Source organism: Canis lupus, chromosome 8 (genome assembly GCF_048164855.1).
Source record: "Canis lupus baileyi chromosome 8, mCanLup2.hap1, whole genome shotgun sequence".
Taxonomy (NCBI): Eukaryota; Metazoa; Chordata; class Mammalia; order Carnivora; family Canidae; genus Canis; species Canis lupus.
In genome coordinates, this window is record NC_132845.1 from 34,270,235 (window position 1) to 34,331,182 (window position 60,948).

Here is a 60,948-nt window from a genome sequence, read left to right on the forward strand (position 1 = left end):
GGGCCACCCTGGGATTAGACTTTTCATGTCTATACATAAACTTTTATGTATTAATTGAATTGTATGCTGAAATACTTCTGTCTTTATTTACAAACAAAATAAAGAGAAAATACATAAACTCACAGATTAGAACATTTCTCCAAATCTAGGAGTATGGAAAGCACATAACAGTTCCATTTAAATGCCACATTGCTATTAATAAATTGAATTCTAAAAAAATAGAGAAAAAAATTGGCAAAATACTTTAAATGAGTTCACTGGATCTGATCCACTGGCAAAAAGTTTCAGATCCACTGAAGCATTTAAAGTACTTCACCAGTATGTAATTATCCTAAGACAATACTTGATCTTTATAATCTGTAGTTATTGAGGGGTCTAGCTTGCCATTTATTTTCCCCCTCAATTGTAGAATAAATGTTCACATAAAAAATTTAATTTCTCATTGTTTTTAATAATAAGGTATGGTAATACACTAATTTCACATGAAGCATTTGTTTTATTTTAACTTCCTTTTATGTGAATTTTAGAAACTGAGTTATAAATTAATTAGAATCCTTCTATTAATAAATCCTACTAAGAAAAAAATGGGAATCCAACTAGAAATTTGGCTTGGTTTTCTCACTCAAACTCATGTTGTATATTCATATTCATTTTAATTTTTAGGAAATTTAACTTAACAACTTAATTCCATCATTAATATTTTATTAAGTGCCGTATCACAAGAATCCTTTCCTTATCCTATCCGAAGGAAATTAATCTAATTCCACAGCAAATTAAATCATGCCATTTAACAAGAGAAAAAGACTATATGGATTATTCCTTTGAATTTCAACACTCTTTACAGTGAGAGCCAGATTTTAACTAAATTTTAATAAACTTGATAAATAAGACATACTTCAAATATTAGAGTAACTTAAAAATACATGATCTATCAAATGGCAGAAATATCTTGCCCTAAAAAACCACTTGAAAAGAGAGCTGGTCCAATCCAGCTACTAGTTGTTGGCTATAATATAAATTGTATAATTTATTTATTTATTTTTACATTTTCAAACTCGTTGATTATCTCACATCTCCATTTATTTATTCATTTGTTTGTTTATTTATTTATGTTAGATTTATTTATTTATTTATTCATGAAAGACACAGAGAGAGACAGAGACATAGGCAGAGGGAGAAGCAGGCTCCTCGCAGGGAGCCCAATGCAGGACTTGACCCCCGGATCACGACTGAGCCAGACAGCCATTCAATCACTGAGCCACCCAGGTGCCCCTCCATTTTTTAAAATTAAACAATTCATAAAATTTAATTGAGATATAATTTACATATAACATTTTATAAATTAAAGGTATACACTTTTTATTTGATACATTTATATATTCCAATATGTTTACCACTGTAGCATTAGTTACCACCTCTATAGCATCATGTAATTATCATTTCTTTTTTTTTTCTCTAGTTTTCTTTTTTTTTTTTAATTTATTTTTTATTGGTGTTCAATTTACTAACATACAGAATAACCCCCAGTGCCCGTCACCCATTCACTCCCACTCCCCGCCCTCCTCCCCTTCTACCACCCCTAGTTCGTTTCCCAGAGTTAGCAGTCTTTACGTTCTGTCTCCCTTTCTGATATTTCCCACACATTTCTTCTCCCTTCTCTTATATTCCCTTTGACTATTATTTATATTCCCCAAATGAATGAGAACATATAATGTTTGTCCTTCTCCGACTGACTTACTTCACTCAGCATAATACCCTCCAGTTCCATCCACGTTGAAGCAAATGGTGGGTATTTGTCATTTCTAATAGCTGAGTAATATTCCATTGTATACATAAACCACATCTTCTTTATCCATTCATCTTTCGTTGGACACCGAGGCTCCTTCCACAGTTTGGCTATCGTGGCCATTGCTGCTATAAACATCGGGGTGCAGGTGTCCCGGCGTTTCATTGCATTTGTATCTTTGGGGTAAATCCCCAACAGTGCAATTGCTGGGTCGTAGGGCAGGTATATTTTTAACTGTTTGAGGAACCTCCACACAGTTTTCCAGAGTGGCTGCACCAGTTCACATTCCCACCAACAGTGTATGAGGGTTCCCTTTTCTCCGCATCCTCTCCAACATTTGTTGTTTCCTGCCTTGTTAATTTTCCCCATTCTCACTGGTGTGAGGTGGTATCTCATTGTGGTTTTGATTTGTATTTCCCTGATGGCAAGTGATGCAGAGCATTTTCTCATGTGCATGTTGGCCATGTCTATGTCTTCCTCTGTGAGATTTCTGTTCATGTCTTTTGCCCATTTCATGATTGGATTGTTTGTTTCTTTGGTGTTGAGTTTAAGAAGTTCTTTATAGATCTTGGAAACTAGCCCTTTATCTGATATGTCATTTGCAAATATCTTCTCCCATTCTGTAGGTTGTCTTTGAGTTTTGTTGACTGTATCCTTTGCTGTGCAAAAGCTTCTTATCTTGATGAAGTCCCAATAGTTCGTTTTTGCTTTTGTTTCTTTTGCCTTCGTGGATGTATCTTGCAAGAAGTTACTATGGCCGAGTTCAAAAAGGGTGTTGCCTGTGTTCTTCTCTAGGATTTTGATGGAATCTTGTCTCACATTTAGATCTTTCATCCATTTTGAGTTTATCTTTGTGTATGGTGAAAGAGAGTGGTCTAGTTTCATTCTTCTGCATGTGGATGTCCAATTTTCCCAGCACCATTTATTGAAGAGACTGTCTTTCTTCCAATGGATAGTCTTTCCTCCTTTATCGAATATTAGTTGCCCATAAAGCTCAGGGTCCATTTCTGGATTCTCTATTCTGTTCCACTGATCTATGTGTCTGTTTTTGTGCCAGTACCACACTGTCTTGATGACCACAGCTTTGTAGTACAACCTGAAATCTGGCATTGTGATGCCCCCAGATATGGTTTTCTTTTTTAAAATTCCCCTGGCTATTCGGGGTCTTTTCTGATTCCACACAAATCTTAAAATAATTTGTTCTAACTCTCTGAAGAAAGTCCATGGTATTTTGATAGGGATTGCATTAAACGTGTAAATTGCCCTGGGTAACATTGACATTTTCACTATATTAATTCTGCCAATCCATGAGCATGGAATATTTTTCCATCTCTTTGTGTCTTCCTCAATTTCTTTCAGAAGTGTTCTATAGTTTTTAGGGTATAGATCCTTTACATCTTTGGTTAGGTTTATTCCTAGGTATCTTATGCTTTTGGGTGCAATTGTAAATGGGATTGACTCCTTAATTTCTCTTTCTTCAGTCTCATTGTTAGTGTATAGAAATGCCACTGACTTCTGGGCATTGATTTTGTATCCTGCCACGCTACCGAATTGCTGTATGAGTTCTAGCAATCTTGGGGTGGAGACTTTTGGGTTTTCTATGTAGAGTATCATGTCATCGGCGAAGAGGGAGAGTTTGACTTCTTTGCCAATTTGAATGCCTTTAATGTCTTTTTGTTGTCTGATTGCTGAGGCTAGGACTTCCAGTACTATGTTGAACAGCAGTGGTGAGAGTGGACATCCCTGTCTTGTTCCTGATCTTAGGGGAAAGGCTCCCAGTGCTTCCCCATTGAGAATGATATTTGCTGTGGGCTTTTCATAGATGGCTTTTAAGATGTCGAGGAATGTTCCCTCTATCCCTACATATCATTTCTTTTTTGTGGTGAATACAAGTAAGATCTAGTCTCTTAGCAACTTTGAAGTTTATAATACAATATTGTTGACTATAATCTCTATGCTGTGCATTAAGTCTTCAGGATAAATTATATAATTTATATTTATATCTCATTAAATCACAATTTTAGAGCCAACACAGTTTTTTAAATGTAGCTATATATACACAATCTTAAATATCTTCGGTCTATTCTCTCTTAAGGTAGATTGAAAAGATAGAGGCAAACTTGCAACAACATGGATGGATCTAGAGGGTATTATGCTAAGTAAAATATCAGACAGAGAAAGACAAATATCATCTGATTTTTCATATGTGGAATCTAAAATACCAATAAATAAGCAAATAAAAAGCAAAAGCAGACCCATAAAAACAGAGAATAAATTGATGGCTGCCAGAGAGGAGATGGTGGGAGGATGGGCACAAATGAGTGAAGGGGAGTAGAAGATACATGGGAATAAAAGATACAGCATAGGGAATATAGTCAATAATATTGTAGTAGCATTGTATGAGGACAGATGGTAGCTACATTTGTGGTAAGCATAATGTGACAGTGTATGTCAACTATACTTCAATAAAAAATAAATTAATTTTTTAAAAATAGAGGCAAATGGGCAGCCCCGGTGGCTCAGCGGTTGAGCATCTGCCTTCGGCTCAGGGCGTGATCCTGAAGACCCGGTATCAAGTCCCGCGTTGGGCTCCCTGCATGAAGCCTGCTTCTCCCTCTGCCTGTGTCTCTGCCTCTCTCTCTGTCTCTCTCTCTCTGTCTCTGTCTCTGTCTCTCTCTCTCTCTGTCGTGAATAAATAAAATCTTTGAAAAAATAAATAAATAAAAAATAAAAATAGAGGCAAACTACAAAACAACCTTCTAAGGGCAAATAAGAATACTATTTATCCTTCATATAAGTTTAAGATTTCAAAGAAGAGGTCTAGTCAGCCTTTCTTTATTCTTAAAGAGTGGAATTTAAAAGCACAGTATAAAAGATATATATATATATATATATATATATATATATATATATATATATACTCATTAGTATAAAAAATTTGAAGCTCTTATTGTAAAACAGATTTAAGAACTAGAGTTATCAAACTCTAGTTTGATAGTTAAGAACAGATTTAAATTTCTCTGATTTACTTTGTTCACATTGGTGATTTTCTTATAATTTTTAGCAATGTTAAGAAGTAAATTTAAAATGTCTATCCACAAATAAGAGTGCCCAAGAAGCAAGCAATAAGCCACCAGCATTCCATTAACAACACCGGTAGGAGAGTGAGGTATTCTGAGCCATGAAATTGTTTAAGACAAAACTATTTTGTTTTGTTTAGTTTAGAGACAGAAAAGGGGTTCAAAAACCACTGTTTCCCTTTTAATTATAATTTTAAATGCATACGTTTTCTTTTAATGCTTTCAAATGGACTTAAAATATGCATACAAAACAATGTTAGGTTTTTAAAATAGAAAACAAAAAATGCTGAAAAATTCCAAAATACTCCAATTTTTCTAACGTAAAAATATATTGTTAATAATATAATTAGGTAATATTAGGTAATATAAAATAAAAATATAAATTAGGTAATATAAATTTAATCTATTTAAATGCAAATTTCTGGTAGGTATTCATTAAATTTTAGAGAAGCTTAAATAGACTTTATGAGTATTAAAGGTTTTAATTCATAAAGAACTTAATAAGCTATAATTCTGGCTTATAAAAAATTAAAATTCAGCATTTAATTCTGATTTGTATGTTTATCTTTTTGGAGGATGGATATAGCATCTTTTCATGCAATCCTCTAGCAAGCTAAGAAAAAAGGCAAGACATTTCTATGCTTATAAATAAATGTACATAAAATGGAAGTTCACGATTTCATTTCTATGCTATTTCCAAGAGTGGTTTTATTGATTCGTAAACCATACAATTTATGCATACTGAAGGAAGCAACTTTAAGAAATTTGGAGTCATGCCTCTGAAAAACCTCATCACTCCACTGCTTTTATAAATTTGATGAAAGACGCTGATCATATTTAGCTGTGGGCCTCCCATTATGCCTAGAAAATGAAAGGGAAGGAAAAAGCCTAATTAATTTGGTATTTACTATTTTTCAAACACTAAGGTAAAATACATGTTAAGAGAGAAAAATATATATAATTACATAAATTCTTTCACAAGCAGTTTCAAAGGAACATCTGTGGTTCATCATAATTATATAATCAGGGAACCTAATGGAACTATTTGATGCTTATGTCTTTTTAATTTTCTTTCCTTGAGGAAGAAATTCTGTCCATTGGTGGTGAAATTTACTTATAATTATTGTGGACATAATTTTTAAAAGTAGCTAGACATATAAAGGTACTTTTATTCAACATCTTATATATTAAGAACAACTCAAATGCTGAAAAAAACTCAAATATGTTTCTCATTCACTATTTCTTTTCTCAGGGAGTGGCTCCACCACTCATGTAGGTGTGGAAACTGGAAAATTGAAAGGCCATCTATAATGTTTCCCTCCGCTTACATATCCAAACCATTACCCATCAGTTTTACTCTCTAAATAGCTCTCAAACCTATGCATTTACCTAGAAGTGCACTGCCATGCCTCCGTTCTCCAATCTACCATTATCTCTTGCTTTGCCTTATTTACCATAATCACCTCTTTCATTTTTTTCTCCATACTTTAACCAAAGAGAACTTTTAATAAAGCAACTCTGATTATGTTACTCTCTTACTTCAGTAATTCCCCCACTATACTTAAATACAGTATGGTCTAGCCTCTGTTTCCTGCTCCCACCTCACTTGTACCACTTTCTTGTTTTCTGCACTCCAGCCATAGTGGCCACTTTTCAGTTAGTTTCTCAAATGTCCCCAAACTTCCTCCCTCTTAAAGCTAGTTGCACATGCTTTTCCCTTTGCCTGGAAGTCACTCCCCAACCTTTGGCTTTTAACCCCATCTCAGCCTTTAGTTCTCAGTCCAAGCAATACTTTCCCAAGATAGTCTTCCAGAACTGCCTCAGCACTCCCGCCCCGTGGTAGTATTTAGAGAACTCCACTTTTCCTTTGCAGCTCTCATCACAGTTTATGTACTTTGTGTCAATATTTAATTAATAACTGTCTACCCTGCTAGACCATCAATTCCATGAGCAATGTGTTTTTGCTTACTCATATTCCACATGCCTGGCATATTGCATAGTACCTGGCAACATTCTCAAATTCTTTAGCTAGCACTTTTCTCCTTAATCATTATTCTATGTTCCCAAAATTGACATAACTAAGTAAAAAGCAGTAAAGAACTGAAAATTTTGTCTGCTGCTATTTGCTTTAATCTAAACATTTCCTCCCTCCATACTTCCCCACCCAAAATAAAATAATTCCTTTGAAATCTAGATTAAATTATTTTGAAATTTTAGAAAATATTTACTCACCATGGAATTTCTTGGAGAATGTTCTATTACTACATTCATATTTTGGCCTTTTATTTTTTAGTAGATGCTAATAACACTGCTATCAATTTCTATAATTTTGTAAAAGAATATGGAACATACTTATTTTTTCTCTAATGTTGAACCTACACCCCCCATTGGTTTATTCCATCTTTCATATTGTGAAAACTATAAACTACAGAAAGAATAATACAATGAACATTTGTATACTCACCACCTAGTTTCAAATTTTGACATTTTGCTGTACTTATTTTTGTCTCTCTCTATGTATATATAAATGTGTGTGAATGTATGCACTCTGAAAGTAGTTACAAACACCATGAAACTTGCAACCCTAAAAACTTCAACATATTCTAAACACAAAGACATTAATCTACATAACCCAAGTCATAATTATGCCTGAGAAAATTTTAAAAATTCTCTATCTCACCAAGTACCTCCTTATTAAAATTTTCCTAATTTTCCCAAAAATGTCACTTAGAGTGGGGTTTGTTTTTTTCCAAACTAAAATCTAAACAAAATTCACTCATTGCATTGGCTATAGTTCTTCACTTTCCTAATCAAGACTAGTACCAGTCATTCCCCCACAACCACCACTTTTTCTATAACAATGGCTTTTGAATAGCCCAGGCCAGTTGTCTTATAGAATATACTATATTCTAGATTTTTCTGATTCATTCTTAATAGCATCATTTAATGTATCCCTTGATCCCCTGTATTTCTTTTAAGTCCAAAAGTATTTCCATATGTGAGTAAAACTTTTTGGGCAAGAGTACTTCATAGTAGATGCTATGCACTTCATATTACATTACATCATGAGGCACATTATGTGAGAGGTTTTTTTATTTTACTGTTGCCAATACTGGTTGCCAAGCTGGTTGACTGGTTACAATGATGACCACCCTTTCTCTCCATTGTAAAGGCATGTTTTCCTCTTTGCAATTAGCAATAACTCTGATAGATGATACTGTGGCATCATGTAAATATACTATTCCCCAAATCCCTTTAACTTAATAACTTCTACATTAGCTGAGGATCCTAGGACTCAGATACTGATTTTGAAACATCACTACCCTAGGCAGTAAAAGGAAATACAGTTGGTTACAGATTTGAGAGCAGGTACAAGTGACCATGGGACATTATTTTTTAAAAAAGAAAAGAAACAGAAGAGCTCAGAAACAAATACGGAGATGTCAAAAGAACAAAAGAGGATTTTCAATTCTAGTTATAACAGAGTAATTTGTCAGACTCACCCTACAAATAAAATTAGCTATTAAAATAAGAATAAAATACATGAAATCATTGTTTGAGAGTAATCAATGGAAACAAGACTAGGATCCCTGAGAGAAGAAAAGTGTAGAGATAAGCACTACATTTCACTTGGTTTTGTTTTATTATTTTTTTTTTTAACTTTAGGCCATTTGACAATTTTCAGCATGAAAGAATCGGGTCCAACCAGAAAATAGGAGTGTTACTGAACTGAAGACAAAAGTTGGAATTCAAGGATGCCAATGTGCCAGATACTTGAGCAAAATCTGAAATAGAGGTAATACTAATGAAATGAGTCCAAAAGACTCTCTGCAGTTTTCCATTGAGGTATTGCCAACTCTAATGCTGCACCAAATGAGATATCACAAAAACCAGCAGAAAAGAGCAGGTGGAAGGCTAAAGATTTAGGGATAGACTTTAGTGGATCATAAAGGTGAAGTTCAGACCCAACAAGATGAGGTGAGACACCTTGGTAACCACTCTAGACTTTCAGATAAAACCCACAAAAGGTTACGTCTAGCAGCGAGGGCCATACTCTACGAGTAAGTACCTTGGGGAATGGCCAGAGCTAAAATAAATCATCCCTAACATATCTAAAACCAACCTTCAATAGATTTAAGTTGGTCTGCCTATACTGTAGCTACCTACAGGAAGAAAGGTTAGCCCTATTTGGAGAAAAATAACATCATCTAGAGTTTACAATTTTTCCCACAAAGTGCTCATTATTCAATCTAAAATAATGAGGCATGATAAAAATAAAATAAAAAACAGGATCAAATAACTGAAAACCTAGAGAGAAAAGCAGACAAAAAACAAGTGTTTGAGAGGGAAAAATCAGAGAGGATGACAAAACATGAGAGACTCCTCTAACTCCGGGAAATGAACAAGGGGTAGTGGAAAGGGAGGTGGGCAAGGGGGTGGGGTGACTGGGTGACAGGCACTGAGGGGAGCACTTGGCAGGATGAGCACTGGGTGTTATACTTTATGTTGGCAAATCGAACTCCAATAAAAAAAATATACATTAAGAAAACGAGTATCAATAACTTAAATTTAAAATAATTGTTATTAATGTGTTTAAGAAATTAAAGACAAAGATGGAGACTTTCACATGACACCTAGAATCTATTTTCTTAAGAATAAAAATGTAGGGACGCCTAGGTGGCTCAGTCAGTTAAGCATCTCCTTCAACTCAGATCATGATCCTAGGGTCCTGATGATCATCAGGCTCTCTGCTCAGTGAGGAGTCTGCTTCTCCCCCTCCCTCTGCCCCATCCCACCGCCTGTGCTCTCTATCTCTCTCTCTCAAATAAATAAATAAAATATTTTTTAAAAGAATAAAATGTAAAGTCAAACAAAAATATACTAAAGTTAAGACATCAATGTATGGGTTCAACAGCAAATTAGACAAAGCAAAACATAAGATTAGTGAGCTCTAGAAGATTGGTGCAGTAAGAAAGAAACGTCCAGATTGAAGTAGGGGGGAGGAGAAAGGAATATAAAATACAGAAAAGAACATAACCAGTAAATAGGACATGAAGAAAAGATCTAACATACATATAATTGGAATGTCAGAAGACAGAGACAATGGGATAGAGCAATCGTTGAAGAAATTTTGGCTAAGAATTTTCCAAAAACTAACAAAAGCCATCAAACTACAGATTTTAAAAACAGGAAGACGAAAAGCAGAAAGCAAACCACATTTTAGGCACATCATATTCAAAGTGCTGAAAACCAAAGACAGAAAGAAAAATCTTAAAAAGCATGGGTATGGGGGGAGACAGTATCTTAAAACAGAAAGAAGGAAAGAAGAAAAGAAATAAGAAAGGAAGAAAAAGAAAGAAAGAAATTGGTAAAAATACTAATTTAAGGTTAGTCTGTAATTAACAAAGGATTCACATTGGAATCTCCAAGGTAACAAAAGGAAAAAGAACATATAACTAACAAGCTAATAGATGAGAAATACTGAAATAATGAATATACCTAATTCAAAAGGAGACCCAAAAAAAGAGAGAGATAAAAGAAAATGAAAAATGGAAGCAATAAGATGTAGCACTTTAATATGTGGTCTCCACTTAAATGCAACTGTAACACTACTTTAAAATATAAATGTACTAAATGTTAATTAAAAGACAAAATAATCACATGAGATTTTTTTAAAGATCTAACTATGTGCTTTTCAGAATGGACACACTATATATAAGGACACATAAAGATTGAAAGTAAAAAGATGCTCTAAAAAATTATACCAAGCAAACATTAACCAAAAGAAAGTTACTGTAACTACATTAATATCAGACAAAGTAGACTTTTTAAAGCAAAAACAAATATTACCAGCAATAAAGAGGACACATTTCATAATAAAAATCAGTACTAAGTTTTAATATACATAATACTATAGCTTCAAATATAGAAAGAAAAATAGACTAAATTAAAAGAGAGTTAAATAAATCCACCATTGTGGTTAGAGATTTAAACACACCTCTGTCAGTAACTAATAGAAAAAAGCAAATTAAAAAAATCAGCAAGGGTATAAAACATTTGATTAACACTTCACTAATTTACTTTATAGAATACATATATAGGACACTAAGTACAACTTCAAAATCCTCTTTCTTTTCAAGTATACAGTGAACATTCACCAAAATTGACCATATCTGGGCCAGTAAGACAGATCTCAATAAATTTCAAAGAATAGAAATCCTATAGAGTACATTCTCTTTTTGCAGTGCAATTAGACTACAAGTTCAATATCAGAAAGATCATTGGAAAAATCCCCAAATGTTTGTAAATTAAGCAATATATTTCTAAATAACCAGTGAGTCAGAAAGAAATCACAATGGAAATTTGGATGATATTTTGAAATGAATGATAATGCAAATATTATCAGTTTATGGAATATAAGTAAAGCAGTACTTAGAGAAATATTCAGAAATTGGAATTGGTGTATCAAAAAAGAAAAAAATTTTAAATCAATTATATTAAACAGGAGTCAGCAAACTTTTGCTGTAATAGGCCAGATAGTAAATATTTTAAGCTTTGTGGACCACATGGTCTCTAGCAACTACTCAAGTCTACCATTGTAGCGTGAAAATAGCTGTAGATAGTACATAAATAAATAGCCTGACTGTGTTCCAATTACATTTTACTTACACACGTGGGTGGTGGGTAAGATTTGGCCTGCGAGGCATAGTTTGGCAACCCCAGATCTAAACTTTGAACCTAAGAAACTAAACAAAAAAAACAAGCAAAAAAAGAGGATAAAAATAACAAAAATAAGAACAGAAAGCAATGAAACAGAACATGAATGTACAATATAGGAAAATCAACAAAACCAAAAGATGAATAAAAACAATAAACCCCAAATAAACTGATTAAGAAAAACAAAAATAACAAATTGCTAATATCAGAAAATAAAAAGGAGACTTCACTGTAAAACCTACAGTCATTATTAAAGGCATATTAAAAGGACACTATTAATAATGTTATGCTATTAGGCTTAAACAATTTAGATGAAATGGATAGATTCTTTAAAAAGCACAATACCTCAAAATTGATGGAATAATAGGAAACCTGAACAATCCATACCTTTTAAAGAACTAGAAACTGTTATTAAAATATAGAACAGGGGAAAAAAAAAAACACCTTCCATCAAAAATATCCAGGCAAAATTGGCTTCACTGGTGAGTTCTCCCGAATATTTAAGGAAAAAAAAATTCTAGCTATACACAAATTCATCCGAAGACTAGAAAAAGAGAGAACATTTTCGAACTATCTTTATGGAGCAAATGTAACATTAATACAAAAACCTGACAGAAACATTACAGGAAGGAACATTACAAGCAACAAAATTCTCATGAATATAATATAAAAAAAATCCTATTCAGAATATTATCAAGCAAATCCAACATTATACAAAATGGTAATGCAACATGACCAAGTGAAACTTATTCCATGATTTCAAAGTTGTTTTGACACTTGAAAATCATTCACTCACAGAAAAAAAAAAAGGAGAAAATAATAGTATTATTTTGAGGCAGAAAAAGCATTTAATAAAATTCAAAACCTATTCATGATTTTTTTAACACTTTGCACAAACTAGGAATAGAGGAGAACTCCCTTAGTCACACAAAGGGTATATTCCAAAAACCTACAACATCATACTCAATGGTAAAATATTGGAACAGTTTTCTTCAGAGTAGGAATGAGATAAAGATGTCCACTCTTACCATTATCATTATAGCATTGTACTGGAGCTCCTAATGAGTGATATGAAGCAAGAAAAGGAGGTAAAAAGTATAAAAGCTGGAAAGGAAGAAACTTTTTTCCTATTCACAGAAGCCATGGCTGTGTACATATCAAATCAAAAGGAAAAATATTGCCTGGGTGGCTCAGTTGGTTGAGCACCCAACTCTTGATTTCAGCTCTGGTCATGAACTCAGGGTCGGGAGATTGAGCCCTGTGTTAGGGTCTGGGCTCAGCACAATTGGTTTGGGATTCTTTCTCTCCCTCTCCTTTTGCCCCTCCCCCATTCATGCTTGCTCTTTCTCTCTAAAATAAATAAATAAAATATTTAAAATGAGCATTAAAAGTGTTCAATATTATTAGTCATTGATAAATATAAAGCCACAGTGAAATTTTATTGTACAATTATCAGAATGTCTAAATTAAAAGATTGACAATAACAAGTGTTAACAAAGATGCAGAGCAACTGGAACTCCTACACATTGTCATTATAGTACAAACTGAAATAAACACTTTGGAAAACCAATTTGGCAGTATCTACTAAAACTGGATGTGCATTTACCCTATAATCCAAAAATTCTTTTCTTGATATAGATATGAGTGAAATAAGAAAGAAATAAGTGCTTGTTTTCCACAGTATTGTGCTGAGCATTTTATAATGCATATAAATGTCAAATCACTATGTTGCACCTGAAACTAATATACTATACTTCAATTTAAAAAATAAATTTTAAAATATTGCAATGGATTAAGTGTAGTATTTGTGTAAAGAAATACTATACACCAAAGAAGATAATTACATGCAATAAACAAAGATGACTTTCCAAAACAGTACATAGTTTTCAAGAATAGCCAAACTAGGGGCACCTGGGTGGCTCAGTTTGTTCAGTGTCTAACTCTCGACTTCAGTTCAAGTCATGAATCTCACATCGTGAGATTGCACTATGCCTCGGGCTCTGCACTGAGTGTTGAGCTTGCTTAAGATTCTCTCTCTCCCTCTCTCTCTGCCCCTCCTCCCTGCTCACATACTCTCTTTAAAGAAAAAATAAATAAAAGAAAGAAAGAAAGAAAGAAAGAAAGAAAGAAAGAAAGAAAGAAAGAAAGAACGGAAGGAAGGAAGGAAGAAAGAAAGAAAGAAAGAAAGAAAGAAAGAAAGAAAGAAAGAGGCAAATTAATAAATGGTGATTAAAGTCAAAATAATAGTTACCTTGGGGTGAGGGTGTTTATTGATTGGGAAAGGTATGAAGGAGCCTTCTGGAGCACTGGAAATGTCTATGTCTTGACATTGGTGGTAGTTTTATGGCGATATATATGATATATATATAATATATATAATGGAGATATATATGATATATATATTATATATATAATTATATATAATATATGCACATATATAATCTTTCTTTTCTGAGTTCAATAGATAATTTTTCCTAATAATCAGCAGATACTTTGAGTTATTTTTTTAAGATTTTATTTATTCATGAGAGACACACAGAGAGAGAGAGAGAGGCAGAGGCACAGAGAGAGAGAGAAACAGGCTCCATGGCGGGAGCCTGACGTGGGACTCGATCCCGGGTCTCCAGGATCACGCCCTGGGTTGAAGGCGGCACTAAACCACTGAGCCACCTGGGCTGCCCACTTTAAGTTATTTTTAAGTGAAACAGAATCACTGCATCTCAGCTTGCAGAAGACTTATAACAGTCATTTAGATAGGTATCTAAATTTTGAATCCCTCATTATCACAGTCTTATGAACTCTAGTTCCAAAAAGACTGGACCCCTCCAGTGTGAAAACATTCATTGTATCACCCAAGGTGGTAAATAAATAGCACCATTCCCACTCATATAAGAACAATTTCCTAATTTCGTCTTTTTAAAAGAGGCAGCACTGAATGATGAAAATGAGGAGGGTTCTTAGACATTCTTCAGAACAGAAAGTTAAAAAAAAAAAAAGTTCCTAAATCACATAGAGCTTTTTACACTGCCATCCTCCTCACAAAAACTCACCTTGAACTTGCATGCGAGTTCTCACTAGGTGCAGGGGGTAGCTGATAAACTGACCACAAAACTTAGAGAAGGCATTATATCCAAACAAAGTCAGCAACCCAGGGCCTTCTGTATCAGTGTTTAGTAAATGAGTCTTCAAAAGCTGACGGAGAACAAAGTAATAATATGCTTTAACAACTATTAAAGAAGAACCAAAATAATAAAATGCTAATATCTTTTCTCACAATAGGCATAGACTCCTACATTATAGAAAAGAATATAAAATGCAGAATGCAGTCATCCATGACAAAGTAATAAGATCCATAGGACATTTTTGAGCTGCCAATTTTTAGTGTAATTCAGTTACAGTTAGTAAAGTCTTACCCCCAATATTTCCAGGGCTCAAATTATCTAAATATTACCTCTTTTCCTAAGTGCCATCCTAGCAACTAGAATTATTCAGAGGTGTACAAACAAACCAGAGATCAGAGAACCTTAGTGATGGAAACTCACTATCCACTCAACTATGAGAGCCCTGATCACCTAATCTTTAGGGAGGTTTATTGTGTCAACCTGCACAATATCCCTTACCAGCAATATTTTTGTTTCAGGACTCCTCTATACTCTTAAAAGTTGTTGAGAACACCAAAAAGTTTTTGTTTCTATGGGTTATATCTATCAATATTATCTATTGTGTTAGATATTAAAACAGAAAAATTATAAACACAAGAAACACATTAAATAGCCATAAGAGCACTGATGTCATCACAAACCATATAGCCTTTGGAAAACTCTCATAAGAGAATAAGAGTGACAAGAGTAAATGGTGATTTCATATGCTATGAAAATAGTTTAGAATATAGCTAAACATGACTGAGAAAACACACACCCATGCTGATTGGTCTCATTTTAAATTCATGATCATAAAATCTTAAGTGGATCCATGGTTTTTCACTGAAATGATACCGTATTTTCCTTGACCATTTACTCTCCCAACATACCAGCATCATTCTTTCAAGTGAACAACTACATTCTCCATTGTCCTAGAACTTCCGACACTAGATGATCTTAAAATTCATATGAAAATGTAAGGGATCCAGCATAGCCAAAGCAATGCTTAGGAAAGAACAAGGTTAAATAATTTACACTTTCTGATTTTAAAACTTACTACAGACCTCCACCAACCAAGCCAGTGTGATACATAAGCATAGACATACAGATCAATGAAGTAAAATTCAGGAGTCCAGAAATAAACTCTTTCATGATGGCCAACTGATTCAACAAGGGGGCCAAGTACTTTCCACGGCCTGCAAGGCTCTGCTAAATCTCGTTCTCTCACCTCACCTCCTACTAACCCTCGGTTTCCTCCACTGCAGCTACACAGGCACGCTCCCACCCTGTTCTCCCTGTAGATTTATACATGGCTCACCCTCTCCATTTCTTCTGTTCTTTGCTCAAAATTCACCATCTCAGGAGGACCTTCCCAGACCATGATATTGAAAATTTCAGTCCCTAACACTACCTATTCTGCTTTCCTGTTCTGTTTTTCTCTATAACCCTTATCACTAAGGCATTATATGTTTAAATAATTTATTGTCTGTCTCCCAGTTGAAGAATGTTGAGATCCCCAGTGACAGGACTTTCTGTCTCTCTTGTTTGGTGCACCTAGAACAGAGCCTTGTACATGCAACTCAATCATTATTTGTTTACTGAATAAATCCTCATTTTTAAGGTGAGAGAATCCAGGCCCAGAGAAAACCGTGGAGCCAGAATTAGAACTCAAGCAGTCCGAGTCCGCAATTCTAATTGCTATCCTAACCACTGATGAGAATTAAAACGTTTGCTGGGGGTGGAAGGTCCCAGGAATTACCAAATAGAGAGGGATTTGGGTAAGAAAGTTCATGCCTGATGGTCTATAAGAATCAGCTATAGAGAATGACCAAAGTGAAACTGGACAATATTAACCTAGAAAAAAAGTCATTATTTCTCATACGTAGCCCCCCAAAAACTTACATTCTCCTCTTACTTTTTTTAAAGCTGTAGTTAATTAATTGTATTTATATTTTTTATTTAAATTCATGTTAGTTAACATACAGTGTAGTAATACTTTCGGGAGTAGAATTTAGTGATTCGTCACTTACATATACCCCCAGTGCTCATCCCAGTAATTGCCCTCCTTAATGCCCATCACCCTTTTATCCTGTCCCCCCATTCACCTCCCCTCTAGCAACTCCCATTTTGTTCTCTATAGTTAAGAATCTTTTATGGAAAAAACAAAAACAAACAAACAAAAAAAGAATCTTTTATGGTTTGCCTCCCTCTCTGTTTTTATCCTATTTTATTTTTTTCTTCCCTTCACCTATGTTCATGTTTTGTTTCTTAAATTCCAAATATGAGTGAAATCATATGGCATTTGTTTTTCTCTGATGGATTTCCTTTGCTTAGCATACTACACCCTAGTTCCATCCACATTGTTGCTAATGGCAAGATTTCATTCTTTTTGATCAATGAGTAATATTCCATTGTATATATTTGTGTGATATATATACATATATATCACATCTTCTTTTTAAAAATATTTTATTTATTATTTGAAAGAGAAGGAAAGCACAAGAGGGGGGAGGGGCAGAAGGAAATGGAGAAGCAGGCTTCCCACTGAGCAGGGAGCCCAACTTGGGAGTCAATCCCAGGACCCTGACATCATGACTTGAGCTGAAGGCTGATGTTTAACCAACTGAGGCACCCAGGCTCCCCTATACCACATCTTCTTTATCCATTGATCTGTCAATGGCTATTTGGGCTCTTCCCATAATTTGGCTATTGTTGATAGTGCTGCTTTAAACCTTTGGGGTGCATGTGCCCCTTCAAATCAGCATTTTTTTACCCAGTGGATACATATCTACTAGTGCAATTGCTGGGTCATAGGGTTCTATTTTTAACTCGAGGAACCTCCAGCATGAAATGTTTTTCCGTTTCTTTGTGTCTTCCTCAGCTTCTTTCATAAGTGTTCAATGGTTTTCACCTTACAGATCTTTTACCTCTTTAGTTAGGTTTATTCCTAGGTATCTTATGGTTTTTGGTGTAATTATAAATGGGATTCATTCCTTGATTTGTCTTTCTGCTGCTTCATTATTTGTATATAGAAATGCAACAAATTTCTGTACATCGATTTTATATCCTACAACTTTGCTGAATTCATATATCAGTTCTAGCAACTTTCTGGTGGAGTCTTTTGGGTTTTCTACATAGAGTATCATGTCATCTGCAAAGAGTGAAATTTTGTCTTTTTCTTTATGGATTTGGATACCTTTTTGTTGTCTGATTGCTGAGACTAGGACTTCCAGTACAATGTGGAACAAGTGGTGAGAGTGGACATCCCTGTGTTTTTGACTTTAGGGAAAAAGCTGTCAGTTTTTCCTATTGAGAATGATATTAGCTGTGGACCTTTTGTATGGCCTTTATGATGTTGAGGTATGTTTCTTCTATCCCTACTTTGAGGGTTTTTATCGAGAAAGGATGCTGTATTTTGTCAAATGCTTTTTCTGCATCTACTGAGAGGATCACATGGTTCTTATGCTTTTTTTATTAATGTAGTGTATCACATTGATTGATTTGCAGATGTTGAACCACTCCTGTAGCCCAGGAATAAATCCCACTTGATCATAGTGGATAATCCTTTTAATATACTGTTGGATTCAATTATCTTGTTGAGAATTTTTTCATCCATGTTCATCAAGGATATTGGTCTATAATTCTCTTTTTTAATGGGGTCTTTGGTTTCAGAATCAAGGTAATGCTGGCCTCATAGAATGAGTTTGGAAGTTTCCCTTCCATTTCTATTTTTTTGGAACAGCTTCAGAAGAACAGGTACTCATTCTTCAGATGTTTGGTAGAATTCCCCTGGGAAACCATTGGCCCTCGACTCTGGTTTGTTGGGAGATTTTTGATTAGTGATTCCATTTCTTTGCTGGCTATGAGTCTGTTCAAATTGTCTATTTATTCCTGTTTCAGTTTCAGCAGTTTATATATTTCTAGGAATTATCCATTTCTTCCAGATTGCCCAATTTGTTGGCATATTGCTCATAATATTCTAATTGTTTGTATTTCTGTGGTGTTGGTTGTGATCTCTCCTCTTTCATTTGTGATTTGATTTATTTGTGTCCTTTCTCTTCACTTTTTTGATAAGTCTGGCTAGGGATTTATCAATTTGGTTAATTCTCTCAAAGAACCAGCCCCTCCTTTAGTTGATCTGTTTTACTGTTGTTGTTGTTGTTGTTTTTAATTTCTGTATCATTTATTTCTGCTCCAATTTTAATTATTTCCCTTCTTCTGCTGGTTTTCAGCTTTATTTCCTATTCTTTTTCTAGCTCTTTTAGTTGTAAGGCTAGGTTATATATTTGAGACTTTTCTTGCTTTTTGAGGAAGGCCTGTATTGCTATATATTTCTATCTTTTGACTGCCTTTGCTGCATCCCTAAGGTTTGGACTGTCCTATTTTCATTTTCATTTGCTTTCATGTATTTTTTATTTCTTCTTTAATTTTCTGGTTAACCAATTCATTCTTTAGTAGAATGTCCTTTAACTTCCATGTATTTGTGGTTTTTCCAAATTTGCTCTTGTGGTTGACTTCAAGTTTCATGGCGTTGTGGCCTGAAAATATGCATGGTATGAACTTAGTCTTTTTGTACCCATTGAGGCTTGATTTGTGAGCCAGTGTGTGATCTGTTCTGGAGAATGTTCCACATGCACTCAAAAGGAATGTGTATTCTGCTGCTTTAGGATGAAATGCTCTGAATATGTCTGTGAAATCCACCTGGCCCAGTGTGTCATTCAAAGCCATTGTTTCCTTATTGATTTTCTGCTTAGGTAATCTGTTCACTGCTGTGATGAGGTGTGAATGGCCCCTACTATTATTGTATTATTATCAATGCATTTTAAGTTTGTTAGTAATACGTTTACATGTTTGGCTGCTCCCAAGTTGGGCAGTCAGAACTTCCCTTATAAAGATGCTCCTGCCAGGCACAGGGGCCTGGGGTTTGTTGTAAGGGACTCCAGACTCCACTGGAGGTGCTGTGTTTCTCCCTGAAGTCTGACAGAGACAAATCAGACTTCTGATGCCAGAAAGAAAAAAAAAGCAAAATAATGTCATGCAATCTCCTTGGTAGTCTAGAGGTCAGAAGAGAGGTTAAAAAACAGATCTGCAAGTAAGTGGTATACCAGCTATCTTGAAACCCAGCAATAGATGGAGTCATCAAAGGACAGTGGGTAGTGTGCAGGGAGAGAAGAGGGGAGGTTGAGATCAACACTCAGAGAAAACTACTATGTAATCCTGAAGAAGAGGAGCCAGCAAAACAAACTGTAAAAGTTGTGTTTCTAATAACTCTGCCTTAAATTTATAATTTGATAAAAATTTTTTAAGTTGTACTATAATTTCAGAACGAATAAATCTGTTTTTAAGTCCATCATGGAAACAAACTCACCTCATAAATAGTAAAATCTATGCCTACATATGGTATGACAGCCAGAAGACTAGGGACATAGCCTTTGTAAAAGCCTGTAACCCTTTCAAGTTTCCAAATCTTCCTGGCACAATCCAAAATCCCAGAGTACTGCCCAGTTCTACTCACGGCCAAATTAGTTTTTAAAACCTGAATGTGAAAGAAGATAATATTGTAAGGTCATTGATCAGTTATCTAACCCAGAGCACTACCATAAATTGACTCATTATTATGGAATTATATTATATTTTTAATGACAGTATATGTATATATTTTCCTACTGTTTCCTGGAATATTTTAGTTTTCCATAGGAATATTTTACAAATGCAGCGTTTAAGTGCTTTTACTAAATTTCTTAATTTAACTTCATAGAAAGATAGAGTGAATTCAGCTATGTTTTCTTTTTGTCCAAATTATAAGATCATACCTGCAGCTATTATACTGTAACTTAGATAAGGAACCCAAAATAAAAAAAGAAGCTCTCACAACCCCTCACCCCCAAATTTAGTGTCCTAAGAAACTGATATTAGGATTTCACAAACAGCTACACACACACACACACACACACACACATATATATATATACATACACAGGTAAAGTATAAGAAAAGATCAACAGAATTTTAGATGGTATCATCAGGAATTGCAATATCTATCAAATAAGAGTTATAGAAGGAGGGAGACCTCCAGGGGAGACGGAGGAGCAGGAGGATCTTAAGCTCACCTTGTCCCACAAATAAAACTGGAAAACACCCACATCAGTGTAAATAACCCAGAAAACACCAGAAGACCAGCAGAACAGACTCTCCACAAGTAAATGGAGAGAAGAGACATCATGAAAGAGAGTGGGAAGGGCAGGACTGTTCAAGGGCCAGGGGGCAAGGTGAGCAGTAGATGGAAAGCATCCCAGGCATAGGCATCCCACACAAGAAGACAAATTCCCATATTTGGCTTTGAAAATCAGAGGGGTCAAATTCTGTAGTTCTTACAATCAGCAGGGCAGCGGGCTCGGCTTAGGAGATCCGGGAGAGCCACAGGAAGCTGAGTCTCCGCCCTTAGAGAGACAACACCGCAGACAACCCCATGGAAATACAGCACAGAACCGGCAGTTTGAAAAACGCCTGGGGCATACGGGAGGGAAATTTGTTTACTAAATCAGATTTTGTGCTAGAGGGGCAGGGAATGTTGCGAGACTTCTTCAGGATCAAAGATGCTGGTAGACACCGTTTCCCCCCATTACCCCTATTTAGACGCAGACACAGGCAGAAACCAACACAGCGCCAACACTACGGAGTGCGGACTTGCTCGCGGGTGCCCTGCCCCGGCGTCATCCTGCAGACACACCCCCTGGAGGCGGGCCTCAGCCCCAGGCCCCTACCACGCCGACGTGTGCAAACCTTGCTAACACTGTGCATCTCACTCCCATGGACTCCAGCGTTACCTGCCCCCACAACCAGGCCTGCCTCAGTCTCCTGAGGCTGCAGGTCGCCTCCCACAGTGGGCCTGCTCAGACCTTGCTGGAACCATAGACCTCAGCACCATATTCTTCTGTGGACTTGCACGCTCCAATAGTCCCTTGATCCAAGCCCATCCAATGCAGTGCCATAAGCCTGGCAGCCCACAGCCCCAACAGAAGCCAGTAGCACTCCAAAGTGACCTATATCCTGCGGAGGGGAAGATAACCACACATATGGGACCAATTATGGCCACAGCAGTAGGCCGGGGGCAGACATCTGGTCTGACTGCAGGCCCTGCCCACCAACAAAAGCTTCACAGAGGACAACACAGGGAGTGAAGCAGCAGTTCAGTATTGCTGCATCTCTGGGAAACACCTTGACTAACTCAACTTAAGACCAAGGTGGCCCCGGACTGGCTCAATAACAACACAGGGACCAAACCCTGCTCACAACAGGCAAAGAGAGCCATTGCAGATGACCAGACTGAAGAAAAAAGTTGCTCAGCCATAACAGCAGAGAAAATGTAATACACAGGGAAGACAGCTCTGAAGCACCAGGTTCTGGGGAACAGGGGACATTGCACTACAGGATATTGTAGGACATCTTCAGAAGGCCACTACTTTCAAGAGCAGGAGACATAGCTGAATTTCTTAACATGCAGAAATAGACACAGACAGTAAGTCAAAATGAGGAGACAGGAATACGTCCCAAATGAAAGAATGAGACAAAAATAACAGCAAGAGAGCTATATGAAATGGAGATAATATGCCTGATAAAGACCTTAAAGAGGGGCAGCCCCGGTGGCGCAGCGGTTTAGTGCCGCATGCAGCCTGGGGTGTGATCCTGGAGACCCGGGATTGAGTCCCACATTGGGCTTCCTGCATGGGGCCTGCTTCTCCCTCTGCCTGTGTCTCTGCCTCTCTCTCGCTCTCTCTGAATGAATGAATGAATGAATGAATGAATGAATAAATAAATAAATCTTTTTTAAAAATTAAAAATAAAAGACCTTAAAGAGGGGCACCTGGGTGGCTCAGTGGTTGAGCATCTGCCTTTGGCTCAGGTCATGATTTCAGGACCCTAGGATCGAGTCCCACATGGGGCTCACTCTTCTACCTATGTCTTTGCCTTTCTCTTTCTCTGTCTCTCATGAATAAATAAATAAAATCTTAAAAAAAAAACATTAAAGAAATGATCATAAAGATATTCATTGGACTTAAGAAAAGAGTAGAGGACCTCAGTGAGACTATTAACAAAGAGATAGAAAACATTAAAAAAAAAAAACAGAGATGAAGAACTTAATATATGAAATTAAAAATACACTAGGTGGGATAAATAGTAGATAAAAGGAAGAAGAGATCAGCAACCTGAAGGACAAAGTAATGGAAATCAATCAAGCTGAAAAGAACAGAGAAAAATAACAATAAAAAATGAAAGTAGACTAAGGGAGCTTAGCAATACCATCAAGCATAATAACATTCACATTATAGGGATCCCAGAAAAAGAAAAAAAATGGGGGTCAGAAAATTTACTTGATGAAATAAAGGCTGAAAACTTCCTGAATCTGAGGAAGGAAACAAATCCAGATCAGGAAGCATAGAGAGATCCAGCAAAATCAACCAGAGGAGGTCCACACCAAGACACATAGTAATTAAAATTAAAAAGAGAATTTTAAAAACGGCAAGAGAAAAAAAAAAAACAGTCATATACAAGGGAAGCCCCATAAGACTATCAGCTGATTTTCCAGCAAAAACTTTGTGGGCGAGAAGGGGGTAGTATTATATATTCAAAATGCTAAAAGACAAAACCTGCTGCTAAGAATACTCAATCCAAAAAAATCAAAAGAATACTTAATCCAGCAAAGCTATTGTTCAGAATAAAAGGAGACATTAAGAGTTTCCCAGACAAAGGTTAAAGAAATTCATCACCACTAAACCAGTCTTATGAGAAATGTTAAAGGGGACCCTGACTGGAAAGGAAAGACCATAAGCAGGAGCACAAAAGGCAGGACAGACAAAAGTAGTAAAAGTAAGTATATCTATAAAAATCAGTCAAGGGAAGGGACACCTGGCTCAGCGGTTAAGCCTTGGGCTCAGGGCATGATCCTGGGGTTCTGGGATCGAGTCTTGCATGGGACTCCCTGCATGGACTCTGCTTCTCCCTCTGCCTGTGTCTCTGCTTCTTTCTCTCTCTGTGTCTCTCATGAATAAATAAACAAAATCTTTAAAAAAAAATCAGTCAAGGGATTCACATAAAAAAGGGTGTAAAGTATGACACCATATACCTAAAATATAGGGGGAGAGGAGTACAGAAAGGACTTAAACTTAAGGGACCATCATCTTAATATAGACTGCTATATGTAGAAGATGTTATACACAAACCTAACCACTAATCAAAAACTGGAAATAAATAAGTAAAAAAATAGAGAAACAAATCCAAATATATCACTAAAGAAACCAAACAAAATCATGAGACAAGAGAGCAAGAGAAGAAAAAAACAGAGAACTACAAAAAAAATAATAAAACAAGTAACAAAATGACAATAAGTTCTCATCTATCAATAATTACTTTGAATGTAAATGGACTAAATGCTCCAATCAAAAAAACACAGGGTTATGGAATAAGAAAGCAAGACTCGTCTATATGCTGATTACAATTCAGACCTAAAGACACATGCAGATTGAAAGAGAAGGGATGGAAAAACATTTATCATGAAAATGGAAGTGAGAAGAAACACAGGATAGCAGTATTTATATTGGACAAAATAAACATTAAAACAAAGACTGTAACAAGAGACAAAGAAAGACACCATATAGGGAAATAATCCTACAAGAAGACATCACAATTGTATATATTTATGCACCCAACATGGGAGCAACCAAATACATGAAGCAGCTATTAACAAACATAAAGGAGCTAATGAATAGTAATACAATAATATAGGGGACTTTAGCACCCCACTTACATCAATGGATAGGTCATCCAAACAGAAAATTAACGTGAAAACAGTGGGGTTGAATGACACATTGGACCAGATGGATCTAACAGATATTCAGAACATTCCATCCTAGAACAATGGAATACACATTCTTTTCAAGTGCACATGAAGCATTCTCCAAAATAGATTAGGCCCAAAACAAGGCTCAACAAATTCAAAAAGATCAAAGACATACCCTCTATCTTTTCCTACCATAGTACTATGAAACTAGAAGTCAACCACAAGAAAAAAATCTGGAAAGAATATAAATACATGGAGGTTAAACAATATGCTATTAAACAATGAATGGATCAACCAGAGAAATCAAGGAGGAAACCAAAAATACATGGAGACAAACAAAAATGAAAAAAAAAAAATGATCCAAAATTCTTGGGATACAGCAAAAGCTGTGCGAAGAGGGAATTTTAGGGGTGCCTGTGTGGCTCTCATGAATAAATGGCTCAGTCAGTTAGGCTTCTGCCTTCAGCTTAGGCCATGATCCCAGGATGCTGGGTCAAGTCCAGTGTCAGGCTCCTTGCTCAGTGGGGAGCCTGCTTCTCCCTCTGCCTGCCACTCCCACCCCCACCCCCCCGTGATGTGTCTCTCTCTGACAAATAAATAAATACAATCTTTTTTAAAAAGAAGGAATTTTATAAATTTACAGGCCTACCTCAACGAGCAAGAAAAATATTAAATAAACAACCTAACCTTACACCTACAGGAGTTAGAAAAGGAATAACAAACAAAACCTAAAAACAATAGTAGGAAGGAAATAATAAAGATTAGGACAGAAATAGACAAATTAGAAACTAAAGAAATAATGGAACAGGTCAATAAAACCAGAAGTTGGTTCTTGCAAAGAAATTATAAACCCTTAGCCAGACTCATAAAAAAAAGAAAATGGAGAGAGAGCTCAAATAAAAATATCAGAAATGAAAGAGGAGAAATAACAACCAATACCACAGAAATGCAACTATAAGAGAATATTATGAGCAATTATATGCCAATAAACTAGACAACCTAGAAGAAATGGATAAATTCCTAGAAACGTATAACCTCCCAAAACTAAATCAGGAAGAAATAAAAAATTGAACAGACCCATTACCAGCAATGAAACTGAATCAGTAATCAAAAAATCCCAACAAACAAAGTCTAGGACCATATCGCTTCAGAAGTGAATGCTACCAAACATTTAAAAAAGAATTAACATCTAATCTTCTCAAACTATTCCAAATACTAAAGAGGAAGGAAAGCTTCCAAATTAATTCTGTGAGGCTTACATTACCCTGTTACCAAAACGAGACAAAGACACGACAAAAAAGAAAACTACAGGCTAACATCTCTGATGAACATAGATGCAAAATCCTCAACCAAATATTAGCAAACTGAATCCAACAATACATAAAAAATCATTCACTGTGATCAAGTGGAATTTATTCTGGGGGTGCAAGCATGGTTTGATATTTGTAAATCAATCAATGTGATACATCACATCAAGAGAAAGGATAAAAAATAACTGTATGATCATTTCAATAGACACAAACAAAGCATTTGACAAAGTACAACATCCATTTATGATAAAAACCCTCAACGAAGTAGGTTTACAGGGAATATATCTCAAAATAACAAAGGCCATCTATGAAAATTTTCACTAAAATTATACTCAATTATGGAAAAACTGAGGGCTTTTCCCCTAAGATCAAGAACAACATAAGGATATCCACTATCATCACTTTTATTCAACATAGTACTGGAAGTCCTAACCAAGCAATCAGATAAGCAAAGGAAATAAAAGTCATCCAAAGCAGTAAGGAAGAAGTAAAACCTTCACTATTTGCAGATGACATGATACTATATACAGAAAACCCTAACGACACCACTAAAAAACTACTCGAACTGATAAATGAATTCATAAAGTTGCAGGATAAAAAAAGAAAAAATATAATCCAAAATTTAATAGTAAAAAATTTCCCAGGACCACAAAAATGCCAACTTTTTCATTGGAAAAAAACAAAATGAACTAATACAAAGAAAAGAATCCAAATCTGTACAAGTCATGGGTGCAATTTCAGAAGAATAATGATTAAGAGAAAACCTTAAAAGCTTCCAGATTATTAGAATTAATAAGAGTAATGTAGAGTCATTGGATAGAAGTGAAAATCCAAGAGTTTTCATGTATACTAGCAATAAATATTAGCAAAATATAATGGAATACATTAATGGCAACAAATATCACAAAGTATCTAGTAATATAAAAGCCTCATAATGTGTAAGACCTCTATAAGAAAATTATAAACCTTATCAAAGAATATAACAGAAGATCTAAATAGAGAGAGATACCTCCTCCCTGAACAAAAAGATTCAGTATCACAATTGTCATTTCTTCCCAAATTCATTCAGTACAACTAGAGTCAAAAATCTCAACTGGCTTTTTTTTTCATCTTTTGTTTTTAAAGAAACATGTTCAGATGGAAAGGAAAATGCAAAAAAAGAACAGTAATAGAAACATCAGCTTAAACATCACAGCTCTGGTGATATTGCCCTGGCAATAAGTTTTCTCTACTCAATGTCATTACTACTAATTGTAAGAGGATTGTGGTTCATTTGAAAAAAATAGCCATAATTCTCATTAAAGTTAGCAATTAAATCACCTTCTTTCAACCACACTTACCTCCAAGGGGTAAATAAAAGATTGTGCAGTAGCACCAGCCAAAGAAGCAGAAGCAAATTGCTCAAAAGTTTCTAATTTGGTTCCTTCAGAAGAAAGAAACTTCTTATACTGTATTAGTAAGAGTTCAAAGGTATGTTAATACTCAGAAGTCCAAGAGGGCATACAAATTTATTTAGTATCAATGAATACATGGGCATTTACTCCATAATTAAAAACCATAATGCACATTACCAAGGACGTATATATAGTCATGCTCTTTAGATAGGAGGCTCCAACCTTAACAGTAGAGACTTCAGCTTGTATGTCTTTGTCTAGAATAAAATCTGGTATCTAGCAGACATCCAACAAGTGTTGATTATGATAAGGAATTCATATAATGGAATGCAAACCACTGAGATGGAAACAAGCCAGCATCCTATGCAGTAAATTCTAGTGGCAACTTTATTTAATTTGTGATGTCATGAAGCAACATAATATCACAAACAAACCTAGGACTTGATCTTGGCTAGGTCACTTACTGAGTAATCCAGGACAAGTTATTCTCTATAACTCAGTTTTTTCATCTGGAAAATGAAGTTAAGTGCCTTGTCCAAACGAGTCACCATTATATCTGCAGTCCCTACTTTGTAGGATTCTTGTGAATATTAAACACAATTATACACACATGTAACATGCTTGCCACATAGCAACTGAGGAAACAGTCATTATTACTGCATAATGAGAATAAAATTTTCCTTAAGGAATGGATTTCAGTAGAGTATTTCCTTGATTTTTACTTTGGTCCGTATATTAGCTTGTTGTTCCAAGCCAATCAGTACATCCCATTACTTGATATTGAGTAGTTCAAGGACTGATAAATGACACAACCTGGACCAGTGAGACCCAAGGAAATGTTTCAGGAAGACCTCCCAAAAGAAGCTTCCTTGTTCTTCTAAGAGAACTACAAGGAGAGTCAGATGTCTTCCCACTACTCACAAAGAAACATGAACCCCTGAAAGTCTCTGGCAGTCATCTTTCAATTCCAAAAAGAGTCTTAGGATAAAGAACTCAGTGGAAGTCAGAGAGAAGAGATGGGGGTGGGAAGGAGTCTTTGGTAACACTGTTGAGCTGAGAGATAAAGGTTCATCGGAAGTCTACCCTATTTCTAAATGTGAGAAAATAAATTCAATTTATTATATGTACCAGCTTGGGTCACACTTTCTATTATTTATGACCTTTTAAAGATTCCTAGCTGATATGGACACCTCAAGCTTCACATGCTCAAAACTAAATATACACACCGGGTGCCCCCCACTCCAAAATCTTGTGATCTTCCTATAGGGCAAATGTTATTTACTAAAAAAGGAGACTGTGAATGGCTCCCCTGGGGATTTGTGATGTGGCAGTCCTGCCCAAGTGTCCCCATTGTAATAAACGGCCCCAGTTGAACAAACTAGAAATTTCAGTATCATCTGTGACATCCCTCTCTCTCTTACACTCCACAAACAATTATAACAAAATCTTACCTACTTCTTAAATATCTGTGGAATCCGTCCACTTGTCTCTCCCCACTGACTGACATCACTCTCATCTCTCACCTGGGTTACTGCATATTGTCCCAACCAGACTCCCTACATATACTTTTGCCTCTCTTCCTTTGCCTGTCTGCCTCTTCAACCATCTTCAACCATCTCATCTTTAACCACAATCACCACACTAGTCTTAGGGGACTTCTTTTAACACCTCAAACACACCTTGCTCTTTTGCCTCCAGGGCTTTAAACATGTCGTTCCCCCTTGTAAAATATCCTTTTCTCTGTCTTTCAATTGGAAATGTTCCACTTACCCTTTGGGTTTCAGCCCAAATGTTACCTCCTTGAGGAGGCCATCCCTAGCCCCCCAACCTAGTTTGAATTCCTCTGTAGAACTTTCCCACAGTATTATGCTTTATGTAGTGCTTGGGACCACTGTTTCTTGGAAGCTTATGATGTGCCAAGCTATTTGCAGAGTAGATATTGTAGTTTCTACATTTTACAGATGAGCCAAATGAAGTTCAGAGATGTTATGGGAACTTATCCAAGTCCACACAGTTAGAATGGGGCAAACACAAGTCTGTGGTCTCTAAAGCCTGCCGCTGTCCATTGCTTCATTTGTTCTCCCTCAATTCAACCATATTTCTGTTGGAAGTCAGTGAACTTAATATACTACTGTTAAGTTTCCATGTAGAAGCCCAAACCAATAACCTAAACTAGCTTTTATTGAGGAAATATTAAAAGAAGAAATTTGTTTTAAAAACAGCATTCAAGGGCAGCCCAGGTGGCTCAGTAGTTTAGTGCTGCCTTCAGCACAGGGTGTGATTCTGGAGACCTGGGATTGAGTCCCACGTCAGGCTCCCTGCATGGAGCCTGCTTCTCCCTCTGCCTTTGTCTCTGTCTTTCTCTCTGTCTCTCATGAATAAATAAATAAAATCTTAAAAAAAAAAAAACAGCATTAAAATAACAGCATTATAATTTTAAAATAATAATAACAGGATACCTGGGTGGCTCAGTCAGTCAAGCATCTGACTCTTGGTTTTGGCTCAAGTCATGATCTTGAGGTCATGGGATAGAGCCCCACATCAGGTTCTGTGTTCAATGTGAAGTCTGCCAAAGATTCTCTCTCTCTCTCTCTCTCTCTCTCAATCTCCCCCTGCCCCTCCCCCAATCATGCTCTCTCTCTCTCAAATAAATAAATAAATAAAATCTAAAAATATATATAAAATAAAATAATAATATAAATTAAAATAATGTTTTAATATACACAAACAACTGTTTGCCTTTGTTTTATAATAATTTGAAGTCAATTTTTCAAAAATAAAATTGAATAACTTTTCCTTGTTAATAAAAGTCATAGTTATAGCTTTACCTGTTCATATGACCAGACCTTAACAGCTGTTTCAGGAGCAATCTTGAGAACATGCATACCATTTCCTCTCCACAGAGAAATGACTCCACCCTCTTTGACCATCTCTATGAAATGGTTTATTATCTTCACATTCTTTGCTTCTAAACTCTGAGCCTTGAAAAGGAAAGGAAGGATTCTGAAAATGGACAATATGATTTGAAGAACTTTGAAACTGTATATTGTAATTTTCATGTAGGCAGGAAAGAGTTAAAATTCCCCAGCTATTGAAAGTCTCTCCTATTGGGGAAGCAGCAGCTGTTCTGGTGATTAGACAGCTTTGGAAGCAGGTTTACTTCGAACCTTGCACTATAGCTTATGAAGGGGGATACTTTACACATGGAACACAGATAAACATGCCATAGACATGATTGTTTTGTTTCCTGTTCCTCAAGGGGATGGACAAATGGCTCTTCCATCATGAAAAGATTGAATCAGAAGAATCAGAGAAATAACATTCCTGAGAAGTTAAACCACTGAAACTCAGAGAATTTATTGCTAATAAGGGGCTATGAAGCCTTTAACAAGTGTGATCAGTATGGTCAGTGTGAGCAGAGGAAGAATAGAATCTGACTAATTTTGTGGCCAAAAGACCTGAGAACTTTCTCCAAGGCATACACTGGAAGACAAATACTCAATTTAGCCTTCAGAGAACAACAGAGAGTATGTCCTGTACATTGAATATATTGCATATAGCATACGAAAGATTAAGCCCAGAACAATGCAATTTGGTATGTGAGTAAAAATAACAGAAGAAAAAAAAAGACAAATTCAACAAATATAGTTTAGTAAAAGAAGATGCAAAAGTGGTCTTAAAATAAGAGGTATTAAAGAGGAATTTAGAGGCACCTGGCTGGCTCAGTCAGTGGAGCATAAGACCCTTGATCTCAGGGTTGTGAGTTCAAGACCCATGCTGGGGGTAGAAGTTACTTAATAAATAAAAGTGTTAAAAAATAATAAGGGGCTCTTTGTTTTTAGGGGACTGGGCAGGCAGCCCGTACAGTATAATAGTGAATATTTAATAAATGTGTAGGGAATCAGCAGGATTCCTGCAATACATAGATGAAGAAGAAAGGAAGGGGCAGGGGGGACTGACTAAATTTTTTTTTAATTTTGAAAAAGAAGAACCAGAATGAGGATAATCACTAAGTCACTTGCAGTTAGAAGACAACTGCCAACTCTCTATTGAGGAGAGACAGACATTTAAACTCAAAATGATAACTTTATTATACAGTCACAATAATAAGTATATTTGCTTTAATTGTACAATAAATCTGTATTAGGAGGCCTAATAGCCAATATATAAAATAAGGAAATAATTCTGCACTGGCTGATTCACAAGCACTAAGCTAAGCCCTTGTGTATACCCACCACCTACACCACCAGTCTCTGACTCCAAGGAGTCCAAGGTGGGTTCTACTTTGAAGAGGTACCTGCCCCAGGGACCACTAACCAGTCTACATATCTGCCTTCTCTTATGTCATCCCTGGGCCTCTTCATGAAAAGCAAGTTCAGACCAAGACAGAAGAGACAGCACCCCTACTGATGGCATTTCCACCTTGATGGGCAAATGCTAGGTATCCATTTGACCCCAGAGGCTATGACAGCCCACCACCAGCAACTGCACTCCAAAAGTTACCTCTCATACTCTCATCTTTACTGGTACTGTAGCCTCTGTGACATTACTTCATCTATACAGATTGTTAAATATTTTTTAAATCATTCTTCCTATAAATCATAATGTAATTTGGATTTTCTCAAGTATCCTCCTGTAAGTAACATAAAATGGTGTATCAATTAAGGAGTGCTATGTAACAAAACACTCTACAAAACTCAGTGGCTTGAAACAATGAACATTTCATTTCCTTATGATTCCATGGATTAGCATATTGGACTGGGTTCAGCTAGTGGTTCTTTTGCTATTCTTCCCTGAGCTACTGTGTAGCTATAGTCATCTGGCAGTTTGACAAGGACTGGTTGGTCCAAGATAGCTGCAGGCATATGGCTGGTGGTTGATATTACTAGCTGAACCTCTCTCTCTATGCAGTTTCTTATTTTCAAGAAGGTTAGTCCAAACTTCTTTACCTGATGGTCTTAGGGCACTAAGCAGCCATGAGCAAAAGCTGCAAGACCTCTTGAAGTTTAGGCTTCCAAATCCCACAACATCCCTCAATAAAGCTGGTCCAGATTCAAGGAATGGTAAAAATAAACTCCACCTCTTGATGGGAGGAGTAGCAAAGTCATATTGCAAAGGATGGGAAGAATTATGGACTCTGTCTTTGCAAACAATCTGCCACAAGGAGGTATGGCACTAGATCCATAGAGAAAGAAATATAGCTCTAACACACCAGCTGGCTTTACAATAAATAATATTTATATCATCATAAGAATGTAAATGCTATTTATTAATTTTAAGAATTTAAAATCACCCTATGACAAAACTGTGAGGATGTAAATATGATTGTAGATCAGAATGTAATGTTAGCAACCTTGATAGTGTTGAAAGGGATATAATTCAACTCTCTCCTATGTTGCCAGAAATGCCATTAGTAAGGCATTAGTATAATAAGAAAATACATAAGTGACAGGATTCATTCCAGTATTTAGATCCTCTGGAAAGTCTGATTATTATCTCTCTTATGAGCAAATCTTTTTAAAATAATATTACCTGATGTTGGTAAGGATACAGGGAAACAAGTAACATCACACATTGCTAGGAAAAATGCAAATTGACATTATCTTTCTAGGAGGAAATATGACAATCTATTGAAAACCTTAAGATATGTTTAGAATTCCACTTGTGGTAATGGCAAACTAGTAATTAGGAATGAAATTGCCACTAAGGATAACCGAAAAAGTTGATAAAATACATAAAGTTTTCTTAAGGGTATCCATGAGCTAACAAGACAGAGACGTATTTCAGGACCAGAATGTAGGAGGAAAGACAGAAAGGTAGGAATAGCATTCAAGTGTATTTCTGAATGCAGAAGTTGTTTTGGTGGCCTCAGGGGATTAACAAAGAACAAAAGGTAAATCCCAGAGCCCATCCGTCTCTCACATACCACCGCCACTTTAAATTGGGATTTTGCAGGGCTATCCCCTCATGGTAAGGGTAAACCCAGCCTCTGCAAGGACCTGCAGCATGGCTTTGTATCACCTGGTGGTCCAGGGAACTTCAAGACTCGAACTTGAATTAAAGTGAGAATTGACAGCACTCCCAGGCACCTGACAGAAATAAACAAAAATCTAGTCTGAAGTTGGATATCATCATCCTTTTCCTCAAATTACTGCTACAAGTAATATTTTAAAAAACAATAACAAAACTAATGGAGGAGGGGAAGCAGAACAATTTTTTAAAATACAACAGAAGGCAAGAAAGGAAAAAGAGAGGAATTTAAAATAAGCACAGCAAATAGAAAGCATAAAATAAGATGGTAGGTTTAAACAAAAATATCAATAAATATATTAACTGTAATGGAATAAATCTTCCAGTTAAAAATATAACAAAATCCAACCATATGCTGTTTTAAGTGAATTATCTTAAACATACAGATACAGAAAGTTTAAAAGAATGACAATGAATACATCACACAAATCCCAAACAGGAGAAGGGACTGTGACTATATTTATATCAGACAAAATAGAACTAAAAGTATTATAGAGATCAAGAGGGTGCTTCACAATGATAAAAAGTTCAATTCACCAGAAGCATACAAACTTTAGGCCTCAAGATATATAAGGGAAAAAGTGATAGGCCTACAAGGAGAAGGCAAGGCCTGGGAGGGGCTCCTAGTACTCCAGACTCAATGAGAGAAATCTGAGGGAGTATGGTGCAGTGTAGACATTTGAGCCTGGCATGCATGGAGGGAAAGAACAGCTGGCAAAAGAAACAACAAGGCCACAAAAAACAGTGGAGTTTTCAAGAAACTGATCTATAGGGACATTACTTATGATCATTCCTTGGTTCTCTTGGTGACAGGGAAAGAATGCAAATAACAGGATGTCTAAACTCCTTTTATACCAAAAAAATCTGAGTTGCTAAGGGACTAGATCTTAAATGTTATCATCACACACACACAAAAAATTGCAACTGTGTGGTGATGGATGTTAACTAGACTTACCATGGTAATTGTTTTTCAATATGTACATATAATAAATCATTGTGTTGTACACCTGAAGCTAATATAATGTTATCTGTCAATTATTTATTATATCTAATTTTTTTAAAATCCTGTAGGAGAAACATAACTAGAAACACAGCCAATTGCAGAAGAAATCTATACCAGCTACTTAAAATATCTGATCCTTCATTTTTAATATTGAAGAACAATATAGGATCACAATATATATGGAGAAGTAATGGCAGCAAAGAAAATCTAAAACTAAGATTAATCAAACTAATTCCAGAGAAAATAGTGACAATTCAAGAAACTACAGTTAACTAAAACAAACAAAATAAAGGACTCTAATATCCTCAGAAAGAATCAAGATGAAGCTGAATCAAAAAAAAAAAAAAAAGAAAAGAAAAGAAAAATACTATGAAAAAGGAACAATTGAAGGGATATTAGAAATATTTCTAAAATTTTGGAAAATCTTAGAAATTTAAAATGTGATTCCCAAAATAAGAAGTTCAATAGAAGGGTTAAAAAATAGGATGGAAAAAAAAAATAGGATGGAAGAAATTTCCCAGAATGTTGAGTAAAATGATATAGATATGTGATAGATATATGACCAAATATATTTATGAAAATATAGATATATAATAGAAACAGAAATAGATATATGATAGAATATATTTATGAAAAGGTAGGTCAATCCAGGAAGTACAACATCCAACTAATAAGAATTCCTGAGAGATAAAATGGAGGGAATAAAATTAGGAAAGAAATAATAAAATATACTAATGCAGAGGGAAGACATAAGTTTAGTTAGGAAGAGCCTACCAAGTGTCAAACACAATGGATGATAAAAGAACCTACTTAAAACATTGTACAATTTCAAAACACCCAGGACAGAGGCATAACTAAAAGCTTCCAGAGAGAAAAAACAGATTATCTACCAAAACATCAGAGTGGCATCAGATTTCTAAAGTTACACTAGATGCTAGAAAATAATAAGGTAATGCCTTAGAAATTCTGAAGGAAAGCATTTTTAACCTTGGTGTCCATGCTCAGCCAAATTGCCCATCAAGGGGAAAAGCAAAATAAAATAATTTTTAGGCATTCAAAAAATTAACTTTCAGTAAAAATGGTATTTTTTTTAATTCCCTCTTATTCCAAAACCAAAATGATAGTAAAGTAAAAAAAGAAGGCAGTAACACGAATGGCCAAATATCATACATCTCTCAAATTTTGTTCCTCCATGATTATTCAGTTCCTCCTCTCACTTTTAAAAATGTCTTGGTTCAAATGAAAATTATATGGTCACCCCACTACTAATCTCCATAGGAAAGAAACACCAGTGATTTCAGCAGATTTAGAAGAGGTAGAAAGCAAAGGGAGAAAGTAATAACTGATTTAACAGAATAAAAGTTACAATTTAAGTGTCTGTGGAAGAGAATGCATATAAAGTCCATTTGCCCTTAAAAACTCCTGAGGCTAAGAGCACCTGAGTGGCTCAGTGGTGAGCCTCTGCCTTCAGCTTAGGTCATGATCCTGGGGTCCTGGGATTGAGTCCCGTGTGGGGCTCCCCACAGGGAGCCTGCTTCTCCCTCTGCCTGTGTCTCTGCCTCTCTTTCTGTGTCTCTAATGAATAAATAAATAAAACCTTAAATAAAAAATAAAAAATAAAAACCTTGAGGCTTTATTCTCGGGAAAAAGTGAAGAAGCTCTTGACTCAGAAATACAGAATTCTAGAATTCAGGGAGGCATAGAACTGAAAAACAGATGCACAGTGACAGGAAGCCTCCTGCCCCTTTCCCCTGCCTTTAGCCCAGAACACTAGCAGCCAGGTGGGCCTCCTTGTTTTGTATATTTTATATAAAAATTATAGGGAAACTTGTTACTTGCTGATCCAAAATAGAGATAGTAGCTGAATGTTGTCATAGGCTCATAATTTCTGCCCTGAGTAGAACTATGAAAAGATTGGAAACTCTTCCTCTTTGTTTCAGTTGTGCAGCCAAAACCACAGAGACTTGGCTGCCAGGGTTGGGCAATCCCTCCATTGCCTGCACCATCTTTAAGGAGGCCACAACAGCTCTAGGACCCCCAAGCTTTTCAGACAATTGAAGAATTCTACCTATAGAGCCATGTAAGGAATGAAAAGGGAGAGCAACTCTTTGACCAGCCTGATTCTTTGTGTCACAACTTCTAACCCATGGAGAGAATCAGAGTATTGTCCAGGCTTTTCCCTACTCAGAAGAAGAAGAAGAAGAGAAAGAAGAAGAAGAAGAAGAAGAAGAAGAAGAAGAAGAAGAAGAAGAAGAAGAAGAAGAAGAAGAAGAAGAAGAAGAAGGAGAAGAAGAAGAAAAAGATTTCCCTAATTTTTACCTCCCTAGAATACCAGTACTAAATTGTTAGTTTGTATTTAGTTACTTATTTACATATCTGCCTCCATCACTAAACTCCAAGATGCATATGGATGAAAAGGGTGTATTATTTGTTGTTTGCACCTTCAAGTGGACTTGAGTGCCTGGCAGCCTATTGGATGAGTCAAGGAGATTACTGGCAAAGAAGTAATTTGCACATGAGAATATCAAGGAATCATGATAAGATCTCTGAAACTCTTCTTTTGAAAAGCATCAAATATTATTCACATTACTCAAAAATATGCACGTGAACTATGTAACACACTTGCATTAGGGTTTTTAGACGCTCCAACGGTGCTGTGCATGTTCTAGCGCAAGTACCAGCTATGCCTCCAGCCAACAGATACCTCCCTAACAGGCCGGAGCTTCTTTCTTCATCAGTTAATTCATGAAAAGTCCATCTTTCTCCCATATCAATTCCCTATTGAAAAAATACATTATAATTAGATATAAAATGAGTATGTTCTCTCCTTATAAGATCTAAACAATGTTTTATATATCTCAGCTCCACAATAAATTAAGGTCAACCTTTCCTAGAATGTTGTACTTCACCAACCAACCAGTGTATTTTAAGTAAGTCATAAATTAGCTTGAATTACTACCATTATAAGCTAGTAATATTTAAAATAATAATAATAAAATAAACTAGTAATATTTTACCATGTCTAAGATAATCTTTACATTGCCATTTTTAAGTCTATTACTATTTTTCAATTCAGAATTATTTGTCTAAGATTGAACACAAAAAGAAAAACCCATCGGGTTCTACTAAATATTTGTAGCTGTGATGAGACATAGGCTAATAAACTAGTAGTGAGGTAGCTATTTAATGGGCAATAACATAAAAGTATCCAGTGTTCAAAATCTAGTGGATCCCCATGTTATGTTCAGTCAGACTCTTTAACAAAACAAATATGAAATATAAGCACACATTTGGAAGCAGGTTCCTTTTATATCTTTACCTACTGTGGAATTGGCAAAAAACAAAGCAAAAAACCCTGGGCCTTCCATGTAGTGCCCAGAGCAGATAACAAGCTCTGCTGTGCATGTATCATGAAGTAGGAGATATTTTTTTTTAAGATTTTATCCATTTATTCATGAGAGATACAGAAAGAGAGAGAGAGAGAGAGGCAGAGACACAGGCAGAGGGAGAAGCAGGCTCCATGCACGGGGAGCCTGACGTGGGATTCGATCCCGGGTCTCCAGGATCGCGCCCTGGGCCAAAGGCAGGCGCTAAACCACTGCGCCACCCAGGGATCCCCATAAATAAAAATATTAAAAAAATAATATACCTGAAAAATTTTGGCTTAGAAAGTTTAACTAGTAGGGGCACTTAAGAAGCACACCTGGATTACATGATTCTAGAATTCATGATCTTTTTTTTTTTTAATTTTTATTTATTTATGATAGTCACAGAGAAAGAGAGAGGCAGAGACATAGGCAGAGGGAGAAGCAGGCCCCATGCACCGGGAGCCCGACATGGGACTCGATCCCGGGTCTCCAGGATCATGCCCTGGGCCAAAGGCAGGCGCCAAACCACAGCGCCACCCAGGGATCCCTAGAACTCATGATCTTTAACACTATACTACCCTCTCTACCTACAAGGAGGCTAATTACTTGACTTCTCTCTGTCTTGGTTTCCTTATCCTAACACAGAATAATAATCCCTACCTCAAAGAGTTATAGAAGAGCAGTGTAGATTCTAATTTGGAATTACTGAACAAAAGCTTTTTAATTTTTTGAGAATTTTAAGAAATTTTGAAGCAGAGATTTCAAGTGCTCTGAGAGACAAGAGCCATGCAGACTATAAGACGATATGAATGTAAAAAAACCTCGAACTTTAGCACTCTTTCAAAAGAATTCCAGTTATAGTTTATTTGTTTATCCAACAAATATTTATTGGGAATATACTGTGTGACACAGCAATCAGCAATTCACAGTCTCTACTTTCAGGCAAGAAAATAAGCAACTATAATACAGAATAATGTTGTTCTGTAGGAGTAATTAACTGTTAAGTGCATAATTATTCCCAACAAATGGGTAACTTTTGCAAGTTGAAACTTTGAAGTAAATATTCTATGACACTTCAGATATTTGGCATTATACAAATTTGCAAGGAAATAATATTCTATATTATCACTTGTTTATTCAAGCAAAACCTCACTAGCTAATACTCTGGCTCCATCATTTTCTAATGGTTTATAATGCATTACATTTTTATGCCCATGACTCATGGTTTAAAATATACAAATATTAAAGAAGAGACCACTTACAGTAATATAGTTCCAGTGACGGGCAATTTCCCTAACATTTCTTGCAGGTTTAAATAAAAAATACTTCCTCCATTCATCCCAGTCCACTGTCATTGACCCATCAATATCCATCCTGTAGATTGATTTTTAAAAGAATATGCTCAAATATAAATCATGATTCATAAAGTTCAAAAAGTATTATCAAAATGACATCTCGTATTCTCAATGTCAGAATATTCGGGTTATAGTTGAACTCTATCCCTTGCTCTTCTGTGATGCAGAGTGCATCCTACATCTCCAAACTTCAGTTTCTATGGGAATAAGTCCTACAATATAGGGTTATTAGAGTATTTTTTTAAGATTTTATTTTTAAATAATCTCTATACTCTACATGGGGCTCCACCTCACAACCTTGAGATCAAGAGTTGCATGCTCCCCCAATTGAGCCAGACAGGCACCTTTAGAATATTAAATGGGATTATATATACTATGGCCTTGTAAACTGTAAAAAAACACAAAACTATAAGTGAGTATTCCTGTATCCCAATCTTCTCACATTTCTTCTCACATTTTCCTTCTTTCCATCTGGTAAACCTTACCTTGTAACTTCTCTAGCAACAGAATGATGACTGAACATTACTTTTTTGGTAATTCAGCTCTTAAAAGCCAATTCCCACTTTTTGTGGGTATGAAATTCCAATATAAAAAAATAAGTAATCCAAATACCCATAGAAATAAAACATCCATTAATATGGGATAATATAAGCCAATTTTAAGAATTTTAAAGAATTCTCAGTTAGCCAAATTCTCCATTTTGCTTCCAAAACAGAGTATTCTGCTGGTTCTTGTCCTTTTACTCTTCATGGCTCCTTCTCACTCTCTTTTACTGGTTTCTCCTCAATCCCCCACCTCTTAAGGCAGAGTACTACACTCTCTCCCTGGTCATCTCTTCCAGTCTCATGGCTTTAAAGATCTATAAGCCCATGATTCCCAAATCTCTGTCAGAGTGTTCCTCTGAACTCTAGACTCCTGTTTCAAGCTGCCTGTTTGACATGCCTACCTGTATGTCTGCTTAGCATCTAGAAGATAACAAGAACAAACCTGGGCTCTGATAATCACCCCATCCCAAACCTGCTTTTCTCAGTCTTATCCAAATCATGCATAACCACTCCACTATTCGAGATGTTCAGGCCAAAAATCTTGGCATTAACCTTGACTATTTTTTTTTCCTTTTTATCCCATACATTATCCAGAAGTAAATCATGTCAACATTTCAAAATGTATCCAGAATCCAACTTCCTCCATCCTGGTACAAGCTGCCTTCAAATTTTGTCTGTATTATTGCAAAACTGTCATGATTTGCCTACCTGCTTTCCCCCTTGCTAGTTTGCCTACAAACTATTTTCAATACTTGAGACAGAATGAGACTGCAAAACCTAAGTTAGATCATGGCACACACCTGTTTAAACCATCCATTGACTTAAGAGTAAAAAGCCAAAGTCCTTATAATTTCCCTCTCAAGAGCTGATGTGATCTGATCTCCTGTTAACATTTCCTACCACCTTCTTCCTCATTCACTCTGTTCTAAACACACCAGCCTTCTCTCAGTGCCCTAATCCTGTAAATACACTGCTCAACTTTGCTCTTGCTCTTTCCTTTACCTGGAAGGCTTCCTCGCCCCCCAAAGATTATTACAGCTCCTTCTCTCACCTTCTTCAGATCTCTATTCAAATGTCATTTTCAAGACCTTCCCAACTCACCATGTCCAAAACTGCAGCCCCCTGCACCATTCACACACACACACATACTATTTCCCTCCCCTGCTCTATATTTCCCCTTCTCACTAATGACCATCTAACATATTGTTTATCTAGTTTACTCTTTTACTGTTTTCTTCTCTTATTTATTGTGAGTTCCATAAGAGCAGGGATTTTTGCCTGTTTCCCTCACTGCTATATCCCTTGAATGTCAACTACTCAATAAATATTTGTTGAGTAAATGAATAAATTTCTCCCTACCCACTTTCATCCTCCTGTGCTCTAGACCTAGAGGATGAAATGTTAACCCCTACTGAAAGATTCTCTGTCTCTGTCTCTCTATTTCTTTCTCAAGCTGTTGGTCCCATTCCCCCCAATCACTTATGTCCTCTCTCTGCAACCTATCCAACAGCTTCCTCTCTGATGGTTACTTCCTCTCAAATCTCTCCTATCCTCAAAAAAAAATAATGAAAGTAAAAAGACTTGCCTAGTTGTCTTTCCTTCTTATCCAAATATCCCAAATCAGTAAACTACATTCACATTCCCCATATCCTCACCTCCCATTCACTCCATAACAGCCTGACTCAAGTCTCTAGCTCCCTACCAAAAATGCTTTCACTGGGATCCCCAGGAATCTCCCAAGTTCTAGATCCAATGGATAGTTTTCAATATTAATGTTGCTGGCCCTTTCTGTTAAATATGACATATTTCACTCTTGGCTCTTGTGACACCATTAAATCAACTAGAAAACATGTATTGATCTGCTAGCACGTACGAAGCACTGTGGTAGGCACTAACTACAGAATAATGGATAACATACCCTGGTCCCTGTTTCACGAAGCTTACAGTCTACTGGCAACAGGGAGTATAACAAACAAGCCTCTGTAAAGCTGCTCTAAAAGCCAGCACTAGGAAGATTAAAAAAGTTTCAGAGGTTAAAGTCACATCTAAACTGAGACCTAAGGAGTAAGTAGGAGATATTCAAGTGAAGGAGTTGGAAAGTGTCTTCCACACAGAAAGATCAGTTTGTACAAGTTCTGGAGGAAAGAAACATCATGGTTTTTTAAAAGTTGAAATAAGCTCAGTCAGCCTGGAGCACAGAGTAGAAGGAGAGTTGGAGAGATGATGCAGCTAGAAAGGCAGACAGGGGCCAGATCACAGAAAAAATTCCATGTTCCATCTAAGCCCTTGGTATAGCATCACTTATCAGTATGGACACAAATAGTCTAATGAAGTGAAAACAATTCATATTCAGCTTACACTTATAAAACCACAAAACCATAGTTGAACATAAATCCAGCTAAAGTTATACAAAACCATTTTAGAAACTGTATAAAACTTTATTAAAAGTCATAAAAGAAGATTTAAATAAACATATATAATTTTCATGGAACAGTAAATTTAACATCATAAATATGCAATTCTCTCCTTAACTAATTTATAAATTCAATGCAATTCCAATTAACATTCCAAAAGGAGTGTGTATGTGCACACGTGTGTATGTAATTAAATAAGTCAATTCTGAAATTAATATGGAAGAGCAAAGGGCCAAGAAGAGCACTGACACTGTTGAAAATGAGGAAAGTTGACATCAAGATGGATACTAAAGTGATAGTAAGGGGCACCTGGGTGGTCCAATCCGTTAAGCGTCGGACTCTTGATTTCAGCTCAGATTATAATCTCAGGGACCTGAGTTCAAGCCCCGTGCAGGGCTCCATGCTCAGTGTGGAGCCTGCTTAAGATTCTCTGTCCCTCTCCCTTTGCCCCTCCCCCACTGTTCTCTCCCTCTCAAACACACGGGTGCACATGCGCACACACACATTGATCAAAAAAATAAAGTGATAGTAACTAAGGCATGTGGTAATGACATATAATAGATACAAACGTAAGAGAATAAAGAGACCAGAAACACATTCTTACACAGACAGAAATTTGAAATATGACAGGTAAGCTTTTAAAATCTGTGGGTAAAAATAATAAAATAAAATAAAATAAAATAAAATAAAATCTGTGGGTAAAAGATGGGACCAATTATTAACTGATAACTAGAAAGAAAGAAAGAAAGAAAGAAAGAAAGAAAGAAAGAAAGAAAGAAAGAAAGAAAAGAAAGAAAGAAAGAGAAAACGGAACCTTATTTCACACCATATACAAATATCAATTACAGATGAATTAAAGAACTAAATGTAAAATACAAAACTTTTTAATGAAATATAGATTAAGATCTTGAAGTGGCTCATTGGGTTAAATATCTGACTCTTGGTTCCACTAGAGTCATGATCTCATGGGTCGCTAGATGGAGCCCCACATCTGGGCTCAGTGCTCAGGAGAGAGTGTGCTTGAAATTCTCTCCCTCCGCCCCTCCCCCACTCACACTCATGCTCTCTCACTCTGTCTCTCTAAAATAAATAAATCTATTTAAAAAAGAAAAAGAAATAGAGATTAATATCTTTACGTCCCAGGGTAAGGAAGAATTTCTCAAGATGCTAAAAGAGAAAAGTGGACAAAGAAGACTACATTAAAATATTAAACTGCACAATGACAAAAACACCTAAAATGAACTTAAAAGTAACCAACAGGCTAGGAAAAGATATTTGCAATGCATATAACCAACATAGTATTAATATCCAGAATTTAGAAAGAATACCTGCAGGCCATTAAGAAAAAGACAACCAATCTAGCTAAAAAATAGGCAAAATACATGACTAGGTAATTCACAGAAGAAGAATATCCAGATGGCCAACAAATATATGAAAAGATACTCAAGCTCACTAGTAATGAGTAATATAGTTAAATTAAATCAAATTAAATTAAAACAATAGGGCAATATTTCTGACTCTTTGACTTGGAAAATATTAAAATATTAGAAGGCTACAGTATCAAATATTTGAAAAGAAATACATTTTTAGTAGGAAGCTAGATTGGTAAAACCACTTGGAAGAAAAATTTGGTATATGTAATTAAAGTTAAATGTCAGCATACCCTATAATCAAGCAACTCTACTGCAGGTGATATATAAGGAGATGTATACAAGAACATTTACTGCAGCATTGTTTTGTATTAGTCACACACACAAAAAAATTCTCTTTAACCTAAATGACCATCATCAGAAGACTTCATAAGTAAATTGAATTACATTTATTAAACAGGACTCTTATTGTGGCTAAAATGATTAACTAGGGCTGTATGCACCAGCAGCAACAAATCTCAAAAATAGAAGGCTTAGAAAAAAGCAATTTAAAAAAATATGTGGTATGACATCACTTAAGTAAGGTCTTAAAACATGAGAAACAATGCCATATATTTTAAGGGTATCCCTACAGTAAAATAGAGAGAGAAAAATCTGAATGGAATACATTCAGGACGGTAGTTACTTCTGGCAGCAGGGGAGAAAATGAACATTAAGAATACGTTGAAAACTTCACCTCTGGGGATCCCTGGGTGGCACAGCGGTTTAGCGCCTGCCTTTGGCCCAGCGCGCGATCCTGGAGACCCGGAATCGAATCCCACATCAGGCTCCCGGTGCATGGAGCCTGCTTCTCCCTCTGCCTGTGACTCTGCCTCTCTCTTTCTCTCTCTCTGTGTGTGACTATCATAAATAAATAAAAATTTAAAAAAAAAAAAAACTTCACCTCTGTGTAATATTTTATTCAAAAATATTTGAGCCAAATGCAGCAAAATGTTAACTATGACAAATCCAGGGATGGCATGGTTGTCTGTTAAATTTTTACCTCTATCGTTCTATACATTTTCCTGTATGAAACAGTCATAACAAGTTAGCTTTATTCTAGAAATGTTTAATGCCAGAAAATCTACCATATAGATTTATATATATAATTTATTATATAAATAGGTCAAATGAAAAAAGCAGTATAGTTTGATAAAATAAGGTACTTTTTATTGATAAGAGATACCTTTCTGTGTTGTTTTCCAGTGCAACTCCCTACTCACTGTTTGCACTCCCCACCCCCATGAACCATTAGCTCTGTCAGGGTAGGCACCAAGAGCATTCTACTTACCATTGAATCCCCATTGGCTGTTTTGTGCCTGGCAAAAAGTACCAAACAATATCCAATTGATGGCTAACTTGATTGGTTGACTGACTAATAATGTAAAAGTCTTACCAAAAGCAAGAGGTCTATGCACTAAAATTATATCAGTGGGTTAATATTTGGGTGATAGATTATGTTGACATTGGGCAAATTACCTAACCCCAAAAACTGCCTTATCTGTGAAATGAGAAACTAATACTTTGACTACAGGGATGCCTGGGTGACTCAATGGTTGAGCATCTGCCTTTGGCTCAGGGCGTGATCCCAGACTCCTGGGATGGAGTCCCACATCTGGCTCCCCACAGGGAGACTTCTTCTCCCTCTGCCTATGTCTCTGCCTCTCTCTGCACCTTTCATGAATAAATAAATAAAATCTTTAATAATAATAATAATAATAATAATAATAATATTTTGATTATAAAGTCCTGTAAGGATTAAAGGAGATAATATATGTGAGATACTCAGAAGAATGCTAGCAAATAGATACTTAATAATTATAAGCTATTATTCATGCTTCTCTAAAGTTTCCATAGTTGTCATTTTTATAATGAAAAGGGCTTTAAAGTAAATAAATAATTTTAAAATGTATACTACACACATATAAGGGCTAACCTTTCAAGAATCTTCACTGCCTCTTCTTCAGAAATATGTATACCTATTAAGTCAAGAGCATCAATAATTTCTGAAGCATCAATCACTCCTTTAAAGGAACAAAGAAAATAAAGATTAACTGGAAGTTTTGAAAAGATACAGATGCAAAGAGTTAATCAGTATTCACTGCATTGTTGCAACATTTCATAAGACATTAATATCTCAATTATCTCTTTTGCTTGTCAAGCTAAAAAGAAGAGACTGGAGAGCTCATATGATATTTCCTATATCAATAAATGACACTACTACCCTCAATGTTGCTCAAACCAATCGTTCTTGCCTCTTTCCTTTCCTTCATCAATTTCAATCACCAAATGTGATCTGTTCTATGCATGAACAGCTCCCAAAGTATTCATTCCCAACACTACTGATCCCATTTTAGCTTAGACACCAATCCATGCTCCACACAAATATGGTGGTGCTACTCCTCTTACTGAAAACTCTTCAGTGGCCTCCCACCTCATTCCCCTGGGGATCAATTCCAGAAACCTTCACAGGCCTCAAGGCCTTCCGTGATCCTGCCGTAGCCTGCTTCTTAGGCTCATCTCTGAAACTCCCCCTTGCTCTCAGCCTCCACCTCACTGGTCTGCCTCCAGTTCCTCAGCCATGACCTGCTCTCCTGGTACAATGAGTCTCCCAGCAAGCCTTTTCCCTGCCTGGAGCACTTCCCTGCTCCTCACTAGGCTACCTTCCAGTCATCTTTCCAGATTTGGCTTAACTACCATTTCTACATGGAGCCTCATGTAAAAACCTTATCAAAATGTTATAAAGATCTTTATATTGTTCAAAAGGAAAAAGCATATTGTTCAAAGGGCACAGGCTTTTTGTTGATGGTTGTTATTTTTGAAAGACAGTATGCAAATAAAAATTCAATCATTTAAAAATATTCCTCGGAAGTAGTAACAGTCAAACAAATGACAGGATTAAATAAATGAATTTTTAATAACCTTTCACAGAAGCCAAATATCAAGTAATAAACCTTTACTAAAACACGGCCAATTCTTGGCTATACATGTTTGCTCACTGTATAAAGACAAACCATCATTATTCATGTCCAAACTCTTAAAAGTCCACCTCATCGTCTTCTCATTATCTTTAAGGTACTGCATAAATGTGCTGAGGTTCAGCAGATTGCAGGCATTAATATCAACAGATTTTAATAGTATCTATAAAAGAGAAGAATGATATTAGAGATATGGGATTCAGACAAGGTAAATTACAAATTATAGTATTTAAACATTTGTACATTTATCTTATATAAATTAGATATTCTGCTATAAATTATTGGTACCTTAGGTTTAGAGTAAAATTGGTGCACTAAAAACAGAATCTTGAGTATTGGAGATTTAGAGGAGTTTAGCAACTGACTAGTCTACTCTTCTACTCAATCATCATGCAAGTATTTGCTCACCCAGTAAATGCTTGAGAAAAAGAAATGAATCATACATAGCCTCTGCCCTCAAGAAGTTTACAGGCTAACAGGGAAGACACCAAAGCCACTCTGATAGAAAATATTCAGGGGCACCTGGGGGGCTCAGTAGTTGAGCATCTGCCTTTAGCTCAAGTCGTGACCCCGGGGTCCTGGGATCAAGTCCTGCATCGGGGTCCCCCTGGGGAGCCTGCTTCTCCCTCTGCCTCTGTGTCTCTGCCTATCTGTGTCTCTCATGAATAAATAAACAAAATCTTTAAAAAAAAAATTCAAGATTCAATAGCCGAATTATGGAAGCACCTTAAGTTTCCTGTAATAGATGAAAGGATAAAGAAGTAACATACATATATGCAATAATATTACTCAGCCATAAAAAAAGAAGGAAATCTTGCCCTTTGCAGCAACATGGATGGATCCAGAGAATATAACGCTAAGTGAAATAGATCAGTCAGAGAAAGACAAGTATATGATTTCACTCATATGTGGAATTTAAGAAACCAAAAAAACAAAAAAGAGACAAATTTAAAAAAACACACACACTCTTAATTATAGAGAACAGAAGGGAGGTGGGTGGAAAGATGGGTTAAATAGATGAAAGGGATTAAGAATACGGTTATCTTGATGAGCACTGAATAATGTAGAGCATTGTCAAAGCACTATATTGCACACCTGAAACTAATATGACACTGTACATCAAAAAAAACTAGAACTCTTGTGAAATATGTCTACATACATCCTAAAATTCTTTTTAAAAAATATTTTATTTATTCATTCATGAGAGACACAGAGAGGCAGAGACGTAGGCAGAGGGAGAAGCAGGCTCTCCTCGGGGAGCCTGATGCAGGACTGGATCCCAGGACCCCAGGATCATGCCCTGAGCTGAAGGCAGATGCTCAACCACTGAACCACCCAGGGCCCCCATTTTATAAAATTCTCACAATAATAAAGTTTTTATTGAAGAACAGAAATACTAAATACATCATAAACTAAAATATATCAAAAGAAAATGTTCAAGGTTCAGTGAGAAATAAAGATGTGAGGGAATTCTTCATAGAACTGGCTTCACCTGGGACGCCTGAGTGGCTCAGTGGTTGGGCATCTGCCTTCAGCTCAGGACATGACCCTGGAGTCCCAGGATCAAGTCCCACATCGGGCTCCCTGCATGGAGCCTGCTTCTCCCTCTGCCTGTCTCTGCCTCTCTGTGTCTCTCATGAATAAATAAATAAAATCTTAAAAAAAAAAAAGTGGCTGCACCTGGCTATTTTTTAAATGAGTAGCAAAAAAGTAAACAAAGATACAAGAGTGTGAGGGATGTAGCAGACACCACTAGCTGTCCACCAAAATTCACTCTTGCCTTCTTTGGGCACACTACTAGATTACATTTCTCAGTTTCCCTTGCAGTTAAAAACGGTCATGTGAGCAAGGTCTCAGCAATGAAGTAAGAGTGAAAGTAATGTGTACCGCTTCTAGGCCTAGCCAACAACACCCTGCATGCTCATTCCACTTCCACCAGCTGAGTGCAGGTAATGATGAGCCCCTTGAGGGTGGTAGAGCCACAAGAAGAAAGGAATCCAGATCTCTGAATACAAGGTGGAGAACTGTTCCACCAGCCTCAACACCTACCAAGAGATCATCTTGTATAACATGCTAAGAGGCTTGGAGTTTTCCCACTGACATTATCTAGCCCCTGAAGAATTTTAAGCAGAGTCATGATAGAATCAGATATACCTTTTAAAAGGTGGCATATGGTGGCAACGTGGAGGAAGAAATGCTGAGGGGAAGGCAAGAAGACCGTTTACAGTAACTTAGGTGAGATATGGTGGGGGCCCGGGCTTCCCAGGAATAACAGGTGTGGAGACAAAGGGAACTGGCTACGAGATCTACAGGGATGACATAGGACCTGTGGTGAACTGCATGTTGGGCAAGGGAAGAGGAGGGCTGTAGAATGACTCGATGGTGGAGCATTTACCTAAGACTATGATCACAGAGGGAAGTGGAGAGACTCAGAGCTGGGGACAGCTACCCATCTGGGAGTCACCCACCCTAGGATGGTACTTGGAACCTTGAAAAGTTATCCTGAAGCCCACCTGCATTTGAGGGGTGAGCCAAAAGAGAGAGTCCATAAAGAGATCTGAAAACAAGAGCCAGAAAGCCGAGATAAAGTCCCAAAGGGGGAAATACAGGAGCATCATTGGTGTCCCATGCGGCAGAAAGAACCCAAGAGCCAAAGTGCACAAAGAAGTCCCTAGTGACCTTTCCCAGAGGGAAAGAATGGAGACAGAAGCTACACTGCAGACAAGAAAAGGCAGAAGTGTAGACAGAGCTTTATCAAAGACCAGACTACATACAGAGGAAAATGATAGCACAGTTTCTATCTAGGTGGCAAGCCAGGGCCATAGGAGGATCACTGTTACTAGACAGGAAGAGTCTGAAAATACAGGAGAAAGAAAGGGAGCAACAGATGTTGTACTTTTCCTATTTTAAAGGAGGCAGAGAGGATGTGAAGCTGACAATGTAATTGGTAGAACCAACTGTGAGAAGAAAAAGAAAAAGAAAAAGAAAAAGACACCTCATTTCTTGAGACTAGTGGCAATAAACTAAGCCTGGATGTAAATAAAGGTAAGATTATAGTCCGAGTATCAAATTTATTGAGGCTTGCTAACTGCTTTGAGCTCAGTAAACAGTTTTAGGCACTTTTCATCTATTTTCTCATTAATCATCATAAGAGCTAGGCACTATTATTATTTTACAGCTGAGGAAAATTTACAAGAGGGCCAGAAATCTGAAAAAATTCAGTGCAGTTCACCTCTATTTACTCATGGAAGTAAATAAAAGGCATGTTCAGCTACTGGAAGGGGAGCAAGGAATGACAAGGGCTGTGATTGGGGTAAGTCAGAGTTTCTCAGCATCAACATTATTGATATTTGGGACCAGATAATCTTTGGTTGTCCTATGCATTATAGGATGTTTAGCAACATCCCTGGCCTTCATTCATTAGGTGCTAGTATCACACACACACACACACACATCCATTGCTGTCATGACCATAAAAAAATATCAAGAATGTCAAATGTCCCTGAGGGGCAAAATCAACCTAGTTGAGAACCACTGGGATAAACGGAATGAAGATAGGGCTGACTCTGGACAGTCTGATGAAATGGAGGACCCAGATCTTTATAAGAAGGAAAATGGAATATTATGATTCCAGGGCTACATTCAGAAGGAAAGCATAAAGTCATCAGTTTGTTTTCTGTGTAATGCAAAGTGAATGCAGCAAAAAGTCTTAGACACACAGAACCCAGTGAAATCAATATACATTGTCTATAACTAAAACTGACATCTGTGTTTGGGTAGGCCTCAGGGAACAAATCATCAATTTCTGTAACAAACTGTGACCCAGCATCATCCAAGATATGTAGTTATCTCTCCAATTTCTCTGGCATGCATTTTATAAATCCAAAGAATTATGAACTTAACAGTAACATATACTGTTGTATGTTTTTCTGGACTCCATGTTGTGTGACCCCACATCCATTATTCAAGTCAACCCTACCATATGGAAACTTATTAAATACTGTTTTCTTTTTCTTACTGAATTTAAGTCTCTTCACAAGAAAAAGATTTCTACAAAACTTGATGTCCCCTTCCCCTTTTCAAACACATGTGCTCATGATGCTGCTGGGCCTCATAGTCTCTTAGAGAAGCTTAAGTTAAAACTTTTTTTTTTCACTCTAGATGGTCAGCTGGTTAACTGTAGGGCTGTGGAAGTGGGCATCTCTGGAAACACAGCAGTCAGTATTGACATCATCATTTGTTAAGCTTAACAATAATTCTATACTATATAGTGTATGGCATATTGTTGTAGTATCAACACTTCAACAGTATTAGGTTAAACTGAAAACATGGGTTGCAACTAATCCATTAGTAGCAGCCAGGCACACACAGGAAGGCCCCAAAGGGCATAATGCAGGGCTTTCTGGAGCAAACCGCTGTGTGGGCTGCATCGCCCAGGCTATGGGAGGCCCTTGCAGGACCAGCCATCACAGGCCATCAAGGCAGACCCTTGGAGTTCCCCAAAGCTAACGGAATTTCAACACAGGCCATATGCATTTAGTCACTGGGGGCGTTTGGTCAACGTGGTGCAAGCAGGCCTTTTAAGAGTTTCGATGGCTTCGACCCCACTTAGGCAAGATGGTGAAGCCTTCCGTTTTGACCAAGGTAGACCACTATCAGGACAGAAACTAAGGGAAGGTGTCCCAACAGCGGGCTGCTTTAAGTGAAGCAGCTCACACGGAAAGAATTTCTGAGCCTGGAGAGGAGCTCAGGAAGGGCTGAGGGGGTCTTCTCCGTACCCTACCCTCCATCCGCGTTTCAACCCCATCCCCCAGTCCTAAGGGCTCCAGCTGGCCTGCGGCACCTCCCACTGCCGGCGGCCTGAACGCACCAAGGCCCACCTCTTCTTCCTGGCCCACAGGGATGCCCATAGCTTCCAGTTCTTTCTGCAGCTCTGTGATGTCCACCATGCCGTTCCCGTGGTGGTCCAGCTTCCGGAAGAGCTCTTCGAAAAGGCGGTCGGATTTGTCTTCCTGGCCAGCCACTGTGGGCAACAGGAAGCCCCACACGCGGCGCAGCATGGTCCCGGAGCGCGAAGGCCACCCCCAGTCAGCCGGAGCTGCCCCCCTGCCCCCCGCTGGGTACCGGGCGTCGGGAGCCCCGGGAGCAGCCCGGCCGCCGCGCAGCAACCCACCCGGCCGCATGCGCTCCCTCCCGAGCCTCTGGGTTCCAGGCCCGCAGGCCCGCCCTTCCTGCCTGTTGGGCAACAGTCCTGCTCCGGATTTGCTTCTGCCAGTTTTGGTGGGGGGCAAAGCTGCTTGGGACCACCGTTGTTGTTGTTGTTGTTGTTGTTGTTGTTGTTGTTGTTGTTTTGCTGTTTTGTTGTTCAGATTCATGTTTGGCCACGGATCCCAGACAGCACATTCTAATGCAAACTCCCAGCTGAGGGTGGCCTCATTATGAGCTATTAGAGGAGGATTTTTTGTTGTTTTGTTTTTTGTTGGTTTTTTGTTTCTTGTTTTTCAGTTTTGTGCTCAGAGCCAAGGTTGACACAGATCCGCCACCATGGGGCCATCCTGAGCCAGTCCTCTCTCTTCCTCTTATTAGGCCAAGGCTTGGTCTCTTATTCCCATAGGGTTGTTGAAATCCAAACCCCTTAGCAACCAAGGGAGAAAATATTAAGACTTCTTTTTATATTTATAAAAGTAAGGGGAGGGGCACCTGGGGGGCTCAATGGTTGAGAATTTGCCTTTAGCTCAAGGCATGATTCTGGGGTCCTGGGATTGAGTACCGTATGGTGCTCCCTGCAGGGAGCCTGCTTCTCCCTCTGCCTATGTCTCTGCCTCTCTCCCTCTGTGTCTTTCATAAATAAATAAATAAAATTTTAAAAAAGAAAAAGGGGAAAATAAACTTTCTAATATTTAACATAAACTGACAACTGCATGTATATATAATGCTTAAGTGTACACAAATTGTGGGTGAGTGAACAAAGAAATGTGGAACCCATTGCTCCTCTGTAATGGGATTGACCACCTCATCAGTGGGCTAGATGAAAGATTAGTTAAGAAACCCCAGAGTCTAAAAAGAAAAAAAAAAGAAAGAAAGAAAGAAAAGAAAAGAAAAGAAATCCCAGAGCCTGTAACCAGCAGCCACCAAGGATTGCCATCAGAAGCACTGCTCAAGTCAAGAGAACAGATCAGCCATGGTGGTTGAGCAATGGAGAACAGCATTGAACACATAAACAAAAGGACCAACTGATGCCAACCAGCATGCTCTAAGGACCTAAAAAGGCATTTTGGCCCTTAGCTCAGTGGCACAGAAGTCACAAGTAAACCACATTACAACCTCAGACACCCAGATTCTCTCCTAGGGAGAAAATTAGTGAGCAACCACTTTTTATCCAAAAGAAAGTAAATACTATCTAAAGGAGCTGATAATCAGGGGTTACTGATGGCTTAGTAGATGAAGCATCTGCCTTCAGTTCAGGTCATGATCCCAGAGTCCTGAGATTGAGCCCCGCACTAGGCTCCCTGCTCAGCGGAGAGCCTTCTTCTCCCTCTCCCTCTGCCGCACCTGTTGCTCATGTACTCTCTCACACTCTCACTCTCTCTCAAATAAATAAATAAAATGTTTTAATAAATAAATAAATAAAGGGGCTAATCAGTTATCAGACTGTCTAAGCATTGAAACAAATTAGATATTTGGTTAACTTAAAAATTTTTTTTAAAGATTTATTTATTTACTTATGATAGACATAGAGAGAGAGAGAGGCAGAGACACAGGAGGAGGGAGAAGCAGGCTCCATGCCAGGAGCCCGATGTGGACTCTATCCGAGACTCCAGGATCACTCCCCGGGCCAAAGGCAGAGGCCAAACCGCTGAGCCACCCAGGGATCCCCCAATTTTTTTTTAATACAGCAGGTGGGACTCAGGAAAAAGATCAGAAACACCAGGTTAGGCAAGTAAAATACATTTTATGCACATATCTGATTTTTAGTATGAGCAGAAATTTAGGAGCCTTTGTTCCATTAGTATCATTCTGAACCCCTGTTTTTAAATTACCTCTGTGTGAACTGATACAGCTGATTGTTTCCTTATGATCTCTACTGATGTTGAGGCAACAAAACAAGGTGAAAGTCAAAACCTAAGGATAGCAGAGGGGCGCCTAGGTAGCTCAGTCAGTTGAGTGTCCACCTCTTGATTTTGGCTCAGGTCATGAACTAAGGTCATAATCTCAGGGTTGTGAGATCCACCCTACACTGGGCTCCCCACTCAGTGGGGAGTCAGCTTGAAATGTTCACTCTCCCTCTTCCTCTGCCCCTTCTCCTTGAGTGCTCTCTCTTTCTCAAATAAATAAGTAAATCTTTAAAAAAAAATTTTTTTTAAGATTTAAAAAAAAAAAAAACTAAGGATGGCAGAGCAGAAATATGGAAAGGGCCCAAGCTCTTAATCACATTGCTGAGCTAGTGAACCAACTCTGGAACCAGTTTCCACTGGACCTGTTTGGACAGAAAACAAACCAACCTCTGTTATTTAAGCCACTTTCTGCTGGGCATTCCATCACAGCTGAAAGCATATTCATAGAAAATCATTACTCATGGAATAATTACAAACTGAGATGAATGTAATGAAGGAGAATTGCACTCATCTCAGTTTGGAATTATTCTATGAGAACATAGCAGGGACCATAATATATGTTGGGGGATGAAGGAAGGCCTCTTAGTTTAGGTAATACTTAAGCCAAGATCTGAAAGATACGTAGAGGTTTGCCCATTAAAAGTGAGGAAAATAGCATTCCTTGTATTTTTAACATTCCTGAGAAGAAAAGAATTTAGAAAGTTCAAAGAACTAAAAGAAGGCCACTGTCGCTAGAGAATAATAAACAACAGAAAGAATGGCACACGCTGAGATTAAAAACACAGGCCACATCAAAGATCCCGGCTTTTATCTCAAGAACAGTATAGAGTTATATCAGCCGGGATAACCCAGGTTATGCTGTGACAACAAACAACTCCAGAATCTCAGTTACCTACAGGGTGAATGTCTCATTTGTCTGTACACCATCATAGGTCAGCAACAGGCTCTGCTCTTGGGATGCCTCATCCTTACTCTGGGATGAAGCAGCCACTGGCTGGAGCATTATCGGTAGCCATGGCAAAGGGACAAAAAGAATATAGAAAAGCAGGCTATGAATCTTAAAGCCTCTGCCTGTAGGTGCAATATTCAATTTCTCTGTATATTCTACTGGCCAAAACAGGTGACACACTCTCTTGATTTCAAGTCTCCTGCAGGGAAGAATGCTGAATATTGTTGAGAAATATTACAGCCTACACCAGGAGCCATTTACGCATTTTTGGCAGCAGAATAACATGGTTTAATTTAACAGTGTCAGGACGCTTAAGTGGCTCAGCAGTTAAGCATCTGCCTTTGGCTCAGGGTGTGGTCCTGGAGTCCCTGGATGGAGTCCCACATGGGGCTCCCTGCAAAGGGCCTGCTTCTCCCTCTGCCTGTGTCTTTGCCTTTCTGTGTGTGTCTCTCATGAATAAATAAATAAAATCTTTTTTTTTTTAAGTTTTAAATAAAAAAAAAAATTAACAGTGTAAATATCCTGCTAACTACTGTGTGGAGAATGGGGGGAAAGTCAGGAGCCAGGGCAGTGAGATCAATTAGGAGTTGTCAGCTTGAACAAGAGTGGTGGCAGTGGAGGGCAAGAGAAGCAGGACAGATCATGATACATTTTAGAGGTAAAATTGAAAGAAGTTTATGAAGGATTGAAGGCAATGAGGGAGAAAATGATGCCTGCTATAGACTGAATGCTTATGTCCTTCCAAAATCAATATGTTGAAACTCAGTGATTGAGCATTTGCTTTCAGCTCAGGTTGTGATCCCGGGGTCCTGGGATCGAGCTGCATCGGGCTCCCTGTGAGGAGCCTGCTTCTTTCTCTGCCTTTGTCTCTGCCTCTCTCTCAATCTGTGTCTCTCATGAATGAATAAATACAATCTTTAAAAAAATATATGTTGAAATCCTAACCCCTAATGTGATGGTATTAGGAGGTGGGTCTTTGGGGAGGCAGTTGGGGTCATGAAGGGAATGCCTCCTGAATGGGACTAAGTGCCCCGATAAAAGACACCCCAAAGAGACCCTTGCCCATTCCACCATGTAAGGACACAGGAAGTAGGCATCTACAAACCAAGAAGTAGGCCCCACTGGACTCTGAATCTGCTGATGCCTTGATCTTGGACTTATAGCCTTCAGAACTGAAAGAAATAAATTTCTGTGGTTTATAAGTCAACTAGTCTATGGTACTCTGTTACAGCAGCATGAAGGGACTAAGACAGTATCAAAAACAACTTGTAGGTTTCTGGCATGAGGCATCATGTAGATGGAGTTGTCGATCTCAAGGCGCAGGAGATTGACTGGGATTAAGATCAAGAGTTCAAATTTAGACTTGTCAAGATGACAGTGAGTCATGCCAAGTGTCAAAACGGCATGCACAGCTCAGGAAAGAGGTCCAAGCTAGAAATATAAATTTGGAAGTCACTGGCATACGGATAACTTTTAACCCCGTAGGAGAGAAGAATATCACTTAGAAGGTAGAGTGTAGGAAGAGAGCCCTAGACTAAGCTCTGGAAAACTCTAAAATGTACATTTCAAATGCAGGCAACAGAGCCAAGATGGCATAGTGATAAAGAGCTCATCCTCAAATTCAAACTGCCTACAACTGAAAAATCCTGGGCACATGGGGCACATGACATAATTTCCCTGAACCTCAGTTTCCTCATCAATATTAGTTATGTCTCAACATTCTGTCTGTAGTGAGGATTAAGTAGAAAAAATACTTAACATGAGGCCTGGCACATAGGAAGCACTTGATAAATGGTAGTTATTGTTAATATTATTTTTATTAAAGGAGACTGAGAAAGCTTTCACAGAATTAGGAGAAAACAGGCAAGTATGCTATTAAAGAAAGCATGAGAAGAGGCTGACTTAACGGGGAGGGGGGCATGTCAAAGGCTGCTAACAGTGTCAAATACTGAGTAAAATTAAAAGCTAGGACCATAACAGTCTTTTGGATTTGGAAAGAAATGCATCAGCGTTTTCAGTGAATCCAGAAAATGAATCAGCATTTCTGGAGCAGAAACCAGACAGGTTAAAGACTGATCCCTATCTCATACTATGTACAAAAATAAATTCCAGGTGAAGTAGAGACCTAAGGGTAAAATGTGAAGTCTTAAAGAAACATATTCTTCTACATTTTCTTCATAACGTTTCTGATCTCAGTGTAGAAAAGGAGTTCCAAAATAAGACATTAAAAAAGCATGACCATAGAATACAAATCTGATAAAACTGAAAATATCTGTGCATCAAGATACATCATTTAAAAGGTAAAAAAGAAAAAAGAAAAAAAAAAGGTAAAAAAGAGTCATAGATAGAAAATCCAACCTTATGACTTCCATAAAATAGTATTAAGAATATTTAAGGAAAAAAAAAAAGAATATTTAAGGAATCCTAAATCAGTAAGAAAAATACGATTGACCTAAGAAACAGGCAAGTAATATAAACGGGATCTCACTAAGACCTACAGTCTATTCATGTTTCCATACTGTCACTGTCCTCATTTCATTGTGCTCTCATTTGTCTCTTTCCTTCCACTTACATTCCATAATCCATCATCTTTTTTTTTTTTTTTTTTTTTTTTACTTATGATAGTCACAGAGAGAGAGAGAGAGGCAGAGACACAGGCAGAGGGAGAAGCAGGCTCCATGCACCGGGAGCCCGACGTGGGATTCGATCCCGGGTCTCCAGGATCGCGCCCTGGGCCAAAGGCAGGCGCCAAACCGCTGCGCCACCCAGGGATCCCCATAATCCATCATCTTAATCACTACCTTCTATATCCCTTTACACATTTGCTCCTTCTTTCTTTGCCTTATTCATTTTGCAAAACCATAAAACCTTGAGTAAATCAAACTCATCATATTCTCTGCAACTTCATCTCTACTTCTCCCTCATATCCTTCATCTAATATTTCATAAAGTTCTTTCAATTTTATCTCTAAAATATATCATGATCTGTCCTGCTTCGCTTCCCCTCCATTGCCACCACTCTAGTTCAAGCTGACCACTCCAAGAATTTCCTAATTGGTCTTACTGCATAGGCTGACTATAGCTGTAGATGCCCTTCCTCCAATGCAATGGAAAAATTGATGCAAAGTTGAAAGTTTGTAAGTACAATACTGGAAAGATGAAGGATGCCCATGCAATGGCTTCCATTCTTTCAACGGAAAATGAAGAACTGGTGAAAATGAGGATATTAAATGTGAGGATGCTAAATGTCAGAAAAAAAGGATACGAGGGCCAGAAATTTTTTAAAATGGGAGAAGGTATAGCATAGTTATTGTGCAGAGTGGGAAGACTATGCTATAAGAGAAGCTTGGGTAAGATTTGGGGGCACCATGAGTACCAATTTGTGGTCATGAATTTATAGGATATCAATTTGTGAAACTTAATGTGCATCATGTAGGCCAGAATTGGGCACACCAGTCCCCTATAGTTGCAATGGATCTAGCCCATCACATCACTACCCTTGGTCAGAACTATAAATATACCAACTTTCACTGTACTATGATGTGGACTTTATCTAGTCTATTCTCCCAAAGGCTCTGCATCTATTTATTCCACTCAGCATATACAGTTTATGCATAATGGAGCACAAAGACAGAAAGACTAAGCATCCTGATGACTACAGAACCATCATGTCAGCCTCTGAACTACGTTTATATGAAACAGAAATAAACACAGACCATAAGCCACCATTATTTCTGGTCTCCTGCCAAAACGTTTTTGGTCTTCCAAAAAGAAAACGGCTTTGGCCAGGGAAAAAAGCTAAATGTAATTTGGCTCACTGATCAGTAGAGGGTGATAAAACATCAGAATGACAGTTTAAGAATTCCTTTATGGACCGTGTTATAAACATTTTTCTATAATTCATCCAATTAATATTTTCCCCCACTCATTGACATATTAAACTATGATCATACAAATTATATAAATCCATTCTGAATAAAATGCATGGTTCATCTCCTGGAAACAGTTGGTAAGAAAAATAACTAATTTCATTATTCCTTTTATTTATCATTCCTTTTTACATTTTTTCTCTCTGTCCTACAATATCATGAAATTTCACCAGTTAAGGAAATATATCACATCATTTTTTCCTATAAGAGTTGCAAATATAGTTTATTTGTTTTATCAATATCTTTTCAAGAGTGGTCAAGTTAATGAAACCCAATGTAATTGGTTCACTGAGCCACTTACAACTGTTAACAAAAGGTAAATGATAAAATCTTTATGTTGTCTGTGGGTAGCAACATTCTGAAGCACAAAATTTGATCCCTTTCATTTATGTCAGTTTCTTTGGCTATAGTTCATATTCTGAAATCAAAACTTTTCAAAATGCAATTGCAGTAAAGCATTTTATGATACCATAGTGTGCTTTGGAAAGAAAGAAAGAAAGAAAGAAAGAAAGAAAGAAAGAAAGAAAGAAAGAAAGAAAGCTTTTCCTCATCAGAATGTGTTTCATTTAAAATTATTGTAGAAGTGCCACTCTTGTCCAGATTATTATAGGCTTAATTAATTCTCCTTTATGAAGGATATCAATTTATAGAACATCTGCTAGATGGAGTTATTTATGGAACATCTACTAGATGCCCAATTTATGTTTTAAATAATTAACAAATTACCAAAATTTTTTTTAAAAATTAGTAGCTTAACCCAACAGAAATTTACTCTCACAATTCAGGTTGAAAGTCTGAAATCAAGATGTAAATAAGATCACTTTCTTCTGGAGGCTCTAAAGGGGAATATTTTCTTTGTCTCTTCCCTAATTTCTAGTGGTTGCCAGCAATCCTTGGCTTTTAGCTGCATCATTTCAATCTCTGCTTCCATCATCACATGGCCTTCTATGTGTCTCTCTGTATATTTACATGGCCTTCTTAAAAGGACACCAGATATTGGATTTAGGACCAACTAGTATGGGCCCTGGTATGATCTCATCTTAACAAATTACATCTGTAAAGTACTCTATTTCCAAATAAGATCAAATTCTGAGGTTCTGGGTGGCCATGAATTTTTATTGGAATACTTATTCAGTACAAGTAGTAATGCTATTTTGTATATCTTAAAATCTTAAAAGATAAAAAATTAGCTGGTTCTCATTTATGGAAATAATATAAAAACTGAATGTATCATACTCAGAATAGACAAATACCAAAGTATACTCAACTGAGTCTTTTTATTCTACTTTAATTTCACATTCATGTGTATATACCTTACCTTGTTCTATAATGGCTTTGAGTTATCATATAATAAAAACATTTAGTAATGTGCACACATAAAATTTATGTGGCTCACTGTCAATAAATAGAGTATAATTTTTGTTGAGACTCAGTGAAATTAGAGATCCAGTAATAAATGAAGATAAAACCATCTCTATAAAATGCAATCCCCAAAATTCCATTACATAAAATTCATAGTCTCATTATTGCAATGTTGAAGAAAACAACCTTTTTCAGTTAATCGTTACTATGTGTTTTAATTTATTGGTTTTTATTTATGAGATGTGTAAGAAATAGACAAATTATTACAAAATGTGCATCATACATTGAATTGAGAAAGCCCCAGATAATCACAAAGTCATTTTCTAACACTCTACCCTGCAGAGGATAATACTTTTAACTGGTCCTTAGTTGAGCATTGCAGCCAGGTGGAGGATGGGAGCTAATTGCCAATTGAGTTCTATCTGAATTCATATCATGTCAAAGAGATTATCACAATTTTTAGACTAGAAAATCAAGACCAGAGAATGCTACACTACAGATGATAAGGGGAAACAGGGTCAGTAGCACAACTCTTATTGTGCTAGACAGGAGACAGCACGTTAGCTCCCTGGGAGAACCAAAATTTTGTTTAGCAATGAGTTGCTAAAAAAAAAAAATGTCTCCTTGAGCAATGAAAGAAAATAATGTCCTTCAAAAATTCCTAAAGCAATTGCAATAACAGGAAAGGCCACTTGTCAACAATTTTGTTAAAATGGAGGTCATAACACTAAAACACAACTCAGCCAAGGCAGTTTTGGGGATGGGGAAGACAACACAACCCCAATAATTGTAGCAGCTTATTCCAAGAACAGAAGCTAAAGTAACTGGAAGAGTGAAACAAATATCCTTCAAACATACCTCCCCAAATATTACTCCCCTACCTGGCCTTTTGAGAGGTGTGCAGTGGAAGATTCTTCCAGCTTGTACTCACTGATGGGACTTCAAGAAGCTAATATTCTGAGCTGCTAGACTTAGACATTTTTTTAAAAAACAAATAAATGGAGGACTTCTGGGAAAGATGGCAGAGTAGGAGGAGCCTAAGCTCACCACAACTAAATAATACCACATCCCTGTAAATAACTCAGAAAATGACCCAAACACTGGAAGAACAGACTTTCCATAGTTAAATATGTACGAGAAGCTGCATCAAAGAAGGTAGAAAGGGTAGAGACATGATCGGGAGTCAAGCAGACATGTAGGACTGCCCATATGAGGGATGGACATGGC

The 60,948-nt window shown here is 37.1% G+C and overlaps 1 protein-coding gene across 6 annotated transcripts; it reads right to left on the bottom strand.

The window, feature by feature from the left end:
* Window positions 1-5,543: 5,543 nt before the first annotated feature.
* LOC140638077 (mitochondrial adenyl nucleotide antiporter SLC25A24-like) lies at window positions 5,544-51,757 on the bottom strand. Of its 6 annotated transcripts, XM_072834768.1 has the most exons (11): window positions 51,248-51,757; window positions 46,389-46,530; window positions 45,326-45,413; window positions 38,929-39,040; window positions 36,921-37,076; window positions 30,094-30,246; window positions 27,212-27,319; window positions 20,092-20,259; window positions 14,634-14,775; window positions 11,536-11,612; window positions 5,544-5,727 (listed from the first exon to the last, which is right to left on the bottom strand). In XM_072834768.1, the coding sequence occupies exons 1-10, from the start codon at window positions 51,740-51,742 to the stop codon at window positions 11,605-11,607; spliced, it is 1,572 nt and encodes a 523-aa protein (XP_072690869.1). In that variant the 5' UTR covers window positions 51,743-51,757; the 3' UTR covers window positions 5,544-5,727; window positions 11,536-11,604. The 6 variants fall into 6 exon arrangements, with proteins under 6 accessions (XP_072690869.1, XP_072690866.1, XP_072690865.1 ...); XM_072834765.1 differs by lacking the exon at window positions 11,536-11,612 and having other exon boundaries at window positions 46,404-46,530; XM_072834764.1 differs by lacking the exon at window positions 11,536-11,612.
* Between the last annotated feature and the right edge of the window lie 9,191 nt (window positions 51,758-60,948).

Excerpts from the sequence above, each read along its gene's own strand:
- LOC140638077 (XM_072834764.1), bottom strand. The coding sequence starts at position 51,742 with ATGAATCTGAACAACAAAACAGCAAAACAACAACAACAACAACAACAA. Across the intron at positions 30,247-36,920 it reads GTCTAAAAACCCTAATGCAA|GCTCAGAGTTTAGAAGCAAA; the intron begins GTGTGTTACATA and ends TTCCTTTTCAAG. Across the intron at positions 14,776-20,091 it reads TAGATTTTACTATTTATGAG|CTTTTGAAGACTCATTTACT; the intron begins GTGAGTTTGTTT and ends GTTCTCCGTCAG.